Source organism: Salvia miltiorrhiza, chromosome 4 (genome assembly GCF_028751815.1).
Source record: "Salvia miltiorrhiza cultivar Shanhuang (shh) chromosome 4, IMPLAD_Smil_shh, whole genome shotgun sequence".
In the NCBI taxonomy this organism is placed as follows: domain Eukaryota; kingdom Viridiplantae; phylum Streptophyta; class Magnoliopsida; order Lamiales; family Lamiaceae; genus Salvia; species Salvia miltiorrhiza.
The window spans coordinates 45,020,735-45,092,823 of record NC_080390.1 but is presented as its reverse complement, the minus strand read 5'-3'; the positions used below and the strand labels follow the sequence as shown (position 1 = coordinate 45,092,823).

At 36.6% G+C, this 72,089-nt stretch overlaps 6 protein-coding genes and 1 long non-coding RNA gene across 7 annotated transcripts; 4 read left to right on the top strand and 3 right to left on the bottom strand.

Annotated features, from left to right (window-relative positions):
- Positions 1 to 2,615: 2,615 nt before the first annotated feature.
- LOC131021973 (uncharacterized) lies at positions 2,616 to 6,566 on the top strand. Its single transcript, XM_057951306.1, has 7 exons — positions 2,616 to 2,646; positions 3,332 to 4,150; positions 4,232 to 5,128; positions 5,232 to 5,534; positions 5,613 to 5,720; positions 5,788 to 5,976; positions 6,058 to 6,566. The coding sequence occupies exons 1-7, from the start codon at positions 2,626 to 2,628 to the stop codon at positions 6,493 to 6,495; spliced, it is 2,775 nt and encodes a 924-aa protein (XP_057807289.1). The 5' UTR covers positions 2,616 to 2,625; the 3' UTR covers positions 6,496 to 6,566.
- A 740-nt stretch (positions 6,567 to 7,306) lies between these two features.
- Positions 7,307 to 7,853, bottom strand: LOC131021972 (uncharacterized). Its single transcript, XM_057951305.1, has 2 exons — positions 7,750 to 7,853; positions 7,307 to 7,687 (listed from the first exon to the last, which is right to left on the bottom strand). The coding sequence occupies exons 1-2, from the start codon at positions 7,833 to 7,835 to the stop codon at positions 7,348 to 7,350; spliced, it is 426 nt and encodes a 141-aa protein (XP_057807288.1). The 5' UTR covers positions 7,836 to 7,853; the 3' UTR covers positions 7,307 to 7,347.
- Positions 7,854 to 30,298: 22,445 nt separating this feature from the next.
- LOC131021971 (glutamate decarboxylase) lies at positions 30,299 to 33,477 on the top strand. Its single transcript, XM_057951304.1, has 6 exons — positions 30,299 to 30,496; positions 30,732 to 30,936; positions 31,808 to 32,223; positions 32,316 to 32,569; positions 32,661 to 32,713; positions 32,812 to 33,477. The coding sequence occupies exons 1-6, from the start codon at positions 30,411 to 30,413 to the stop codon at positions 33,295 to 33,297; spliced, it is 1,500 nt and encodes a 499-aa protein (XP_057807287.1). The 5' UTR covers positions 30,299 to 30,410; the 3' UTR covers positions 33,298 to 33,477.
- Positions 33,478 to 35,872: 2,395 nt separating this feature from the next.
- On the bottom strand, positions 35,873 to 37,311 carry LOC131021969 (universal stress protein PHOS34). Its single transcript, XM_057951303.1, has 4 exons — positions 36,848 to 37,311; positions 36,651 to 36,760; positions 36,458 to 36,576; positions 35,873 to 36,213 (listed from the first exon to the last, which is right to left on the bottom strand). The coding sequence occupies exons 1-4, from the start codon at positions 37,020 to 37,022 to the stop codon at positions 36,126 to 36,128; spliced, it is 492 nt and encodes a 163-aa protein (XP_057807286.1). The 5' UTR covers positions 37,023 to 37,311; the 3' UTR covers positions 35,873 to 36,125.
- A 141-nt stretch (positions 37,312 to 37,452) lies between these two features.
- LOC131021970 (uncharacterized) lies at positions 37,453 to 42,276 on the top strand. Its single transcript, XR_009101114.1, has 3 exons — positions 37,453 to 38,317; positions 38,426 to 38,479; positions 40,819 to 42,276. It is a non-coding gene; the product is annotated as an uncharacterized LOC131021970 (long non-coding RNA).
- Positions 42,277 to 42,969: 693 nt separating this feature from the next.
- On the top strand, positions 42,970 to 44,132 carry LOC131023498 (benzyl alcohol O-benzoyltransferase-like; the record flags this gene model as incomplete). The annotated part of the gene is made up of 2 exons (XM_057953041.1): positions 42,970 to 43,359; positions 43,401 to 44,132. Coding segments are annotated over 2 exons (1,107 nt in total), but the record flags the coding sequence as incomplete, so codon positions are not given.
- An 8,902-nt stretch (positions 44,133 to 53,034) lies between these two features.
- Positions 53,035 to 55,230, bottom strand: LOC131021968 (benzyl alcohol O-benzoyltransferase-like). Its single transcript, XM_057951302.1, has 2 exons — positions 54,620 to 55,230; positions 53,035 to 54,116 (listed from the first exon to the last, which is right to left on the bottom strand). The coding sequence occupies exons 1-2, from the start codon at positions 55,064 to 55,066 to the stop codon at positions 53,244 to 53,246; spliced, it is 1,320 nt and encodes a 439-aa protein (XP_057807285.1). The 5' UTR covers positions 55,067 to 55,230; the 3' UTR covers positions 53,035 to 53,243.
- Positions 55,231 to 72,089: the final 16,859 nt, after the last annotated feature.

The window sequence follows — 72,089 nt, the reverse complement described above, 5'->3', positions numbered from 1 at the left end:
AAATAAAAATAACATAATTTTCGGAAAAAAATAAAAAAAATAAATCTTTGGACAAAACTAACATAATTTTCGAATATAAAAATACAAAATTTCTGAAAAAAAATATATTTTTGAAACAATAAAAAAATAATACGTGAAAACAAAATTAGGATTATTTTTAGGAGAATCATAAAATTAGTGGAAACAAATAAATAAAACATAATTTACAAAAAAAAAATTAATCATCAATAAAAATAAATAATACTCCCTCCGTCCGCCAAAAGTGGACCACTTTGGCTAGGCACGAGAATTAATAAAATTGGTGATAATTTTGATGTAGTGGAGAAAAGGTCCCACCACTTTATGAGATGTATGGTTGAGATTGAATTTTGGGTGGTTTTTTTGTAAATAAATAGTGTTTGTAAGGATAAAAGATTAAAGTGAATGGTGGGACCATTTCTATAAAAGGAAAGTGGTATACTCTTTGCGGACGCCCGATATAGTAAAAGTGGTTCACTTTTGGCGGACAGAGGGAGTATTAATTTCCAAAAAAATAGTTGGAAACAAATATAGGATTATTTTAACAAGAAACCCCAAATTATCAATAATAATATTTTGAAACAAATAATCAAAAGATTTCCGAATAAAAAAACATATAAACTTTGAATTATAAGATTTATATCATTTTCGAAAATGAAAAACCAAAAAATAAGGAAACCAAAAAACTATAGGGATGGAATTTAAAGTACCCACTTTGGTTAGTTATCTTACAAAATTACCCACCCATATAAGATGTCTTATAAAACTACCCACTTTGTAATTGATGGTGATAGGCTTGCATCGTTTTCCGTAAAAGTTCTTACACTTTTCTTACACAAGTACACTTGTGTAAGAAAATGTGTAAGAGAGGTAGTTAAATATGACTCTAAATCTGAGGAAATGACATTATTTGCTAACTTAAGTCATTATTTGTAACCCTAAAATGCCTTAAGTTCGAAAAAATAAGGACATGTTTTCATGTTATTAAACATCTATAAGAAAGTTGAAAAAAAATTAAATGAAACGTATTATGAAACAAGTTTTTTTTGAAGCTAATACAATAATTACCCGGCAGTTAATCGTAGCCGTTAGAAGTAGCCGGCTGGAAATGGATCCCAGCGGCTACTTGGACCGGCTAGTATTAACAGGCGGGTAAATACTTAATTAGCTTTAAAAAAATTCTAGTTTCATAATATTGTTGATTTTAAATTTTTAAACAGCCATAATTTGTATAATTATTATAAACTTAAAGGGTGATTGGACAATTCACGGGCATAATGCAGCTTTATAGGGTGACAATCTCTTTGCAGTAAATTCACGAGAAGGAGATTCACAAAATAAACTCAATAAGTCTAAATTTATATAGTTTATTTGATTGAATATGAATTAATATTGTAACACATAAAATAATAGCAACTAGTCGATAACAAAACTACAAAATCACATATTATGAATCAATGAATCATTATACACCTTACAACCCAGTACCCGCCAGAAATATGTATCCGGCTGACGTAGCCGTGGGTAAGAAACTACTCACGGCTACAGAGGACGGCTACTAAGTACTGGCGGGTAAGTTGTTAAATGTCTTTAAAATAATTTTTCATATCATTTTATATAATATTCGTATTTTTTACCCTTAATTTACTATTATTTCTTCTATTTATACACGAAAACCTAATTTTTTTTAATTATAAGCTTAAAGGGTGATTGGACAATTCATACGGCTACAATGCAGCTTTATAGGGTCTATTTCTTCTTTGCAGTAAATTCACGAGAAGGAGATTGACAAAATCAACTCAATAAGTCTAAATTTATTTAGTTTATTTGATTGGAATATGAATTAATATTGTAACACATAAAATAATAGCAAATGATGGATAAAAAAATTAAAAAATCATATATTATGAATCACTGAAACATAATACACCATGCCACCAAGTACCCGCCAGAAAAATCGTAGCCGTCTTCCTTAGCCGTGGGTAAGAAACTACTCACGGCTAAATCGTACGACTACACTTTTGTGGCGGGTAAGTTATTAAATGTGTTTAAAATAATTTTTCATATCATTTTATATAATATTCGTATTTTTTACCCTTAATTTACTACTATTTCTTCTATTTATACACGAAAACCTTTATTTTTTTAATTTATAAGCTTAAAGGGTGATTGGACAATTCATACGGCTATACAGATAGGCGAGAATCGCGGAAGCTTTATTGGGGGATGTACACGGCTGTATCTCAAATTCACAAGGCAATTGAAGGGTTGTTTGACCAAGAAGGTTTGAATTGGGGCCATTTACATGTATAACAATTACAACTTTTAACCTAGCCGCATTCCAATTTGAATTCACGGCATCTGTTTATTTTTTGAGAGAGAGTGAGAGAGAGAGGCAGCCGAGAAAGAGAGATAGAGGAGAAAGAGCATCTGGTCCATTTTTGAGAGAGAGGAGAGCATTCACGTCTTGCATACACCGAAGGTAAATTGGAATGAATATTTTTTTTTTGCTTTGTTTTTCTTGTTTGTCCCATGTTTGAATGAGAATCAATTTTTTTGAACTTGAAGGAGGGCTTGCACGATTTTTTGAACTTGAAGGCATATACCATGGCTTCTTCTTCAAACGAAGTAAGTATCCTATTTCGTTGATTTTATTTAAATTCTTGAATAAGGATGTTATTTTCCACAACAAGTTGAAGCATGTTATTTTCGTGAATTATTTTGGTGACATTGTTTAATTCGAATTACTTGTGTTTAATTATGTTCGTGAATTGGGTAGTCATTTTGGTTGAATTAGTTATGTTATTTGTGAATTACTTAGTATATAATTTGATTTAGTTTAATTTTAAAATCATTTCAATAATTTAAATAAAATACACAACCAAAGAATTGAATTGGGTAGTGCATAAATTGAAACTAACGAGAAGATCCTCTACATGTACATAATTATTTTCGTGAATTAATAATAATAATAATAATTCTATTTGGTTGAATTACTTATGTTATTTTCTTGAATTACTTAGTATATAATTTGATTTAGTTTAATTTTATAATCATTTCAATAAATAAATTAATTCAATAATTTAAATCTGACTGCCAACCTAAGAATTGAATTCGTGTATGGTATGATATAGAATAAGTATTTATTTGAATAATAACATTTTTTCATGTTTTTCATAATGTTTAAAATTTATTACATTTTTTCATGTTTTTCACGTTTATGTTATTATTAAATTTTGTGTTATTTTTAGTTGGTGTTTCTTAATTAATTATATTTTGGCTTTTTAATTGATATATTTTTGGTATTGAATAGATGGGTTATCGGAGGCCCGAAACAATAAATCGCCCCGGGACGCAGATCAGTTCTTACTACAAGACCAGTTATTTGTCCCTTGTACCCGAGCAACTGAGGGAAATTGGGGGCGACGCACTGGAGACCACGTTCAGGCAGGGTTGCTTTGGACATTTGTTGGATTGGGATCCGGGCAACAGGTGCAACATGGCATTGCACCATATTGTCTCTCGTTCTTTGCTGGATTGTGACGATGTGATGTGGTTCTACATCAACGGCAGGAAGGTTTGCCTTGATCACGCCGCATTCGCTCTTGTGACCGGATTGCCATTTGGGCCACATCGTTTCGATCCAACAGCAACCCACAATTTGAAGAATTGTGTAGCCTACACACGAGTTTGTGGCGGGCAGCGCTTGTCAGTTCAGGAGTTGGCAAACATTTTTTTCGAGAGGTGGACGGAGATTGTCGACCCCGACGGCTCGATAGCACTGCGTGTGGCCCACCTGTTGGTGCTACACGCATTTGTTTTGGGCGTGGATTTGCCACGACCCGTGGAGATCTGGACGTGGGCTTTGGTGGAGGACTTGTCGGAGTTCTCCACATTTCCTTGGGGTGCAGCGGCATATAATCGCTTGAACTACAGGATGAGGAAGATGTCGAAAGAATGGAAGTACCACTTCTATGGGCCTTCTTGGGCTCTATATACTTGGGGTCTTGAGGTTGTTCCCGGCTTGGGCAGAGCCGTCGCTATACATAATGCCGGGATATTACCTAGATTCAAGAGGTGGACCTTCAGGAGTAAAATCAAGGAAGATTTGCAGCCCCTATTTGAGTCACCGGTAATAATTTAAGTGTTTATTATGACATTATATTTGATGTTATGAATATTAATCATCATGTACATATATTTTTTATTGTAGGAGAACGGGCTTTATGAGTTGCAGCCCGAACAGCAGGAGGCGACGACGCACTGGTGGCTATCGGTCGCGAATGACGGAGATGTCCAGTTTCCAGGTCCGGGCGTCTTCGGCCAGAGGCATCCTCGAGCGGACATGAGTGGTGGGGACCGCTCTGAGGCATCTATTCAGAGGGCACCCCGACGTCGCAGTTCAAGGCGCGAAGATCGGGGAAAGCGGCAGAGACCACAGGTGGTTTCGTCCTCGTCGAGCAGTGGCCAGCGGGATCAGAGTGGCGGCGACGATCGCCCCGTGACTTCCGGGCGGAGGTCACAGAGTCAAAGGAGGCCCAGATACGGGGGAGAGAGCAGTGCTGCTCATGGGCCTTCTGGTTTGAGCGAGCAGGAGTGGCAGCGCATGGAACAGATGGTGCGCGAGAGTGAGGGCCGGGTGGCGAGGCGTGTGGAGGAGGGCCTATTCACGAGGCTGAAGAATTGGGCCGAGGAGACCTTTGGGTGTATGCGTTGCCGATGCTCGCATAGCACCGATGTACGTCAGCCCATGCCTGCTCCAAGACCTCAATCGGACAGGCGACGTGAGCCCGAGCCCGAGGCCGAGCCCGAGACCGAGCCCGAGCACGAGGATGCGCCATCGCAGCAGAGGTCTCCTGCTAGGGACGCGGGTCACTCCGGCAGTGATGATTATCAAACCCCACCGGGCCCGCATACTGGTTTTGGTGTGCCCACGACTTTTGGGGCTGGCCTACAGTTGACCCCATATCTGGGGCCACGCTACTCGTACACTGAGCAGCCCTCGAGCTCAGCACACCCATTCGAGCCGCCTCGTTCTTCGCTGCCGATTCTGGCCGAGGCTGGATATTCTCAGGAAGAGATGGAGCGTTTATGGCAGCAGTTTAGTGGGGTAAAAGCTCAGTATTTGTTTTAAATTTTACTTCTAATTGAAATTACGTGTCATTTATGGACTGTTTATATGTTTAACTTGTGTTGTTTTAATGTAAATATAGGGAGCTTCTGCTTCTGGGGCAACACCTGCCATTCCCCTCAGTGTTTGTCCACCACCACCAGAGGATGCGCAACTGCGCCGAAGCTACCGTGAGCGGCAGCCTTCGGCTGCGCTGAGATCCCCATACGTTCACAGCAACGAGCCGAAACCCGTCGACAACAAGTATATTCAGGGATTTACTCGTATGGCGGAGCGTCTCCGTGGTGGGAACTACAGGAAGTTGGTGGTGACAGAGAGTGGGCACCCGATCAAGAGGCAGTTTTGGGTGACTCTCATGAACAGGACTAAAGAGCTCGAGCCCGAGGTATCTAATATTTTTGATGCACTTGTTACATGTTGTACCCTCAGTGTTTACTTAATATTAACATTAAAGTATGTGCAGCATGTAGATGCGTACATGATGACGCTGAGGCATAGGCTGGTGAGCGGTACAGACCTGCTTCAGGACATCGATGACAGGAGCCATATCATATTGGATGCGGAATTCTTCGTAAGCATTAACATATTTTGCGTTTATAATAAAGTATTATTTGAAATAATGTTTTTCTTCTTTGCAGACTTATTTGGATAGAGAATACAATGAGCTTATGGCGAATGCGCGCCGTATGTTTAGCTCTCCTTCAGAGCAGCGTTTTATAAACTCTGAGGCAATTGTGATGGGGTGGCAGCCGCACGCCAACCGTATGTATTCAGTGTATGGCAGGGGTACCTCATCGAGTCAGGGAGATTGGATGGATGCCATTGCGGTACACAATTACACCTACATCATAAATAACTTTGACTGTTGATCAATAATGATTGTTGATCAATTATTTCTTCATGTACAGGTCATTGTTCCTGTGTTTGTCCTTCAGCGTTTCGTTATCTGTAGCATTGATATGCTCACGGGTAAATGCCGCGTCTTTGATCCGAACTTGTATCGGATCCTGGCACAGGAACGCCACGACATGCTGCGCGCTCTTGCTCCTTTGGGCCTCCTTTTCTACCGGGTGCTTGAGGTGTCCCTTTGGTTCGAGCGGACACGCATTGTGGAGAACCCGAGACAGAATCTCGAATGGCGTCAGCTCCAGATCGAGTATGCCGATCCTGCCGAGCAGTTCTCACAGGCTGACCGATGGAGCTCTGGTGTTTTCGCGTGCATGGCTGTAGAGCGTTTGATCGCAGACTCGCCGAGCCTGTCATGGGGCAATGACCATGTTCAGGAGTATAGGCACAAGATAGGCAGTGCCATCTTTGAGTTCTGCACGACCCCCAATACACTTTGATAGTGTATTTTCATCCTTATGACTATTTTGTTTAACAACATTTTTATATTACATTCTAGTATCATTTTATCTATATTTACTGCCATGATGACTTGTGATGCATATAAAACTGTAAGATAAGATGAAAAAACTAATTAGCCGCCACAAAAGTGCAGCCGTGTGGATTAGCCGTGGCAATCTTCATTACCCACGGCTACATCTTTAAAAACTAATTAGTGGCGGCTAAGTCGTTTTTCAAACTTAAATGACATGTTTAATGCATAATCACATAATCTCAAACTCTGTAATGGTATATTCTAAAATTATTAGTACAAGTTGTTGGTTTTCCCAAATTCTCATTCATAATTTCAACTCATAATTGTAGTGACATGTAAATGGTGATCATTGTTAAGTAAGTCTGATTTGTCGTTTGAATTTGTCAAATATTACAGTTGAATATATTTATCAACGTCAAACAAACCAAAATAGAACAATTAGCCGCCACAAAAGTGTAGCCGTGTGGATTAGCCGTTCTAATGTAACTACCCACGGCTACACATTTTTTAGGCACATTTTGTGGCGGCTTTTTAATCATTTTAGTTCCTAGTTCATTATAAATTGTTTAACTCAAACTTAATTTATCGAATTTCTTCAAATTACAACGTTATGATTTAATCCATCAATCCGGTCAACTTATGATATTTTTATCAAAATTATATAGTAATTCATTTCTATTTCTAATGTAATAATAATAATTATTTAATATTTAAAAGAAAAGAACAATGAAATTGAAATAATATCATAATAATTAGAATAATATAATAAACTAGGGAACTCTAAATGAACTTAAATAAAACAGAAAAATAAATACGACTACGCATCGGTGGCCGTACCCTTGCACGATCGACGTGTGTGACCAGACCCGCCACATAGACCACACGTTTTGGGTGCTCGTTTCTTGCTACTAGTTGATGCCTCCGCTGTTGATGTGTTTTGAGTCGGTCTTTCACCTGCGGATCGAACTCGAGTTTCCTTTGGACGACCAGCTTGTCGCCGAGAGAGATTTGGTAAAATAAGCTGAGATGCAATTCGGAAAGGAATATTCCAATTCTCTATGGGAGGCAAGTGGTTAACGTCACCAGAGTATGTGTCAACTAGTGAACTGTTCCAGTAGTAAGAGTGCACGTAATCCTCCACTGACTCGTTCGCCTCACTGCAAAACAAACGATTATACTTTTTGTTATTTAATAATGGTCATGAATAGAAATGACATACGTAATGGCTGCAATCGCATGAGAACACGGCATCTGGTCCTCGTTGAATTCGTTGCATTCACAGCTCTGCTTTTGAAGGTCAACCATATAATGGCGACCACTAGCACGAACCCTTCATCTTGTTCAACAAGTGGTAGTAGCAAATACCGTGAGTAGCATTTGGAAACTCGCTCTTCACAGCATTAGCGATGGAGACATGCGCATCAGATACAATAAGTAAGTTATCGGGCTCGCCGCAAGCACCTCTCAGATGTGACATAAACCACTTCCACGACTCATCATTCTCGATCGGACCGACACCGATCGCCAAGGGAAAAACTGCCTCGTTTCCGTCTTTTGTCACGGCGACAAACAAAATGCCACTATTTTTGCCCTTCAGGTGTGTGCCGTCAACCACAATCACTGGTCGAAGGTGAAAGTAGAAAGGTGAGATGGAAGCCCACAGAGCAACAAACAAATGTTTGAACCGGCAGTCTACATCTACGTCCAAATCATATACGGTGCCAGGATTCGCTTCCTTCAGGGCATACAGATATCTTGGGAGCAGGAGGAACGAATCATCAACTCGACCGTATATCATATCCATCCCGAGATTTCTTGCACGCAGCGCGACATCATATTTGATTTTGATGCCGAAATCGCGTACTAACTCAGCCATGATGGATTTCGGCTTAATGACCTCTCCATCATCGCGTATTCTGTTTGCCACAAACGCTGCCACCACCTTCGAGTGCGCCTTGATTTTTTTAGCTGTGCGCAAGTCCCCTTCGCATGAATGCTCTTTCAACTTATGCACTCTCCACATCCCTCGGCCGTGAACAGACGCACGAAGATCGAAATTGCAGTTGTCAGAGTGCTTGCACGAGAAATAGACTCGTCCCGGATCTGAGCGGACAACTTTTGTCTCAGTGCTTCGCTTCATGTTCCACAAACCAACAGCAATGATCAGGTCGTCTTTGCTGTTGTAAAAAGAATTCTTCTGCAGATCATCAACTCTAGAAGGGTCACTCTCGCGAGCAACCAGCGAAGCCGAGGCGTCCACTGGAATCAAGGGAACTAACCAATTAGTTAGATCACCGGTCTCGGCTGTCGGTTGTCGGATCCAACCTGCTCGCTCGGTCTCCGTGAAATCAATTAGATCGTCGTCTAATAAATCCTCAGAGGCATCAGAAGCAGTGCCCACCTCCAGCGCAGGGTCAAATTCTTCGTCATCAGAATCATCATCGTCTCCTGATGCAACCGAGCCTTCAGCTTCGTGCTCAGGTTCATCATCTGTCCGCACATCGTTCAATCTCCCACATACTTCATTAAGCCTTTCGGTTTGATTCCATGCAGATTCGTCTAGCGGTTGTCCATCCCAATTAAAATATTGTCGTGGAGGCGAGCTCTGGACACCATGAAACGACGTATGATGATAATACGGCGTCTCATACTGACTGCATTGTGCTTCATCTACGTGTCCCGAAGGTTCAGCAAAATTAAAAGTAGGGATGTAGGCTTCTTCTACAATCGGACCGTTGTAGTGCTCAACGTACACCATGGGATAGTCGGCAGTTGCCAACAAGGCTTCCACGTCATCGTCTGTGGCCAAGCCACATTTCATCTCCCTACCAAATAGATTGGTCGCCAAATAATACAATTGGTAGCTCGAGCTCAACGAATGCGTCCTCATAATATTGTTGACGCTGCACATCAGGCTCTCAATAGTTTCGTTGACGAGGGGAAGGACCTCTGTATCCCCACCAACATAGTGTATACCATCGACGAGTCCGTTGTATCTCACATATATGTATCTAACGAATTCCATCTATAAAAACACATAAAATGTAGTATTAAAATATGCATAAACACTTTAAAAATTCTCATAAATATAACATAAAACATTCAAACTATTAATTACACAAACAATATATGAGAAAATCACCTCTTCAAGTAGAATTTGAACACCAATTGCACCAACTATCGCACAAACCACTTCTCAAATCTTTGAGGGTTTCAAATTCTCAATTTTTTAACTGAATGCTCTTTCTACGAGTATTTGGATTTATGTTTTCTCATTCACAAGTGTAGCAATTATAGACTAATATTAGATTCCTTTGTACAAATTCACGTGAAATGTATTGTTCATTCATTCAGTACACTTCAATCTATTATTCAATGTGCAATCAAATGCATGCAGAAAGTGAGCATTAAAGCCTCATTACAATCCAAATTTGTGCAGTCACCTTATCTCTTATTTCATGTGGACATGTACTTTTTTGACTAAAACATTAACAAATAAATAGAAATAACAAGGTAAAAAATTTTACAACCATATGTATTACTTCAAAATGATTTTTTGCTCCCAAAAAAACTTTTAGCCGCCACAAAATCGTAGCCGGATTCACTACCCGTGTGTGAAAAATTTCACACGGCTAGTACGACCGGATTTGCATTTCTGGCGGCTAATTGTTTTTTTAGAGCTCAAATATTTTTTTGGTTACATTTCATGAGTTTCAAGTGTTTTATTCAAAAATAGCCTATTATTTTATGTGTTTACTGTATTATTTTGTGTTCAATCAAATCATGCATACAGTGAGTATTATTACCCCACTATAATCCAATTTTTTGCAGATTCAGTATCTCTCATATTTGACATCAATGTATACTTCTTGTAATATAAAAAAATAAAATTTAAAATTAAAATAAAAACTCTAAATTAAGGTATTCGTGTTATAATATAATATTACTAAGAGGGCTCAAAAATTCACTATTATGTATATTATGCAACAACAAAATATTATGAAACAAATGGATTAATTAGCCGCCGGAAGTTCATAGCCGCTGACCAGTAGCCGTGTATATTTTGGAACACCGGCTACTGTTCACGGCTATGAATTTCCGGCGGCTAATTGTTTTTTTAGAGCTAAAATATTTTTGTGTTTACATTTCAGGAGTTTCAAGTGTTTTCTTTAAAAATAGCCTATTATTTTATGTGTTTACTGTATTATTTTGTGTTCAATCAAATCATGCATAAAGTGAGTATTTTTACCCCACTATAATCCAATTTTTGGCAGATTCAGTATCTCTCATATTTGACATCAATGTATACTTCTTGTAATATAAAAAAAATAAAATTAAAAATTTAAATAAAAACTCTAAATTAAGGTATTCGTGTTATAATATAATATTACTAAGAGGGCTCAAAAATTCACTATTATGTATATTATGCAACAAAAAAATATTATGAAACAAATGGAGTAATTAGCCGCCGGAAGTTCATAGCCGCTGACCAGTAGCCGTGTATAATTTGGACCGCCGGCTACTGTTCACGGCTATGAATTTCCGGCGGCTAATTGTTTCATTGGTTTCTAAATATTTTTTTGTTGCATAATACACATAATAGTGAAATTTTTAGTCCTCTTACTAATGTTTTTATAATGCAAACGTAAGCTAATTTTTTTATAAATTTTCAAACATACAGTATACATTAGAATGTGAAAGTGACGTGAGTTGGGCAATTATTGTCTCTTCATCACATTTTAAACTTGTGAAATTGACGTGAGTTAGACATTTTACAAAAACCGAAGCATGTCAGGTCTGATTTTCCAAAAAACCAAGCATGTCGGCTTTGACTTTTTGGACTTTGGCTTGGGTGGGTACTTTTATAAGACAAGTTATAAAAGTGGGTACTTTCGCCTATTCACAGAAAACTATAAATAAAGAAACCGAACAACAAAAATTCCGGAAATGATAAAACATAAAAGACAAAACAATAAAATAGTGGAGAAGGTGGGATAAATTAGTAAACATAAAAGACAAAAATTCCGGAAATGATAAGATATAAGGGATAAATTAGTAAATAACCAATTCACTCAAAAACCGGCCCACTTTGACTAAATACAAAAACTCCGGTTCTAAGTGAGTGTCCAGGACACTAAGTGTCCATTTATCATTGCCCTTTTTTATTTTAGAATTTTTATTCGTCAATGATCTGCAACATATGTCAAGCCTAAAAAATGTCCAGCAATGAACATTTTACTTTCCAAACGCTAAATCAAAATACACTTTTTTACTTTTCAGATACATTTACGTTTTACTTTTGCTTCAATCATACAACGAACTGCCGCTGGTTGGGGAGAAGGTTCGGAGTTCAGGTTTATTTTACCTATTTTCTAAAATTAATTATAACGATGTTATTTTGATTATTCAAATGACTAAAGTGAAATTTGCTGGAAATATTATAAATAAATGGTGAAAATCCATGAATTAATTATGATAACTCCATTGAAATTTATGGAGATTTGATTGTAGATTTCAAAACTACATTTCCGGCACATTAAATTAACGCATTTGATTGTTCATTTTCAATTAGTAACAAATGATCAATTAAAATATAAAATTTGATATTTGAGAAGCATTTTAATGCTTGGTAATGTGAAAAATGTAAAAGTATCCCACATTGGAAGAATAAAGAACTTCAAAGTCATTTATAAGTCTTGTCTCACTAGAAAGAATAATTAAGTGTGCACCACTATGGTGCACCCTAGTGGGACTTTTGAGTTAGCCATAGAATGGCTAGCTAGTTTCATATACGAGGATGTGACATCATTCAAGTTCGGGTCTGGTGTCGAGCATGTCGCAATGGGCCATTTGAGGCGCATTTTGCATTGTCGCACGGAGCCAAAAGTTTTGGCTAAATGACTCGTGACTACGGCTCAGTCATGGTTCAGTGGCTCAGCAACAGCTCGCGCCCAAACACGATACGGTGATGTGGCAGAGGGCGGATACACGTGACAGTGATTGGGCCACATGGCACATACACCGCATTAGTTGCATATGGGTGGCACATGCCCTGATCCAGAGTCAGGAGAGGCACCTGTTCAGACCCAACTACACACATCTGTTCGGTTCAGCCACCATGAACCACCTCGCACCCCTTCGCGAATAGCCACCTTACCTTCTACCTATAAAACGGAGGCCCCCCATGATCAGAATAATTCATTCATGATATTGAATCGAAGATATTCGAGTCTAGTTTCATGTTTTTCATATAGTTCGAGCCTTAAGAAATGGCTCAGCCCTGAATATCGAGTAATTCGCCGGAACGTCGAGCCTGTTAATGTGCAACACCTTGGATTCATCAAAAACCATTATATTTTGGAGACATTTTCCGTCGAACTGCAAAGCATATATTGCTGGGCAATTTTATCTTACGGACATAGTGTCTAACACTAGCCTCGGTTCTTTCTATTTCCTTTTTTGTATTTATTACTATTATTGTAATTTCTAATTTTAATGCATTTCCATATATTATTAATATATATTACAAAAAAAAAAATTCCATTCAAAATTTTGATGGATTCGCCGTTTTTTTTGACGCATGCTAAATTATAATATAAAAATAAAAATATGAATATTATTGGAACATTAATGATAGTACGAAACCTATTAAATTAAAGGCAGATTGTTTGACATATTGTCTTTAAATTTATATGCAATGCTTATTGCCATGTCAATGTTACGTGAGTTTTAATTTAATTGTTTTTTGCTTCGTGATAAATTCTCAACAATTAAATATTAATGTATTACTAGTACATAATAAAATTAAACGACATGTTTAAATATATAAATATAAATATTAAATCGAATTAAAATATAAACAAATGTAAAATTTATTTTAAAAATAAAAATAAAATAATTATAGTTATTAAATAATTTTAAATTATTTGATATTGAAAATTAGAATTATACATTATTATTATAGAGTATTATGCGTCATAAATAAATAAATAAATATTTTTATACACAAACATAAATAAAAAGTTGTAAAATTTAATTGAAGAGAGCAAATAAAATATTTAAAATTTTCATAACATATTCGTTCTAAATTAATTTTTGATTATATTTTTATACAATATTGAAGATCTTATCACAAGTTTTAAATTTAAGATGCATATTCAATATTTTTTTATGAATCAAATTTGATGATGTTTAGAAAATAATTTAAATAAAATAAGAAGAGAAGATAGAGAAAATTGATAGGAGAAGAGAGAGAAAAATAATTAAAAAATAGTGAGAGAAGAAAGAGAAAAATGGAGGGCAAAAAGCTAGGGAGGGAAAAAATTCCCTTTTATATTATATAGATTTTACATATTTTAAATTCATCCTAATAATCAAAATTCGTCCAAAGTTTATGTATTTACACCAGCTTCAATTTGGGAGAAAATTTACTCATTAATGAATTTCAAACAAATTAAAAATTCATATTTTATTTGACACTTAATAAAATTCATGCTATAAACCAGAATTCGACTAAAATTGATGTATTTACACATCGATAACAAAAAATAAAAATATAAAGAGTGGATTTTTAAAATGGCCTATTTGGTTTAATAAAATTAAAAATTGTCCACTAAGATAATGTTAGGAATTTAATTAAATATCATAATTCTTGTTTTGATGATACCAAAATCCTTAGGTTTTCCTTGTAATAGACTAGAACTGTTCGAACTCAAGTGTTAGAGTTCTTTTTCTAGTTTAGTTAGTGTTCTGAAGACTGAAGACCGGAGGATTGAAGACTGAAGACTGAAGTTGCCAACTGATGTAACAAATTAAGACAGAGTCAAATACTGATATTTGACTGAACAGTCCAAGAATCAGTTACGACTGATTACTTAATGCGGGCCACGTGGATTCAGCGGACTGATACTAAAGTCAAGTATCAGTTAAATATTCTTCCTCGGACTGAACCTCCAAAGTTAAAAGGAAGCCACGCACTCCCAGAGTACAGCCGCATTAAATGCAGAAACCTCAAGGATCGTCTTTTCTCTGCAGAGCCTTCCTTTTTGGTGATTACCTTTTTTCAGAGATGTCCTATCTCCTGCTCCTTAGTAGCCGTTCTCACCAAACAAGGAACCTCGAAGATTGAAGCTTCAGCAAAGTTCAAATCTATCTCCAACGGATAAATTCTTGAAGACCATTTCAGCTTACGGATCTATTCAATACCTCTCCTATAAATAGAGCTCGAGGATCACTTCAATCTTCACCGATTCAACTACACAAGCTGAAACGCTGCCGAATTCGTCACTCAGCAATTCAAAGCCATTCCAAAGTTTGAATCGAAGAAGAGAATTACAAAGCCAAAAATCAGTCACTGCTGATTACATACATTCTCTTAGAACTTAGGCAAATATTGCATATCCAAAGCCTAGGTATAACTGATTACAGAGAACCTGTTATTTGTAATCTATTTGGCAAGTTTTCAAACATCTATTCAACTGACCGAATTAAGAGTTTGAGCCGAGAGGAGTTCAGACCAGTGCTCTGACTCCGTGAGATCTTAGACTTTGCGGAAATGCATAGTTTTGTCTCAGTGAAGCTAAGAGTGAAAAATCCAACCCAGTGTGTTGGTACTGAAGATTGAATCTTCGGTTGTTTAGGTTTGCTATGCACCCGTAAGCACAAGCCCAGTGAAGTTTTCAGTGTGACCAACTGACCGTGGATGTAGGAAGTGTTTTCCAAACCACGTAAAAATCCTCTTGTTGTTTATCGCTTTCAGTATTTACTTTCCTTATCTGTGAACAAATTTTGTGATAACTGAAACTGATTAATAGTAAAGTGAAACATAAATCTTGATAACTTGTTTAAATCACAAAGGCTATTTCGAAAGAAAAGTTTTCCGCTGCCAGTGTTATTAGTCTAACTGATAAATCTTCAGATAGTCAGCAAGATTCATAATACTCTTCTGTTTTACAACTCGACTAAAGCCTAACGTGTATCAGTTAAAGTCTTTGACTTAACTGATAACTCTTTACTGAAGAGTATTCAGTATCAGTCGCCAACCTAAGTTTTGCTAAACTCTTTTTACTGAAAAATTAGGTTGTGTCAGTTTGTTTTCGATTTAAAATAGCCTATAGGTGTATTCTCCCCCCCCATACACCTATTCGAAACCCTCAAGGTCCTAACAGATAAAAAACTTAAAAATGGCCATTGTTACCATTTTACCCTTTAAACATCACCCCTTTAAAATTCGCGCATTCACAACCAAAATTTTTTGGTTATTAATTCACAACCAGAGCCAAAAAATTTTGGTAGTGAATTCATAACCAAATTTTTTTGGTTGTGAATTCACAACCATAATTTAATTAACAACTAAAATTTATTTTGGTTGTGAATTTGAGTTTTTGAAGTTTGAATTCACAATTAAAACTATAATTTATTTTGGTTGTGAATTCGAATTTTAGTTGTGAATTTATAGATTTGGTTGTGAATTCAAGAATATTAAGTTGTGAATTCATCGAGCTAGTTGTGAATTCAAGAACATTAAGTTGTGAATTCATTGAGCTGGTTGTAAATTCATAGATCTAGTTGTGAATTTAAAAACATTAAGTTGTGGATTCATAGATTTAGTTGTGAATTCAAGAAAATTAAGTTGTGAATTTAATAACATTAAATCTTCAGCGAAGCTCCTAACAGCCAATTCAAGATCTTCTAGCATCACAACTGAACATATGCCACTACAATATGTAACGAGATTGAAAAAGATAACAAACAACTCGACATTTCCAAAGCATCAATCCCGAATGCAGAAATTCGAAACACATTCTGTCTAAATAGGAATGTTTCATTCTCCAACAAAAAAGCTTGCCTAAGCAACAACCAACATAAACACATTCTGTCTAAATAGAAATGTTTCATATGTCTATGCGTGACTAGTGCGTTTTTATGCTAGGGTTTAGGAAGTAAAATATTTGGATTCCTAACTTTATTTAATTCAATAATTCAAGGTTTATTATATTCTTGTGCCTGTTGATTGCTTAATTGCCCGACCACCAATTTTGCATAATCTTAGGTTTTAATTTGATATCGAGAGGTGATAATTATTACCTGAACTAAGACCATAAAACATACTTGTCAATATTAGCGAGAGAGCTTCAGATAAGTGTGAGGACATTAATCCTAAGGACTATTTGGAGTTGCATGTTAAGAGTGATTTGGGGACGGTAGCCTTGCATGTAATCAACAGTTTGTATGGCACAAGAGTGAGTATTGACTAGAATTGAGATTGTCTTAGGAAAATTTATCTTTTGGCTTATTGAATGAATCTGTTGAAACGTTTGCCTTGAAATATTTTATTTCCATTTGTTTATCTCTATTAGCGAACAAGAGATTAAATACTTTTATATAAATAAAAGAAAAATATTTACAAATTAAAAGTTGTCCACTCTGTTGTTTTTAGCGACAGAAGCTTTATAACCAAAATTATGTCGAATTAAATTCTGTCGTCGCAGTTAGCCAAAAAAAATTTCGTCGCTAGCCCGTAGTTAAATAGATACGATTAAAGACGACAATTCACCTAGCAATCAAAATTTCCGTCGTTAGATTTAGTAATAGACTATTTTTCCGATATTATTTTTGCTAGCGACCATGAATCTAGATTCAGAATAAATCAATCACTAATATGTTGTTAACTGTCTGTAGAGACAAAATTTTCATTTTCCATCGCTGATCGGCTAACTTTTTGTAGTGTTCATGCACGGTTCTGTAAATAACATGAATTGGAAAAAATACTTCATTCCAAAGTCTCATATGATATATGTATATATTTATTAAAATCACTACAAAAGCATATTATATTAATTCGATTGTAATTTGAAGATAAGTAAAATTAGGTAATAAATTCAGCAACTCTTACAGCAAAATACTAGATAAATATACTATGAAATTAATTGCCTAGACCCTTCTTCTTTTTGAATCATAGTATTTGAGATTAACTTGAAACTAAGAAATAACATTCGAATATGTTCAAATTTTTTTCTTTTGGGTAACACATAGACTTTTGATCTTCACAAATAGCTGATATGGGGCCAGAGTTCAGTAGTCTATTGTTTTCTGTGAGTAAAATATGTTTTAAATTTTTAGGGGAAATATTTAGATATCTGAAATAATTTAATTTTCAATGTAAAAATTATGGTGGCCTTTCGCGGAAAGTATATTCAACAAAGATGAACTTCTGTGACAGCTTAAACTCTAAGCAAAACTAATTCCAAAAGAGTAAAAACTAACAAAAATCTTAGCCGAAAAATAAATGAAGAAGTTTGTGTCCATTCCTTCTAGTAATGTTTTCTACGACTCTTTTGGGGGAAAACAGGCTATCTTGGTTTTTGTAAAAATATTGATTCGAATTAAACCGGGGAAAGCCACCCATTGTTTTTTACTCACAAAAATATGCTCTTTTTCATTTTCATCTTTCCCTGGATTTGAGAAATCTACTCTGCTAAACAGATCATAACCTTTACATTTTATTCTTCTCTTTCTTTTAGAGTATAACCTCAATTTATTAATTAGAATCACAATATTCTCCACTTCCTTTCTAGATGGTTTTTTGTGTCCATATATTCCTTCTAATTTTGTTTTTATTGGATCCTTCTAAATTAAGATGCAGATACAATGTTTTTCTCACTTACCAAACTTCACGAAATTGATAAAGACTAAAACTAGAGTGGACGTGAGAAAGATTTTGGTGCGATTGTGTTTTAAGATTGAGTTTGAAATTCTTAGAATATAATTTTTTATAATTCTATTTTATAATGAAGGCTTTTTTACATAATAATTCATACAAAATAAGAATTTTTTTTTCTTGAAGGGACCCTCTCCCCTCTTTCCCCGTTTTTAAGATTAAATTGTATATATATTAATGTCTAAGATTAAAGATTTTGAATTTGAATTTACCGTGATGCGAACGATAAATTTTTTATTTATCTAATAGAAGAATACGTAAATTTCTTTTATTATATATCATTAAGTTTTGTAACTTAATTTTGTAATTGGGTCCTTGGACTTTTACATTATGTCTTGTTTTTTGATAATTGGAATAATTTACAATTATGAAAATATACAAATAGTTAAGCCTGGAACATTTATCTGGTTCAATTAGTTCTTTAGATTTAATTTGAACTGGTAATCATAAGCCTCGATCATTATCACCAAAAAGAATTCTTAATTAGCTGGAATTAGTCTGTATTTGGATTATCATTACTTTGAAATTACAGATGTGTTCTGTACTTCTGTTTTCTTTAATTTTTAAGACAAGCCAACTTTAATTTATACATCGATTAATGAACGAGAATACTTAATTTTACAATACTTTTTGGACACAAAAGGTTAAAGATATATCAACTTAAAGTTCTATAAAAGTTACTTTTGAAAGCATCTTTATGTTATATATATTGTGGACTTGCTCTACTTTCGTCCCTAAATCAATATAAATAATCGTCTGAGTAGATGGATGTTTTTTGTACCTACTACGTAATAAGTACTAAGATTTTAGATATTATTTTAATTTTCACGTTTCAATTTTTAATAAACGTTTCACACCTGAGAAAAGGAGCATGTCAATAAGATCTAACTCAAGTGACAAAGTTAATGCACTAAAAAAACTCTTCTTTGTGAGAAGTCTTGGGTTCAATCTCATCTGCATGCGGATAGTTTCTCACTTTTACGTGGGTAATAGTTCCACCTAGCTATGTGCGGATAATTTTTCAATTTTTATATGATGTAGAGATCCTAATTGCATGCGAATTGCTTATTTGATTATATAATAGATACCTCTTGTAAGTCTATAGTTGTAGGTGATCAAATGCTACTATACAAATTTAATATGTAGGAGTTTCAAATATTTTTATCCTTTTTTTTAATCACCAAATATTTTTATTGTTAAGAGAGATTGTGAAAACAATCTTTAAGGCCCCCAACACTCTGGGTCCACCCCTAGTTGCACATAGGCAAATTAAAGGACTAATTGTCCCTAAATATATAAACTTTCACCAAATTCTGGAATTGCACGCTACCTTTAAAATTTGTGTGACAAAACATAATCTTTGTGTGCTTTCAATTTTTCCCACGACAACTTAAATTCCCCAAACGTGAAACTGATATGGACAGTTTAAATCTACAGTTGATTCATCACCTTGTTGGATGAATTTATGATACCAAGTTCAAATCCCATAGATAGAAAAAAAAATTATTTTTAGCAATTCATACATTTACACATCGAATTCATACATTTTAGGTAGTTCGTATTTTATATGTTAAGAAGTGTTTATACCGTAGCCCTCCTCTCTCTCTATATATATATATATATATATATTTAATAATAGCTTCATTTAATAAAATATATATATATATTTAAAAAGTCACAATATAACATTTTTGCAAAACACATTGTGAAATTCATTAAACTCTGTACGTTTTTGTAAAGACCAAGAATTATCAATCTAATGACAAATAACACCCATATAATTATTTTTATGATAACAATCGATCCATATATCGAAAGATATAGACACATTTTGATTTAAACACGTCAAATATTTCATTAAATCTATTTTTTTTTCTTCGGCTTGTCTTCTAATTCTTGTAAGCATGATACAATTTTTTTAGCAGCAGAATTATAAGCATTTTTTCGCAACATATTCAAAAAGTTAATTTATCGGCAAATCTAATAGGTAAATGTTTCATTGCACAATAACGAGCCATTACATCTTGAGCATTTGTATGATCATATTCTCATAATTGGTTAGAAGTTGTACCTGATTAAATACTTGTTTGGGGATGTAGTTGAGTTTTAGTTGTAGGGATTCCGAATTTCGTGGGATAATTTTTCTTCATGTGCATTGCTAGTGTGCCATAACCTCCTCACGTCGTCCATTTACAACTACTTGAGCAATAGTACAATACGTAATGAATTTTTTCGGTGCATTAGGACCTTCATTTGAATCTTTTGTCTATTCAGTTTCCTGAAATATTTAGCAAATATATTAGATGTAAGTGATTTTTTACCATTACCTTATCTCTAGTGGATTCCTCCACTTCGTGAACATCATGTTGTTGTTGATTGGCCTCCTTCCCTTGCAAACTATGTGTCAATCGTGCATCCTCTTCTTCTTGCAAACATCAAACATATTGTTCACCCATGTATTCGGCGGTAGCCTTACAACGTGATGACCTTCTTCTTGACGATGAATGAGAATGAGGATAGGTTGGAGTGCTTCCAACAACATCTTCACCCCCAAAGTCGAGGTTCATAGACTTGTCACGGTTATCACAAGATGAAGACATGATGATAAATATAAGAAATGAAGTAGTAGGACAAGTAGAGGTTAATTGATACTTTGATCTAGATAGTAAGTGAATCTTAGCAAGAACCAAGAGCACATAAAGAATGGAGGAGAAGTAGAAGTTGAGGAAGAAGAGAGTGTAAAATTGTTAATACAATGGGGTGAGTTTGAAAGTGGAAGAGGGGGGGGGGGGGGAGAGGGTATTTATAGATAAAAATGAGGCGAAAGATTTTGAATTTGAATTTAATAATATATTTTTAATTAAAGTGGGAAAACAAAACCTTCGGTTAACCGCCCAAAATCGGCGGTTTTCCGCCTTGACGGTCGCTCCCTACACCTCTAGCCCTGCCCTTACTCGCTTGCCACCCGCCCAACCTAGGAAATCGTCCTGGTTAACCGCCGGTTTGGCCCAATGGATAATCACCAGTTTCTTAGTTCAAGTTTTTAGGCCCATAACCAGACCACCTTCTCCACGGTTCTGGTCCATGGTCAATGGTTCGAGGCCCGGACCGTTGACCACGAGCTGATTCTAATTAGCTCTGGACAACCCTATTCACATCCTTTCGTATATAAATTTGTCACCTATTCATATGCATAAAAACTTGTAGTAAATAGTAATAGTACAATTAGTGACATTGATATCAAATGAAGTACGAAAGCAATGTAGAACTTCACACAGACGTTTGTTACTCAGTTCGATGATAATACACATATGTATATCGGCTTTATCCATGACAAATGATCCGCTAACTAGAGATGATTTACCCGCGGGTAACGGATATCCGCGAAAACCCGAACCTATTAGGGCGGGTTTGAGAGACATTTGATATCCACGGATAGTTTCGTGGTTGCAATTCACTATTCATTTAGTTCGTGGGTATGGGTTTGGATACTTACTATCCATACCCGCGAAACCCGTTTACCTGCAAAAATACCCGTCAATTATCCGTGAAATACCCACAAAAAAATCCTAAAAATATGGGCTTTGAATATACATTTGAGATATGTGCCAACATATCATATCTTAAAAAAAGGCCCTAACAGAATCTAAACCTAAGGCCCAAACACTAATTCAGCCATTGGAATTTTATATTTTAGTTGATGAATTTGGATTTAAACTTTGTTATTTGTGGATTTCAACATGGATGAAGGATGTGGATTTGAACTATGTTATTTGTGTTGATTTTTTTTTTTTGTATTAAATTTGTTATAAATTTATATTTAAATTCTATTTCGCGGGTATCCGATGGATAGTGGGTGGGGGTATCCGACGAATAGCGGGTGGCAGATACCCGAACGGATGACTGGTATTCGCGGGTAGCGGGTTTGTATACCACTTGATATTCATGGATAGTTTCGTGGTTAAAAACCGCTATCCATTTAGTTCGCGGGTATGGGTATGGATAGTCACTATCCGTACCCGTTGTACCCGATTGCCATCCCTACCACTAACTGAAGTTAAAATACAAAAGGACTTACACTATAGGATTCCCTTTCACTTACATCCTTGTACCTTTCCAATACTTCACCTACAATAGACATGAGTTAGAAGCAAGTCCACGACTTACAATCTTGATGTGAATTCAACTCGTTCACTACCTAATCCCTCACTTAATTCTTAGTAAAGAAAGAGGCTCTTCTACAAGATCTAAACAAAGTTATCTCAACGACTAGACCAATTAAAGTCTTAAAACTAATAACATTCACATTTATAAAATGTGTGAATGTACAATAAAATAACTTAAAGACTTATGGTATCATATGTAAAAGTGATGTATTTGAAATGATCTTCATGTCGCCTTAAATAGGGTTGTCTTCCAAAACTTATTCCCCCTTACGTGAAAAACAGACAATCTTTGATGTGATACTTCCTATCTTCAATCAATAATCTTCAATCGATGGATAAAATCCCGTCAAAGACACATCAAAATATTTTACAAGATACTTTTCAAATTATACAACATAACAAGAAATTGCCAATAAAAACACTGCATGATCAAAAAGGGGGAAATTGTTGGGAACCCCATGAAATATCGTGTCCTGTTTTGATGATACCAAAATCCTTAGGTTTAATTTGTAATAGACTAGAACAGTTTGAACTCAAATGTTAGAGTTCGTTTCTAGTTTAGTTTGCGGTTCTGAAGACTGAAGACTGAAGAACGAAGGATTGAAGACTGAAGACTGAAGTTACCAACTGAAGTATCAGTTGAAGAATCAGTTCTGAACTGATTACTTAATGCGTGCTCCGTGGACTCAGCGAACTGATACTAAAGTCAAGTATCAGTTAAACATTCTTTCTCGGACCGAACTTCCAACGTTCAAAGGAAGCCACGTGCTCACATAGTACAGCCGCATTAAATGCAGAGATCTCAGGATCATCCCTCTCTGCAGAGGTCATTCCTATTTGGTGGCTACTTTATCAGAGACGTCGCATCTCCTGTCCATCAAGATAGCCGTTCCCACCAAACAAGGAACCTCGAAGATTGAAGCCTCAGCCCAAATTCAAAAAGCTCTCCAACGGAAGAAATCTTGAAGACGTTCTCCACCAACGGATCTATTCAGGATCTCTCCTATAAGTAGTGCTCGAGGATCACTTCAATCTTCACCGATTCAACGACATAAGCTGAAGCTCTACCAAAATTGCTACTCAACTCAAAGCTTAACCTCCCCAAAGCTTGAATCGAAGAAGAGAATTCCAAAGCCTAAAATCAGTCACTGTTGATTACACACATTCTCTTAGACCTTAGGCAAACCTCTGTTTACCCAGAAGCCTAGGTCGAACTTGCTCCAAAGAACTTGTTCTTTGAAGTATAGTTGGCAAGTTTTTAAACCTCCTTTCGAGAGATAGAATCGAGTGTTTGAGTGGTAAGGAGTTCAGGAAGGTACTCTGACTCCGTGAGATCCTAGCGCGGGTTGTGCTAGGAGTGAGAAATCCGACACGAGTGAAGTGTGGGTACTGAAGAGTGGAATCTTCAGTGAAACGGTTGTGTGCACCCGGCAAGCACACGGTTCGGTTTGCAGTGCACCAGTTAAGCACTTGCGGAGTGGATTGTTGGTCTGATCAACCGATCGTGGATGTAGGAAAGTGTTTTCCGAACCACGTAAAAGCCTTTGTGTTATTTACAGCTTTCAGTTTTTACATACTTACTTGTGTTCTTACTTTTGATAAACTGAATACTGAATAACTGCAAAGAGAAACCTAAGACTAACAACGTGCTCAACTGAGGCTATTACGAAACAAAGTTATTTTCGCTGCGTATGATATCAGTCTGACTGATCTATCCTCTGATAGTCAGGAAGATTTATATCATCTCTGTTTTAGCAAACTCGACTGAAGTCCTTACGTGCATCAGTTAAGTTCCAGTAACTTAACTGATAACTCCTTACTGAAGAGTTTTCAGTATCAGTCGTCAACCATGTTTGGTCAAAACTTATTTCAGTCATCAGGTGTCAAAGTTTGCGTGTCGAGTTTCATTTCGATCTCTATCCTAAGATCCCTCTGTTTTTAGAGGAAAGAAAAATAGCCCATAGGTGTATTCCCCCCCCCATACACCTATTTGAGACCCAACAGACCTAACATAAAGTATACTTTTGAATTTTATAAATATACTAGCTAATCTTTCGACCAAAATAGGAAACTGAATCACGAAGTTTTCCTGGAAGGTACACAAATAAAACTGTAGTGGGCAGATCAAACCCCTAAAAAAAATACTATACCTAAAAATATGGTGATAGAAGAAGATGATCAGAGCTTGTCCGAAGAGCTACTCGTGAGCTTGTTTTTCGTGTTCTTTGTTATATATTTGTAATTGATCTTAACATTCGCGATTTTCTTTAACTCTTATATGATAGTATTTATAATGAAGGTCCTCCTTGTGAGAAATTCATTAGGTTTATTATTTATCTTTTTATTCATTGGTTGCTTTTTATATAGGTTCACTTTAGGCGTACTGATTAATATGGTGTAGATATTTTTGGGATGGGTGGGGGGAAGGGTAAAACACGTGTCCAGTGATCCTGAAAGTTGGTTGCAATTCTAATAACTTCGGATGATTTCTCACAGTACGCAAAAGGTGTTTGTATTAAGGATCTGCACATTGTGTAGGGTCTCTGTCTTGATTGAGTTCCTTGTGGTCAGTTATCATCATATATAGGTAGGGATATGACCTCTAGTTGTCTTCCCTTCAGGTTTTAGCACCGCCGTGTAACCTAATAAAACAAGTATTACATGTTTTATTCACATACTCAAACAAATATACTAAATGAATATTTATTCACATAGATAACTTAAATAAAGTGCAAAAATTGCCCTTAATATTGTTCGCTATTATTTTTACTACGCCGCAAGTATACGGTGTAGTTGCAATATAGGGAAGCAAGGTCGTATTCCACAAGGATTAGTAGTCAAATTCTAGTGATTACCTTAAGTCATTATGCTAGAGCTATTTAGACTAAACAAGGAGGTGAGTGGTTTAATTATCAACTAAATACTCAACAAGTGCAAAGACAAATAAAATCAAAGAAGCAAAGTGGATTAACAAGTGATTAAGGCGATTTAGGGACTAAGCATCGATGATTAAGCAAAGGACTTCAATTATAACTCAATACTAATCTTGACGAACCTAATTATCTAGAGTGATCTCCCAACTAGTTCTAGCCCCCTCCCGGACGACTAAAACGGTAGATTACGGGTCATAGTTGTCGTCCCCGGTCAACTTCTAACCTATAACTCCCAAAAGCACACAAAGATCGACATACTCTCACCCAACTCTCAACCTCCCGGTTATCGAATTGATATGTTTCAAACACCTTATCTATTGCAATTATCCTCTCCCGATTCAAAGTGCAAATTAGAAATGCATAGAATGTGGCCAACAATCCATACAAGAAATAAATCAAGGGTTTGAAAAGATAATGTGCAAATGAACAAACAAGATTTATATTGAGCATAAATAATCAATCCATTACAATAATCATCTAGCCTAATCCCCAAATCAAAGAGAAATTTAGCCTATCATGTTCAACAATAACATACCCAATGAAAAGAGAAACATAAATGAAAGAGAGAGAAAGAATGAACAAATCCTATTGAGAAGCTTGCTTCAATCCTCTCTCCTCTTCAATGCCTTCTTCAAATGGGTAGGAATGAGTATTAATGGGGGTTAGGGCTTGGATATGGAGGTAGGAAATGAGTATTGAATGTAGGGGATGATGAATAATGTGAGGAAAAGGGGAAAAATGGGGTTTAAGGGCTGAAAAACGCGACTGGGGCCCACTTGGGGATGCTCCGCTCTTTTCCCGCGGTCACGGCCCGAGTCCGCGGCCTTCAAACGTGGGGGATGCTCAGGGGACCCGCGGTCCCGCCCCGTGGCCGCGGGTGGTGACCGCGGGTGTCTCCTGAGTCGGGAACAGCTGACCCGCGGTCTTACCCCGCGGCCGCGGGTGGTGACCGCGGGGTACTGGGCGTTTTGCACAGTCCGCTCGTTTTGCTCCGTTCTCCCTCGTCCGGACTCGGATTTGGTCGCCGTTTGCGCTCACGGATTCCTCTCGAGACGTACTTCAATATCATATCTTCAAAATCCTCCAATTAATCCTTGATTTTTCCTGAAATTACTCCAAAACTACACAAAGATATCAAATCTTCATAAAACTAAATATTCGGGCACAAACAAGCATTCACAAGCAAAACATGAAGGGAAATGACAACAAAACATGTGGAATTGAGGTACGAAAACCATGTTTGTCAAATATTCATTTTATTTATTTATTTTATTGTTATAGAGAAAGATGCAACTTAATTTTAAAATTGTACCCCGGCCCACCCAACTATTTTGACAAACCTTGCCTTTTTACATGTGTCTTTGTAAGAAGAAAAAAATGGTTAAATATTGTGAAAACATAAAAAGTTAATGCAAATTGAATTATTCACAATTATAATTACAGCAAGTAAATGATAGTAGTTGGTCTCCTTTGTTTCTTACCTATATTATTTTCAGGGAAAAGTAGCAATTTAGCCCCGAACAGAGACATGATCATGGCCCTTTATACTCAACATTCGATCAATCAGCCCCCATGTCCCAATTTTGGTGCAATTACACCCTTCCACCAAACCACCGTTACACGTTGTTTATTATTATTATTATTATTATTATTATTATTATTATTATTATTATTATTATTATTATTATTATTATTATTATTATTATTATTATTATTATTATTATTACAAACGTGGTTCAAACAGTTCCATCATCTTCCTCTGCTCATCATCGGTCATATCATTTACAAATAGCCTAATCGGGATCACATTTTTCAATTGAAACTGATACAAATTGGGATTATCATCAACGATCACCACCCGGCTCAGCTCCCTCCCAGAGTAGTCCAAATCCTTCACAAACTTCCCATCAACGGTCTTGCACGAATCGCGATACATTCAGTGAAAAATCGCTTTCCTCCAATTGAGTGTATCGAGAATAAGAGAGGCATACTCATCTCAGCGGTGAAAACGACAATCTCAAATTTCCTACTCAAATAGACCAAGTGTTAATGATTGATCACTAATTTAATAGCAACAAAAATTGCAACTAAGATAGTGTAATTGTAGCAATAAACAACAAGCAGAGTATCATATCCACGAGGACTAATAAACGAAAACACCCTAAATAATCCAAATAAATACTCTAGCAATATTCAGGCAAGCAGAAAGATATAGAGAAGAGAATAACTTAATTCCACACATAGCAAATAAAAAACCAGATAAATAAATCAAATAAATAAAAGACTGATACTAATCCTAGGGATGTAATTCATGAATCAAATTCATACAATTAATTTATTAATCATAATTATCAGTTTAATCCAGTTTTGATGAGAGATCACATAGATAATCACACACTCTTAGTGGAGTAGTTTATGATAGTAGATTAGTAAATTCTCTATCTCTGTTAGGTCTCAAAAAAATCTACTAACTTCCAAAAGCTCACAAGAACAGCTACCTATGATCCACCTATCTCCGCTAGGTCTCAAGGTTAAAATCATATCCTACATTCCTGAATCCGCTAAACAGTTATCTCTGTTAGGTCTCAAACCGTATAATTAAACATGTAAATTATTGGCCAGATAATCCAGAAGAAATCAAGCACCGAGAATTATGCATATAAAACTACAAGGCAAAAAAGCATCAACAAATCAATCACATAAATCTAAATCAACTATATAAAAACCCTAGAATTAGAAAAGAAAACTAGCTAGACATAATAAATGAAAATAAAAACATAATAGAAAAGAAATAAATAAAAATAATTGAAATAGATAAAACCCGGAATGAAATTTGAATAGACAGCTTGAATCTTGAAATCTTGAGTCATGCAGGAAAATAAATCTAATCTATGAAAGCAATAAAATTCTAAGTCTAAAACTGAAAAATATGAAAAGAGAGGTGAAGAGAAAGAGTCTAATAGGTCAAAAAATGACCTATATATATAGGCACATGAGATAAATACTGTACAAAACTCGAAATTACTGATAAAATCCCAAAAATTCCCAAAAATTCGCCAAATCTCGTCGTCTATTATTCACTATGCGCGCGACATTCTTGTTTTGGTCATATCTCTCTCGTCCGAACTTCGATTTGCAACCAATTTGTGCCCACGAACTTGTATCGAGATGATCTAAAATTTTCTTTCAGACCATACTTTCAAATTTGAGCTTTAATATTTCTATAGATTTCATCAAAGTACGAACAAGTATCATATTTCAGAAGATAAAGAAATTTAAGCACAAAACAACTATCAAACACTCAATTCCCAATAAAATTGACATCATATGAACATTAAAAACCATGAAAAAGCGAGTGTTACCATTCATCCACGCAGGGCCTTTTCAAGATGTAGAATTCGACCTTCTCGCCATCGATCACGAGCCTCACCACGAAATCGTACCTCTCCAGAGGCATGGTGGCCATGGAATGCATGAGGGTCTCGTTGAGGTCGAGGAATATGGTGTTTTTGTGGGGTGGGAGCATGATTTTGTCGTCGAAGAGAGATTTGCCACACAACGAATAAGGGATTTGAGGGGGTTTTTTCGAGAATTTTGTAGCCCTTCTTGCGAGGGGTTTTGTTGGGGCTGGCAATGCGGGCGAGCTTCGTGAAAATCTTAATTAGGTTGTTGTGGCAGGTGAAAATGGATTTGTTGATAGATGCGACGACGTTGTTGATCGGGGACTTCTTGCAGCTGCGACGGTGACCTGCTTGAACATAGTAGGTCCCACCCACATTTGTAATTAAAAAAAAAATTAAAATAACAAACGGCGTGTAATGGCGATTTGGCGGAGGAGTATAATTGCACTAAAATTGGGACATCGAGGGACTGATTGATCGAATGTTGAGTATAGGGGGCAATAAACCATAGGGGTGTCTCTATTAAGGGCTAAATTGTTATTTTCTCCTTATTTTCATATGTAAACAAAGGTGACAGGCACGATAGGTTTATTGATATAAATTATATTTGAAACATGAATAAGTTTAAAGTCAAAATGTTTGAATTCAAAAATAAAATTTTTCGTTTAATATGAGATTTGCGATCATAAATTCATCCAATAGAATAATAAATTCATTGTAGATCTTTATTATCTAAGAATTAAAAATAATATTTTAAAGTAAATTTTTATATTTTAGCTCATAAAATAACTTTTCATACAAGTGAGACCGGTTCTTGCCATGTAAACGAGAGACAGGTCACAAATTCACAATGTTACATGCAGTTTGACTGGTCTTATTTTATTTTATAAATCTTAATGAGAACTACGCGTTTTCTAGCACTTTGGTTTATACATAATATTGAAACGAACACGCACTTTGACTTCTTGTTGAGCTACGGCCAATCTCAAAATTACTACTTGCTCTAATTACAATTCTTTGACTTCTATAACATACAAATCCTAAATTCTAAAATAGTAAAATTACAATTCTTTCTTCACAAGTGTATATAATTAAGGAGGAGATAAAACAAACTTCTCGTAGTCTTTTAACAAAAATTAATTTGGCCCAATTTTTTATATGATTTAATTACAATTTTCAAAAAAGAAACAGTTTTTAATATTAATATGTTTTATATATTAACTTAACTAATTATTTTATATCAAAGTATTTCTTTTCATGCACGACAACATCAAAGATCAATGTAGCATATTTACTTCATCTTGTCCTTCTTATACATAATATTATTGCTCAAAGCTAGAGTCAACTACACATCAAATAATATAGTAGTGAAATGCAAAAGTGCTTTAAAATGCGAAGGAGAGGTGCAGCTGCGTACAATGTCCCCTTTCCCACATACCAATTGAAAATTATTTGAAAGCTGAATTGAATAGTAAACGCTGTCATTTTCCAAAACTGCCCAATTGGTCCATTTTCTCTCACTATATAAGCTCAAGTGCCTAAACCTCCAAAAACCATTCCAATTCTACAAGCAAAAAAGAAACAATACTTTTCTTTCCTTTTCCATCTCTCTTATCAATTTTCTTACCAAGATCTCTCCACCTTGCAAAGCTCCGGCCAGCATGGTTTTGTCGAAGACCGCCTCACAGACTGACGTCTCCGTCCACTCGACGTTCGCGTCCCGATATGTCCGCAACTCCCTCCCAAGGTAACACTCAAATATATCATAAATGTGTTTGAGGATTAATTATACTGCACAATGCCACAATCTATTTTTGGAGTTACACATATAATCAGCCTTTAGGTGGCTTGAATCCCCGATCTATTGATTGGAGGAGAAGTTAACGGTGTATCAATCAAATTGTGCTTTGTCTATTTAAGAAGAACTTGATGTCATATGTTATAATATTGATAAACTTTTGTTACTAAATTTGCACGTGTAGGTTTCAAATACCAGAGAACTCGATCCCAAAGGAGGCAGCGTATCAAATCATAAATGATGAGCTTATGCTGGATGGGAACCCTAGGTTGAATTTGGCATCATTTGTTACAACATGGATGGAGCCAGAGTGTGACAAGCTTATTATGGCCGCCATTAACAAAAATTATGTTGACATGGATGAGTACCCTGTCACCACTGAGTTACAGGCTAGTAATTCCATCTTTTATTTTTATTACTTCTGTTCAATTATTATCATTGTCCGTTTAAGTGAAGAAACGCGTACAAGCAAAACAAATTAATTTGCATTCTAGCTAAATACATAAAAAAAAAAAGTTGGGGACTAATAAATTAATGTAATGAGTTCAAGTGCTCAACTATACCTATTAACTAAGAATGATTCTCGACTTTTGGGATCAAGTAGACAAAATGGGGCAAGTTTTATTTTATTAAAATATAGCAAAGAAAATTAATTATTTTAAAAGAATAATTTTGGCTGGGTCCGTCTAGTGGAAGAAAGTCAGATATGTGAACGAGAATGAGTTCAATTTGGTTAATGACCTTTGCTTTAGTCATGAGTCTTTATATTGTAAAGAATATATATATATATATATACATATCCATCATTAAAATGTTAATTTGTATTTTGTGTTCTAAAAGATGTTTGTATTATATTTATAAAATTCTTTTTCTAAATTATCTTTCTAAGATATGTACATGTTTGCTTGTGTGGTGTAGTCATTTAACAGTAAATTTTAAAGCCTAAAATTAAAGGTTTTGGTTCGAATTCACGGTGACAAGATCTTTAAATTTACTTATTAAATTATTAATTGATTAAAAAAAGAATTCAGTTACAAATGTTCAACCTTGATACCTAACCTCAGCACATGGTCCACATCTGGTATATTAACTGACTAATTCATTTATAGGTAGTAACGTATTAGTTATATTAGTCCACCGCCACACGCTAATTGACAAATTTAAATCATATTTATAGTTGAACATATCAAGTCGTATTATATTTGATGAGCAAACGACGAAGCCGATAGGAGTGACGATATATAAAATTTATGAACGCAGAATCGATGCGTGAACATGATTGCGCACCTGTTCAACGCGCCGCTGGGGGACGGCGAGGCTGCGGTGGGCGTGGGCACGGTGGGTTCGTCCGAGGCCATAATGCTGGCCGGACTAGCGTTCAAGAGGAGATGGCAAAACAAGAGGAAGCAACTCGGCAAGCCTTGCGACAAACCCAACATCGTCACCGGCGCCAACGTCCAAGTCTGCTGGGAGAAATTCGCCCGTTACTTCGAAGTGGAGCTCAAGGAAGTCAAGTTGCGAGACGGGTACTACGTCATGGACCCAGAGAAGGCCGCCGAGATGGTGGACGAGAACACCATATGCGTCGCAGCCATCCTCGGCTCCACCCTCAACGGAGAGTTCGAAGACGTCAAGCGCCTCAATGATCTCTTACTTGAGAAGAACAAACAAACAGGGTACGTAATATTAATTCCTCATTTAATTTCTTTTTGCTATTTTGATATAAATAGTTTAAGTTGTTAGAGATTCTAATTATATATGTGTGCAGATGGGACACACCTATCCATGTGGATGCAGCTAGTGGTGGATTTATTGCACCATTTTTGTACCCTGAATTGGAATGGGACTTCAGATTGCCATTGGTGAAGAGTATCAATGTGAGTGGGCACAAATATGGACTTGTTTATGCAGGAATTGGGTGGGCAATTTGGAGGAGTAAAGAAGATTTACCCGAAGAGCTTATTTTCCACATTAATTATCTTGGTGCTGATCAACCCACTTTCACTCTCAATTTTTCCAAAGGTACTTTCTTTTTTAATTTATATCATTTTTTTTTTGCATCGTAAATGTATCATACTCCTATTTATAATAATCACATAATCGATCTTTGCAGGTTCCAGTCAAGTTATTGCTCAATATTACCAACTCATCCGCTTAGGCAGTGAGGTAGGACATCATCAATACATATATATATATATATATGTATCAAAATGGATGAAAAGTTGGGAATTAGTGTTAAAATGTGTTGAATTATATGTATGCAGGGATACCGTAACATAATGGAAAACTGCCAAGAAAACGGAATGGTGCTGAAGGAAGGTCTGGAGCGGACGGGGCGGTTCAACATCGTGTCCAAGGACAACGGTGTGCCCTTGGTGGCCTTCAGCCTCAAGGACAGCAGCCGCCACACCGAGTTCGAGATCTCCGATATGCTCCGCCGCTATGGCTGGATTGTCCCCGCCTACACCATGCCACCCGACGCGCAGCACGTCACCGTACTGCGTGTTGTCGTCCGCGAGGACTTCTCGCGGACCCTGGCCGAGAGGCTCGTCTTAGACATTGAGAAGGTCCTGCACGAGCTCGACACGCTCCCCGCTCGGGTTACGGCCAAGCTCACCGCCACTGCGGCCGTGGAGGAGAACCACCACAACCACCACGTGAAGAAAACTACGATCGAGGTGCAGAGGGAGATCACGGCGACTTGGAAGAAGTTTGTTGCTGACAAGAAGAAGACTAACGGAGTGTGCTAAGTTTGTTAAACGGAACCACATAATTGACTAATTGAATGGTGCAATTTTTTTGTTTTTTGGTAGCTTAATTGTCGGTGTTGTGTGTTCGGTAAGGTTATCTTCGTCTTTTTGTATCAGTTGTGTTTATTTACCATGGAAACGGTGATTTTTCAATTTAATTTATGGTTTCGGTCGTTCTAATTTTCTTTGTTATTATAAATTCAAAACCACTTGCAATATCAATGGCTTGTTGAAAAGTTATCTTGTTCGTAACACTCCATGTGTGTCCCATTCAATAATCTCACGGTCTTGACTTGAACTATAAATGTTTAGCCACAGACAATAACCAATTGTTTTAAACATTATAAAGGGATGACCAAGTTTTAAAGAATTTAAATTAAGTAGATAAAATTGATATGTCAATCACCTATCGAATTATCGAGTAAAAATGAAGCATGTTTAAAGATCCTTAGAGGAAATAGTTGGTATCATAATTGAAAATTCAGGGTGATACAAAAGAAGCAATATTTTAATGTCAAAAATCCTTTATAATTTTTTTTTTATTGCAGATCGAAAATGTTATGCCAAAGCTTTTGAGTGCAAAAGATTAGATTCATATTGATTTTAAGTTTCAATAGAAACCAAACAACAATAAATTTATATTTTAGAAAGTTATCTTATATAGTCATTTTTGTAATTTTAGGAGATTATCAATTTAGGGCTATTGGGCCCTGAATACACGAATTTTGGATTCATTTTGATTTTTTTCACGAACTTTGAAAATTATCAAACATATTACTTAAACATTATATTGCAAGTTTTATGCAATTTAAATTCCACTCAAAGTTAAATCTCACATGACATCGACGTGGCACCTCTAGGGGTGGTAAAACAGTTTCGATTTTTTGATTATAACCGTAACCAGACCAAAATTGGTTAATCGATAACCGAGATTTACGGAATTGGTTCGGTTCGGTTATTGATTTTAGCTTTGGTTGGAATTCGGTTCAGTTTAACTAATAACTGATTGGTTAAAAATGATTAACTAATCGATTAATTTATTTTTACAAAAATATTCTATTTTATTTTAAAATTAAATAATACCTGTTTTTAATATTATAAAACATGCTTATTGTAATTTACCACTAATTTCCCAATTCCGAATTGCTAATTGGTAATTCCTAATTTCCTAACCAGTAGAGAAGACGCCGACAAGATTATATATTTGGCAAACATTGGCCTCCGATGAATTTTGGATGTCAGGTATCAAAAGATAGGTTTTCTATGCTTGGAGCACTACAAATGTTTCTGTTAAATTTGGATCTGGGCTCAAAAAATGGGATTGTTTCTGTGTGATCGTATGAGAATATATGGCAGATTGTGCTCTTGTTGTTGAATCCATCTACATTGTCTTGCAGATTTTATTTTGCGTAAAAGATTAACGGATTAATCGATTCGGTTAATTAAATCAATTAATCGAACCGCTAATAGATTTCGGCTTCGATTACTAATTTTATTTAATTTCGATTAGGGTTAATTGAAATTTCGGTTCTATTATTCCATAATCGAACCGTTTACCACCTCTAGGCACCTCCATAATAAAAAGACGTCATTTAAATTCTAAAACATATTTTAAAAAAGGTTATCTACGCATAAATATATGAACTTTGGGCCCATTTTTTTTCCTCAGACTTTGTCAATCCAATCTGAAACCCGTGAATTTATCCGAGTAGACCGACAATCTGATAGGGTTCGAATAGACCGACAATTAGATAGGGTTAGGACTACAAATTTCTAGCACAAAAAAAAGTTATATTCCAAAAGGTCCATATAATTGAATAGCCCGAGCCTGATAAGGTTGACCCAAAAACAAGTAAGTTGGTTTGATTAATCCAAATTTTATCGTTATTTTTTTTCGAACTTATTAATTTACTTTTGAAAGTTAGCACAAATATTTTTTTTTCAAATGTTTGTGAAATTTATTTTAATTCAATATTCAAAATTTATATTTATCATGTCTGTTCTATGTGTTTTTATTTTAATGGTTGACATAAAGCGTTTAGATGTAAAAATTAAAAAAATGAAAACCATTTGGAAAAAATGTGTATCTTTAATTATCTATCTTAAGGTTATGTACTAGTTATTATGTAAATTGACGTTGAAATAATATTCATTTAATATGGTATTAATTTGTTACAAATATAAATTATTAAAATAAATTAATTAATTATAGTATTTTTTATAAATTTTTCGAGCCCAATGAACTAACACAAAACCCAAAATTAAATTAAATTAAAAGCGTGAATTTCTAGCTCAAGAGAATTACAACAAAAATAACTCACTAAGAGGGTGTTTGGCTAAGCTTATTTTAAAGAGCTTAATTATAAGATGTTTTAAGAACTTATAAGATGTAGTTTTTTAAGAGCATATATTGTCAAAGTATTTGAGTAATTGATCTTATAAGCTAAAGAGAGAATTTTTAATTAGTGAGAGAGAATTTTTAATTAGTGAGAGAATTTTTAATTAGTGAGAGAAAATCGAATAGAAATGAAATTAGAATGGTGTATGATGAAATAAAAAATCATAGTTGAATTACTTTTGTAAAATGAGTGTTGCTTATAAAATAATGATAAAATAAGTTGGGATAGAGAAAGTTATTTTTTGGGAGCTTATAAGCTCTTGAAACTTATTTTTACAGCTTATATGTTCTTTAGGAGCTTATTTTATCAAACACTTTAAAAGAGCTTATAAGCTCAGCCAAATACCTTGTAAATAACCCAACAACTCGAACATGCTTATCCAAATCCACACGGGCTAGTGGATTGCATGTTCCTAAACTATTAAGGGCTTTATTTCTTGGTGCTGGCCCCCTTCACGACCGTGACCGGACAACTTGCATTTTGCACCACGTAGTTGCTCACACTACCAAGTAACACTCTGAATCAAAATTAAATTAATATCAGTCCAGCAAAGGAACATCATAAACAGTTCATATATTATATATAAAAAAATGTAATCTCGTGGTAATTAGGGAGCTGGATTCATCTTAATAATTAGTAATTTAGAGAAATTGCTTATAAGAAAGGGTAGATGGTGGCGGGGATTAATTTTAGCAAGAAAGTGCATATATGTTAGTATTATAAAAGAAATAAAGATGAAATGATAAAAAAAAAAATCTGACCTCTTGATAGCTCCTAAACCCCTGCTTCCAAGAATAAGTGCGTCAAGTTTGAGTTGTTCCACAGCATCACACAATTTCTCCCTTGGATCCCCCCAGTACACCTTCGTCACCACCTTCACCTGTCATTATAAATCGATCTTACTTCACCCACTTGATCAAATATCATTCTTGAGAGAGAGAGAGAGAGAGAGACCCTTCTGGTGTTGGAGACTGTATCAAGCATATCAAGAACCTCTGGATCAGGGGTGAGCCCATAGCGTTTCGCTACACTAATTTCTCGAAATTCTAACAGAGGTATCAACGCTGCAATCTCCAACCAAAAATTTGATCAGTGCATAAAAACATTCATGATCCATCAAGACACAAAAAAAGAAGAAAAACAATTCGTACGTGATCCAGTATCTTGAAAAAGCTGTTTATTAGTGGGATCAGCTTTTGGAGAAGCAACATGAATTATGATAATCTGATCTCCTTCTCCAACCAGGTTATGAATTGCCCAATTCAAAGCTAATTTGCTCGTTGCTGAATAGTCCATTCCAATCCCAACCAAACGTGATTTCGCCATTTTCTCTTTATATTATGTCTCTCTTGATTGAATAAAACACACACACAAAACCCGCTTAATTTCTCTTATTATACAATCTTGATATCTATCCATCTATATATATGCGTGATATATTAACATAAACAAATAATTATATATATGTATAATTATGTATATACACACTATATTGGATAGATTGGATTTTTCTTGAAGGAACTAGAATGGGGGATTTTAATAATGTAAGAGCATTTGGCTTTTGAGTCACACTTTAATCTTTAATGATAGGGAATTTCAGCACATAGGTTTACAAAAGACAAAAGTATTCATCAATCCCGGTTGAGTTGTATGGTATGACATTATTTTGGATTAATTAAGAGCATGATCAGCTCCAATATACTCTACTATTTTTTATAGTTAAAATAGTATTGGTTTTCTAAAGTAACACCATTCTCTACAAATATGATATTTCGATCTTATTTGTAATTTCAATGAACCTGTCTTACTTTGCACACATTTACAAATTTTTTCAATTAATTATATATACATCTGCTCAAACATTTCGATCACGTTAAAGACAAATATAAAATGATCGAGGTGAATTAATTGAATATGGAGCATATGTGCTTATATATTGTCACGACAACTTGGATAAGTTTCAAATAATATTACAGCTAACTTATGTGTAGAAATGGAGTTTAAATTTATTTAAGACCATTATCTTAGGGCTATTTGCAAAAATAGACCACTATTTTTCGGACTTGTAAAAATAGGTCAATTATTTTAGTTTTTGGTATTTTTAGACCACATGTGTATCCAATCAAGCTATTTTGGGCCACATTTTGACCCCAAAAAGTGGTCTATAAATGCTGAATTGAGCTCAAATGTGGCCTGAAAATGTCAAAAATTAAAATAATTGGCCTATTTTTGCAAATTCGAAAAATAGTGGCCTACACTACAAAAAAACGCGTGTTTACCGGCGTAAACTACCGGCGGCGCTTTTGCCGTCGGTACCTAACGGCGGCACGGCGGCGGCATTTCAGGCGACCCAAACCTTCGAAATTACCGGCCAGTTACCGACGGCAAACGCGCCGCCGTTAAGTTTTGAATATTCAATAAAACATTATTTTAACACAATTACCGACGGCGTTTTTGCCGTCGCTAGCTAGCGGCGGCAATTGCCCTCGGTAATGTCTAATATTAGGGCACGCGTAACCTCCTTTTTTCAGTTTTGCGCAAAACAGATCCCCCCACCCCCCGCCGCTTCTGCTGCTGCCTGCTGCTGCCACCAGCCGACCGCCGCCGTGCCCAGCCGCCCGGTAACTCTCTTTCTCTCTCTCTCTCTCTCTCTAGATATCATTTAATTTTAATTATATATATATATATATAATTTTTAAATTTAATTTGACTTATATTCTTTATTTGAGTTCGACGATTTCGTTTCGCCGCTTTCTTCACGACACCCGCTGGAAACCACCACCGTACGTACGCTTCTCTTGTTTAATTATTTATTTATGAATTTTTTTATGTATTTATATGTTAATTAAATAGATTTATTTGTTATATATAGTTAATAATTAATTTATAATTGGCTTTGTTTATAAATAAATTATATGAAGCATGAATAATTTTAAATTATATCAATTGAAGCATGATTAATTTTAAATTATATATATTAATCAATTAGTATATGTTGTTAGTTTAATTTTAAATTATGAAGCATGATTAATTTTAAATTATATTTTAAGTTGTTAATTTGTTAGAATAATTTATTTAAAAGGATCCTCCTTCTCTTCCAATTCCTTTCAGGGCTCAAAATCAACTTCGACAAGAGCAACTTGATGGCAGTTGGTGTCGAGAATGCGTGTTTAAGGAGGTGGGCAGGTTATCTCAACTGTAAGGAGGGATCTCTTCCTTTCAATTATCTCGGTATCAAGGTTGGGGGACGGATGAATAGCAGTGTGGAATGGAGTTGCGTGGTGGAAAAAGTGTTGAGGAAAATCAGAGGTTGGAAGAAGAAATCTCTTTCTTTGGCAGGGCGTATCGTTCTTGTGAAGTCGGTCCTTCAAGTCATCCCAGTGTTTCAATTGTCTTTTTCCTTCATTCCTAAATCGGTAATTCACGACCTCAACTCCGTTTTTGGAAAATTTTTGTGGGGGGGAAGTGGCGTGTCTAGGTCTATTGCTTGGTTCAAATGGAAAGACATGTGTGTCGACAAGCTTCAAGGGGGATTGGGCTTTCGAAACATTGAATGGTTTAACAAGGTCTTGGTGTTTAAATGGGTGTGGAGGTACTTGGTCGAGAGGGAGGCGCTGTGGGTCAGGGTGATTAAATCCTTGTACGGGGATTTGTCAAGAGGGGTGGGAGGGGAGTGGAGGGTGGAGAAAAGGGGCGGGATGAAGGGATGGTGGTCGAAAATTGTTGGGAGAGCAGGGAGGGAGGAAGAAAAGTGGTTTAGTGGCAATATTCAAAGGATTATGGGGAATGGTAGAGAGGTCAGTTTTTGGGGTGAGACGTGGGTGGGGAACAGCAACCTCAAGATCCTCTTCCCTAGACTCTTTAATCTTAGTCTCTTTAAAGATGGTAAGGTGCAGGAGGCTGGGGAATGGACGGAGGAAGGATGGGTGTGGGATCTCAAGTGGAGAAGGGAGCTGAGGGAGAGGGAGAAGGAGATGGAGGAAAATTTGAGGTCAGTCATTGGGGCGCTTTCTCCTTGCCTAGAACTTATGGACGGCTGGAGCTGGAAGAACGCAGCGGGGGGGAACTTCTCGACTAAAGCGGCCTATGAGGAGTGCGCAAAGGCGGAAGGTGATCATTTTGGGAGACACATTGAAGCTACTGCCCAAATGTGGACGGCACCGGCTCCTCACAAAGCCAGAGTGACAGCTTGGAGAAGCATTTGTAACAGGCTGCCAACCTGCGAAAACCTTCTCAAAAGGAATGTCCTCATCCCAGCCGAAGAACAGTGGTGCAATGCATGTGTGTGGAGGGAGGAAACAGCTGAACATTCTTTTCTCCATTGTCCGAAAGTCGATCGCGTGTGGGACAAAATCCATCAATGGATTGGAATGGAAACGGCTAAACCACAAAAAGTCGAAGATCATTTCATATCTTTCATTGGAGGAGGAAGAGGTAAAAGAAACAAGAACTTCCTTAAAGCTCTTTGGATTGGGACTGTTTGGCTGATCTGGAAGTATAGGAATGAGAGTAGGTTTGAGAACAAGAATTGGGAGGTGTCCAATCTTGTTAATGAGGTCAAAGGGAGGCTTTGGAGCTGGAACAAAATCTTCCATATTGTCGAGTTCAATGTTTCTTTTACCTTGTGGTGCTCTAACGAGTTCGCACCACTTGTTTGATGTTTTTGGTACTCCTAGTACCACCCCAGTTTTTTAATGAATTTTTTATTGATCAAAAAAAAAAATTTATATATGTTGGATAATTTTGTTAAATTAAATGTTAGGTGCTATGTGTTTATGAAATGTTATGTTATTATATATATTGTGGGATAGATTTAATCAATTTCTTAAGGATCTTCTCCCTTTGGGATAGAAATTGATTATTTCTTAAGGATCTTCTCCCAACAAATGATTGTTTTTAATTTAATTACCCTGATTTTTATTGCTTTTATTTGTATTGTATTATTGCTTCGACATTGGGGGGCCGGGTAGACCTAGCATAGGCTTAGTAAATTAGGACCACTATGGTCATTATAGTTGCTGGTAGAGTCGAGCACTTGGTAATTAGGATAGTGGGGTTATGCTGTCGAAATTTTGTTAGATTTCAAGTAATTGATTATATTTTATTTGTTTTTTTCAATTAGAATTTGCAAGAATGAGTGATAATCGTATGTGGATGTACGCGAGATACAATGATCGTACTGCATTTGAAACGGGGCTTGAGTTTTTCCTTGAGTGGGCGTTCAATCAAACGGCGTACACAGATGGACAAGGTAACATTAGGTGCCCGTGTAAGAAGTGCAAGAATCAAGCGTATTTAGATGTACCTACGGTCAGAAATGTGTGTGTAGATAAAAAAAATACAATTATAAGGTTGTTACATCCCAATTCTTGAATGAATAAACTAAAATCAAGGTACGACTAAAATTATAGAAATAAACAAGGGAAGAACCTTGTGAAATTCAAATAATAGGATAAAAAGTCGTGCAACGCCCTTTGAGTGAAGAAAGATAGAAATCCAGTGATACTAATCAATCAACATTCTAAACCTTAGGATCCATGCTTCTAATAACCAACGTGAAGTAACATAGTGCTAGAAATTGAGAATCTAAACTCAATAAGAAACATAATTTCAGAATTTAACATAAAAGTTTTAAGTTAGAGAAACAAAAGATAATAAGAGCTAGTGCAACAACGGAAGACAAAATACGAAGTTGAACCCTAGCCTCAGCTCTGCCCCGTTAGCACCGACCAATCAACCTGAAAAATATTTGAAAATATTTTTGAGCTATGTACTAATGTACTTAGTGGGCTGCAACTTTTAAAACATTTCATAATTCATAAGAGCAGTTTATCCAATTATACTTGACATGACTTAGAAGGTTTTAAAGTGAAATAACTTCTAAGCATGTTAAACATTTTATATATTTGCGCTAACATTTGCATGCCTCGAAATGATTGCTCAAAATTGAAAGGCAACAGGCTTCCTCGACAAGAGTTGAAATCTTTGAAGGAATCATACATTACCTAAGAACAAGTAAAAAGCATTTGTGACCCAAAATGTGTACCCCAAACAAACAATCAATTGATGAAATGATTTTTTTATTTCTAATTGGCAACGACTTGAAACGAAACCAAAACCAAAACCAACAACTCCCCTAAAAGTAGACAAAGACCACAAACAACTGAATTACTAGAATGCCCTCGAGGCACCATTTCTCAATCAGTATGTATATTATATATTAAAGGGTGTCATTTCCTCAATAAGTTGAATGAAATTTTAGAAGAAGAAGAAGAAAAAAAAAGAGTCGCAAATGTCTCTTTGGGGATGACCTAACCGAACCATGGTGAGGATATTTTTATATTTTCTATCAACACCTTTTAAATTGTGACATACCAAATTTATCATAATATGTGAAGCATAGGAGTTGGGTTACGTAATGTAATGCATGACTCAAATAGCCGGAATTAAAGATACCATGCACTCCTCCTCCGCATAAACTCAAATTTTATAAAATATTTATAATCAATTAATCCTACTTTTTCAGACCCGTTCAAATAAAAATCGATTTCCCTTTACAATACAGGATTGTAGAAATTGTAGAGAGAGAAGTAATTGATGCAGAATATTTTATTTTATTTTATTTTAAAATATTTTATATCATTTATATTTTAATTTTATTTAAATATATTGTTTAATTTCAATTTTTTGTGCACCGCACAAACGAGGGTAATAGTTAGTTGAAGCTGAAGTACCAATTAACCACCTTACTGGCACAATTCGAGAAGAATATCTTACAATAAGTCATAAGTGATTTGGAAATCTTTGTATTTGCATTGTTGAAAAATATATTGTGTCACGCAGCAACAAATTGCAACTGCAATTTCGTTTCAATGTCAGTAGCCATAAATGTATCATTTTTCCTAAAATTGGTCATAAATTGTTGGTTTGTGGTACCTCTATATTATGGTACCTCAACATCAATTAAGCCCTACCTTTCTTTTTTGACAACTGTTGTAATTATTCTAGCATTTTGGCCTTGAATTGCACCGGATGAGTAATACAAAGTTTGAGAGTGAGTTATCCAAAAATGTTACTATTTTTTTTTTTTTTTTGTGTAATTAAATTGGTTACTTTGTGCTTGTTTTCTATAAATACCGATCCAAGACCTCCTCCACACCTAACCAGCATACTTATCCTCAATTCATGCACTCCTCACTATACTCTTGATATCTCTAATACACACACGGACACACCTATCTAACTCTAGCACTGCGTAGAGAGACATGGATAACTTCAAGGTGGAGAGAAAAAACCCAGAGTTGATCGGTCCGACATCGACGACCAAGGGGGCCTCCGTTTCCAAACTCCGGTGATTCAATTCTACAGGAGAAACCCTTCCGCGGAAGGAAAAGACCCTGTGAAAGCGATCCGTGACGCCATTGCTAAGGCCTTGGTTTTCTACTACCCTTTCGCGGGGCGGCTGAGGGAGAGCGCCGCCGGGAAGCTGGTGGTGGAGTGCACCGGAGAGGGTGTGGTGTTCATTGAGGCTGATGCCGACGTGGCACTGCAGCAGCTCGGCGATACCCTCTACCCGCCCTTCCCTTACTTGCACAAGCTGCTCTATGATGTCCCACCCACTGCCGGAATCATCAATTGCCCTTTGTTACTTATTCAGGTGACCTATATCTATTAACTCAATTACTTGTATTAATTCCCAAATAGAATGAATTAAAACTGATTAAAAGGAGACAGGTGACACGGCTGACATGCGGCGGCTTTGTGTTTGCCCTCCGCTTGAATCATACAATAAGCGACGCCGTGGGACTGGCCCAGCTTTTGTCGGCGGTGGGCGAACTCGCCCGCGGAGATGAATCCCCTTCGATTCAACCTGTTTGGGAAAGGCACCTCCTTAGCGCTCGTAACCCGCCACGCGAGACATGCGCACACCACGAGTATGGCCACACAAGTGAAGGAAGCCACACCCAAGCTCACCACATTGTGGAGAGCAGCTTCTTCTTCAGTGCCACCGACATCTCCGCCCTCCGAAGCAGCCTACCGCCGCACCTCCGCGGCTGCTCCAGCTTCGAGATTGCGGCAGCTTGCACTTGGCGCTGCCGGGCAATCTCCCTTTCTCTACACCCTAAGGAGGAGATTAGAATCTCATGCATGGTGAATTGTCGGAAGCGAGTCAATCCGCCGCTCCCCAAGGGGTACTACGGCAATTGTATTGTCTACCCCGCCGCCGTCACAACTGCAGAGAAGTTGTCGTTGCAGCGGGCGGTGGAGCTGCTGAGAAACTCCAAATCACAAGCAACGGAGGAGTACGTCAAATCAGTTGCGGATCTAATGGTGATGAGAGGGCGACCCCTTTTCAAAGCGATAGGGACTTTTATAGTGTCTGATTTTACGCGGGCGGGTTTCGGTGAAACGGACTGTTAATACATAGTATTATCATTTTAGGATTGAACCGAGAACATAGAAGGATATAGAAGGATGGAAGAAGATTGTATATCTCTTTTTTTCTTGTTATTTCCTGCTGATACAATCATCCCTTTTATAGTATTAAGAAGGGAGCTGATATACAATATATTACTTCTACAACATCATGAGGATTCCTACAACATCATGAGGATCCCTATAATTAAGGGATCCTTTGATTATCTTTTGACTAACTTTATTTGTCTGCTGCTTTTACTTTATTCTCAACACTCCCCCTCAAGTTGAGTGACGGGATTTCCGATACTCAACTTGGAAAGAACTTCTGAAAAACTTTTGAAGTCTACAGCTTTGGTTAGGATATCAGCGAGCTGATCTTCAGACCTCACAAACGGGAGCTCCACAATCTTTTCCTCAATCTTTTCCTTGATGAAGTGCCTATCCACTTCGACATGTTTAGTTCTATCATGTTGAACTGGGTTCTCAGATATGCTGATGGCAGCCTTGTTGTCGCAGTACATTTGACACGTCTTTGTTGAGTGAAGTCCTAATTCCATCAACAGTCTTCTTAGCCAAAGGACTTCGGTTAACCCACTCTTGATCCCTCTGAATTCTGATTCTGCACTTGAGAGAGCAACCACCTTTTGTTTCTTGCTTCTCCATGAGACAAGATTTCCTCCCACAGATGCAAAGTATCCAGCTGTTGACTTTCTGTCATTCGGGTTTCCTGCCCAGTCAGCATCGGTGTAAGCTTGTATCTCAAGATGTCCAGTCTTTTTGAACAGCACTCCATAGTCAAAGGTCTTCTTCAAATATCTCACAATTCTGAGCGCAGCTTCCATGTGGTCAGCCTGTGGTTGGTGCATGAATTGACTAACAACACCAACAGCATAAGCAATGTCAGGTCGAGTATGAGATAGGTAGATAAGTTTCCCTACCAGACGCTGATATTGTCCTCGATCGGCTAACTGAGCTCCTTCCACAATTTGTAGCCCATGATTTATGATAATAGGAGTTTCTGCTGGCTTGCAATCTAGCATCCCAGTTTCAGCTAGGAGATCTAGAGTATACTTTTTCTGGTTGATGAAGATCCCCTTCTTTGATCTGAGAACTTCAATTCCGAGGAAGTATTTTAGTTTTCCTAAGTCCTTCATTTCAAACTCTTTGAACAAGCTTTCTTTCAACTTCTGAATCTCCTCTGTGTCATCCCCTGTTATGATCATGTCATCAACATAAATGACCAAACAAGAGATCAAATCACCTCGTTTCTTTAAGAATAAGGTGTGATCTGAGTTGCTTTGCTGGTACCCAAACTTCTTCATGGCTGCGGTGAATCTTCCAAACCAAGCTCTGGGAGACTGCTTGAGCCCATATAAGGTTTTCTTCAACTTGCAAACTTCACCTTCTCCAAAATCTCCTGAAAAACCTTGAGGCACCTCCATGTAGACTTCCCTCTCTTCTTCAAGCTCTCCATGAAGGAAAGCATTTGTAACATCGAACTGATGAAGATCCCAGTCTTTATTAGCAGCAATTGAGAGGAGTACTCTGACAGTGTTCATTTTTGCAACAGGTGAGAAGGTCTCCTCATAGTCGATCCCATACATCTGTGTGTATCCTTTTGCGACCAATCGAGCTTTGTAACGCTCAATAGATCCATCCGGTCTCCTTTTGATTGTGAAGACCCATTTGCATCCTACAGTTTTCTTCCCCTTTGGTAGTCTACACTTCTCCCATGTATGGTTTCGATTTAGTGCACCTATTTCGTTCTTCATGGCATCTCTCCAATGTGGAATCTTTAAGGCCTGTTCCGCATTCTTCAGGATTTCTTCGTCATACAAAGCTACTTCATAGGCAGCTGCAGTTTTGGAAAGGTTCCCTTTGGCGATACCCCCAATAGAATACCGAGAATTTCTCCCAGCTTTTTCGGGGGTATATCGTTTCGGAGGAACACCTCGTGTACTCCTTGGCGGTAGCACATATCTCCCCCTATCTTCCTCTGCTGTACACATATTTTCCTGTTCCACTTCTTCATCTTGAAAGATAGGATTAGTAAGCTCGGAAGGTAAGATGGTGGGTTCAGACATTCTTACCCCAGATATCAGATTAGGAGAGGATCTAGGCGACTCATGTAGTGGATTGGATTGTTCATATGTAGATGAAGTATGCTTGGTGGCCAGGTTAACTTCCTCTGTTGGATCTGCTTCCGGATCCGGCTTTGGCAACCAGCTTAACAGGTCAATTATACTCTATTTCTCTCTCTCCCCCTGACTGGTAAGATGGTTGTTGTAAAAGTATTCTGTTTCTAAAAAATTGCAGTTCATGGTGGTTAGGATTTGACGGGTTTGAGGATTGTAACACCGATACCCTTTTTGATTGACCCCATAACCAACAAAGACACACTTAAGAGCACAAGGAGAGAGCTTTGTTCGTTCATGTTTAGGAATATGAACGAATACAGAACTCCCAAAGATACGCGGTTGAAGAGTAAGGGTTTCAGGTATCTCAGCAAGGGTAGATAATTTTTGCAAAGGGGTTTTAAGCTGGAGGGTTCTGGTGGGGAGACGGTTTATAAGGTAAACAGAGGTTGCAACTGCTTCTGGCCAAAATGAGGTGGGTACTTTTGACTCAATCATCATGGCTCGAGTCATTTCAAGTAAAATTCGATTTTTCCTTTCAGCAACACCATTTTGTTCAGGAGTATGGGGGCATGTAGTTTGATGGATTAAACCTTTTTGGTGACAAAAATGTTTCATGGAATGATTAATAAACTCCCCCCCATTATCTGTTCTAAGGGTTTGAATATTTTTCTGAAATTGAGTTTGCACCATGGTATAGAAATGAGTAAACTTTTCAAAAACTTCAGATTTGTGTTTTAGAAAATATACCCACGTCATCCTAGTGCAATCATCAATAAAGAGCAAAAAATATCTAAAATTTTGACCCCCCATGATAGGTGACGGACCCCAAACATCAGAATGAACAAGTGAAAAAATCGAGTTTACTTGAGTATTATTAGGCTTAAAAGATTGTCTGTGACTTTTGGCCAAAATACAAGTCTCACAAGATAAACCCTCAGTTTTCATAAGTTTAGGAAATAAAAGCTTAAGATAACCCGTGGAAGGATGCCCTAAACGTCGGTGCCAAAGCCAGGCTTCCCGGTCTGCAGTTCCGTGAGCCAGCATCACCTTGCCTTGTTGAGCTATCTCATCCACATAGTACAGTCCATCCCGCTCAGTGCCACGCCCAATAATCTCTCCCGTTCTGATATCCTGAAGAAGACAGAAATGGGGATGCATGAGCATGGTACAGTTTAGTTCCTTTGTAACATGACTGATAGACAGTAATTTGTGTGAAAGAGATGGAACATATAGGCAATTAGATAATTTTAAAGTGGGAGTAATTTCTATAGTTCCGGCTCCTTCAACTTTAGTCAATTCACCACTAGCAGTTTGGACATGGATTCTAAAGGATTGTGATGACTCAACGATATCGGTTTTATCAAATGTCATTGTATCTGTGGCACCACAATCAAAAATCCATCCTCGATCCCTAACTTCTGTTTTATTTGACACTTGGTAGGCACGAGAGGTATTTATGGAATTTATGTATAAATATGGGTCATTTTCAGATTTGTTGAAAACTTGGGGTTCTCTATGTAATTCATCTGAATTTAGGGGCTCAAAATAATTTGAATGGGGTGCATTTTGTGATTTATTCGAACTTGTGGACCGAAAGGGAATAAAATGGGGTTTATTTTGGAATTTTCGAAAAGTTGGAGGGTTTAGTGGATATCCACCAAACCCTATACCTGAATCACCTTCTCCTTCCCCCATTTGCGCCGCTTCCCTCACAGCCGCTGCTCCCCTTTTCTCTCCCATCGGATGATGGCTGCCGCCCACCGCTACTGCCGAGCCGGCGATTTCTTGGCTGTCCATGGTCACCGCTACCTTCCCCTTAGCTGTTCCTCGGTTTTTGTCCCACCATTCGGGATACCCCACGATCTGAAAACACATCTCTTTTGTGTGTTTCTGCATCCCACAGTGGCTGCAATATAATTTCGACTTGTCCTCCTTCTTTCGCTGCGACGGGGCGCCGGAGCGATTTTGTTGGTGAGGTCGAGCGGTGTTGATTGGTGGCGGTCCTTCTGATCGTGAGAACAGGGGTCGAGCAGCAGCAAGACCCGTGCCGATTCCTCCCTGTGATGCGATCTCCAAGTCGGCGTGGTTGGTTGCCGGTTGCAAAATCAGTAGCCGGGCGGCCTCCCGTCTCACTTTTGAAAATGCCGATTCAGCTGAGGGAGATGGAGATTCCTTGAGGATATCTCGCCGGATGTTGTCGTATCTCGCATCTAATCCCGATAGGAATTGGAATAGTCGCCGGTTTTCAATCAATTTTCGGTACTTTGTGATTCCTTTTTCGCAACAATCGATGGGATTGGGTTCTCTTCTGTCGATATTGAGCCAAATCGCCTGTAAGTTGTTCCAATAATCCTCCAATGTTAGTTGCCCTTGATTTACTTTGTTTGCTCTTACTTCCAGATCGTAAATCTGGAGTGGATCAGTAGTTCCACTTCCATATGTAACGGCCAAGCTATCCCATACGGCTTTAGCAGTTTGGTGTTGGGCGAAATTGAGTACTAACTTCCCTTCCATGTTCTGTAGCAGTGTTCGCTATTATTTTCACCACGCCGCAAGTATACGGTGTAGTTGCAATAAGTGGAAGCAAGGTCGTATTCCACAAGGATTGGTGAATTTAAACTTCTAAATATTATTAATAAGTTGTTTTCAATCTATTTAGACAACCAAAGTTCAAGAGGTATTGAAAACTAAAACAAAGCTAAATTAAAGCAAGCAAAGTAAATAACAATAACATAAACTTAGTGAATAAATTGGGGAATGACTTGAATGAAAGTTATCCTAGGGACTAGATTTCGATGGATCGTAATGAACTTCAATCTAAATCAATATAAATCTTGATATGGCCTACTTATCTAGGGCGATCTCCCCACTAGTTTTAGCCCCCTCCCGGACGACTAAAACAGTAGATTACGGGTCATAATTGCCGTCCCCGGTCAATTTCTAACCTATAACTCCCAAGAGCACAAAAGATCAACAAGCCCTCACCCACCTCTCAACCTCCCGGTTTATTGAGATGATATGTATCAAACTCCTAATCTATTGTAATTATCCTCTCCCGATTCAAATCACAAATTAGAAATGCACAAAAGATGGCCAACCAATCATACAAGAGATAAATCTAGGACTTGAAAAGATAACAATAAGCACAATCAAGATATATATTGAACAAAGAAATCAATCCATTACAAATCCATCTAATCTAATCCCTAAGATAAGAGATTTTAGCCAAGCATATTCATAATAAAAGCAAATCTCAAGTCATAAGAAAACATAAATAAAGATATAGAGAGATAGAGATTCATAGACAAATCCTATAATCTTGATCTTCAATCATGTAGTCTTGATGAGCTCCTTTCCAAGTCTTCCCCTTCTTTATTTGATTTTGGTGTTGTTTTTGTGTGTGGAAGAGAGAAAAAATGGTAGAGAATGGAGGCTAGGGTTTGGGATTGGAGAGTTGGGGAAGATGAAGTGGGTGTGTGTGGTTGGGGATGATGAATAGTGTGAGGAAAAGGGGGAGAAAGGGGTTTAAGGGCTGAAAAACGCGACTCCGCTCTTTTCCCGCGGTCATGGCCCGCGCCCGTGGTGCTCAAACGTGGGCAAAACTCAGGGAACCCGCGGTCCCGCCCCGCGGCCGCGGGTGGTGACCGCGGTACACCCCTGGAATTGGGAACAGCTGACCTGCGGTCCCACCCCGCGGCCGCGGGTGGTGACCGCGGGGTACTGGGCGTTTTGCACAGTCCGCTCGTTTTGCTCCGTTCTCCCTCGTCCGGACTCGGATTTGGTCGCCGTTTGCGCTCACGGATTCCTCTCGAGACGTACTTCAATCTCATATCTTCAAAATGCTCCAATTAATCCTTTATTTTTCCTGAAATTACTCCAAAACTACACCAAGATATCAAATCTTCATAAAACTAAATATTCGGGCACAAACAAGCATTCACAAGCAAAACATGAAGGGAAATGACAACAAAACATGTGGAATTGAGGTATGAAAACCATGTTTGTCAAGCAGCCATGAAAACACGGACAAATCTGCTTCTTCCCATTTGTAGTAGTCGGGATCCGTTGTTTTTGGTGGTGATGGTTGGCCGGTTATGTGACTGGATTTGCCTCTGCTTCCTATGGCCACCTTCATAAGACGGGCCCATACGGCATAGTTGTTGCCGTCCAGCTTGAATCCCAGCGAGACGTTGTTTGAGTTTTGTACCAGATTTGCAATCTGTAACGTTAACTCATTTGGATTTGTTGTTGTAGTTTCACTCTCACCCTCTGACATGTTGTGGGTGTTCTGTTTTTTTTCAGGAAGGGGGGCTGTTCAGCCTTGATTCGAGACAAAGGTTTGTAGAAAGGTATAGGAACAATGATGAAAATAACTGAGTTCCATGGTTAATCCTGCTTTGATACCATGTTAATACATAGTATTATCATTTTAGGATTGAACCGAGAACATAGAAGGATATAGAAGGATGGAAGAAGATTGTATATCTCTTTTTTTCTTGTTATTTCCTGCTGATACAATCATCCCTTTTATAGTATTAAGAAGGGAGCTGATATACAATATATTACTTCTACAACATCATGAGGATTCCTACAACATCATGAGGATCCCTATAATTAAGGGATCCTTTGATTATCTTTTGACTAACTTTATCTTTTGACTAACTTTATTTGTCTGCTGCTTTTACTTTATTCTCAACACGGACTACGGTTGGGGCACGGCGGCGTACGGTGGCCCGGCCCAATGCAGAGATCTGATTCCTGGAATAGTAAGTTATGTTCTATCATATAACAAGGGAATGGTGGTCACCATGTGCTTACCGCCGAACGCCATGGACAAATTCACAGATGAAATTCAGACGGCCATGACGGCTGCTCGGAAAAGCTTAGTCATTAGAACGTCGCCGCTCTGATATGGAAATTATAATATTCTTCCCTACAAATTACACTCAATCAAATTTCATGTTATGGCCTAGAACGCCACGGATGTGTTCGCCAAGGAGCTTGCAAAACATTAACCAAAATTTTCTTTTTTGACTACAGGATTAAACGGGTGAAAATGAAATAGAATGAATATAATAACTCTTATTATTAGATAAACATGCATGTGCTAAAATAGAGAATTTGGCAAGGACAACGATGATGGATGTGTGTAAATGTGAATTGTTCGTGTTTCATATAAAGATAAACATAAGCTGAAATAGATATTTTAACAATGACAACGATGATGCCTGCAATGGCATCAGGCATCAGGGGCAACACAAGATGATAAAGATTTAGAATAGGCAGAGACTTTGGGGAATATTGGAGTGGGGAGAGGGTTGAAGTTTGGGAAAGATGGGAAATGAGATGGAGGGGAAGATGAATTGGGGGAGGGGGATGAATCGATTAGGGGTGATCGAGGAAGATGATGAGGGCTTTAACATTTTTTTATATATATAAATATTTTAATTTTATTTTATACTCCCTTCGTTCGCCAAAAGTATAGCACTTTGGTTGGGCACATATTTAATAAAATTAGTGATGATTTTGATGTAGCGGAGAAAGGGTCCCACCACTTTATGAGACGTGTGGTTAAAATTGAATTTGGGATGAATTTTTTTAAATAAAGAGTGTTTGTAAGGATAAAATATAAAAGTGGATGGTGGGACCATTGCCTAAAAAAGAAAGTGACATAACCTATGTGGACGCCCAATATAATAATTGTGACATAATTTTAGCGAACGGAGGGAGTAATATATAGTCATAAATAGTACTCCCTCCGTCCCGTTAATAATGGCACGTTTTCCTTTTTGGGTTGTCCCGCTATTGATGACACGTTTCCTATTTTGGAAAAAATAAGGGAGTGATTAATGTTAATTAAAATCCTATCAAACCATAATCTTAATTAGCATATCATACCCTAATCTTTTCTCCCCCACCTAATTTTTCACTTCTCGATTCCCCACAGTCAGGCTCATCCCTCATCCTCTCTCTACTTCTCATTTCCCATCCGTCGTCCCTCCACCACCACCAGCATCGCCGCTTCCAATTCGCAGCCTCCGTCCTCCTCTTTCCTCCACTGGTTCGTTTACCTCCACCCTCTCATTTTCTCCACTGGTGTGCCGCCTACGCGCTCCTATCTCTGTCGCCTCGTGTCGCCGCCGACCCCCGCCCTCCAATCTCGCCGCTTTCACCCACCGCCTCGTTGCTTGACAGAGCAGGGAGAGAAATAGAGAGCAGGACGGAAAGGGGTTTCAGGCGTGGCGATAGGTGCAGCGGCATCTCTCCACCTCCGCCAGATCTACGGCTCCTCCACTTCCGCCAGATCTGCGGCGTCTCCTTCACTTCCGTCAAATCTTTAGTTGGTCCTGGGTTTTCTTAATTTTATTCGTTTAGCTTTTGATTCTAGTTCAGAGACCTGACTCCTGAGAACAAATCATCGGTGGAAAGAAATCCTGATTGAGATGATTATGCTTGAAATATGAATTTTGTGGATGTCTGCTTCATCGTTTAAAATAAATTGCTTAAAGAAACTTTTTTGCACAAGGAAATTGTCAGATCTTCATCACATTTCTGTTTTTTGGGGTGGAGGGTGACGAAGAGGTGAAGGGACGACGGCGGCGCCACCGGCCTCGCCGGTGATGAAAGCGCCGGCGACAGCAGCATCATAATATTGGATGGATGAGATTTTCTTTTGTTAATAATATTTAAAATTAATTAATCATAACATTAAAGATGTGGGACATACACTTTATCTCCTAATATATCTCTCCTTAATACCCGTGCCGAAAAGAAACGAGCCATTAATACCGGGACGGAGGGAGTATTATTTTACATAATAATAAGAAATGGATAGTTTAATATTCCATCCGTATACAATAAGTGTGGTGTGGATGGAAGGACATGAATTTTAAGAAAATATTGAGGGATGCGTGTAAGGTAGAGAAATGGTGGCCATCAAGTGATTTTTAGGTAATTAATAAATGATTTGTGAGATAAGTTTTAAAGTGTGTCACTCTTTTCCGAGCAGCTTGTGAAGCTCATTTATGAATTTGTCCATGGCGTTTGGCGGTAAGCTCATGGTCAGCACCATTCCCTTTGTATCCTGATAAGGTAGAGCATAGCTAACTACTCCAGGCACCAAATCAATACCGCATTGGGCAAGGCCGCCGTACGCCGCCGGGCCCCACCCAAACTCCACCTTGCTAAAACCAGCCCACCTTAAATCAGACACTATATAAGTCCCCGCCACTCTGAAAGCCGGCCGCCCGCTCATCACCATCAGATCCGCAACTGATCTCACGTACTCCTCCGCCGCCTGTGCTTTCGTGCTTCTCACCAACTCCACCGCGTACTGTAACGGATTTGTGCATAATCTCTCTGCCGTTGTGACGGCCGCCGGGTACACAATAGCGTTTCCGTAGTACCCCTCCGGCAGCGGCGGGTTGAACAGCTTCCGACAATTCACTAAGCATGAGATTCTGATCTCTTCGTTGGGGTCTTGATAGAGGGAGATTGCCCGGCTGCGCCAAGTGCAAGCCACCGCAATCTCAAAAGTGGTGCAGCGGCCGAGGTGCGGAGGTAAGATGCTGCGGAGGGCGGAGATGTCGGCGGCAGTGAAGACGAAGCTGCGCTCCACCATGTTGTCAGCTGGGATTGTGCTCCCTTCAGTATTGTCGCCGTACTCGTAGTGCGTGCATGTCATGCGCGGAGGGTTACGGGCGCTCAGGAGGTGCCTTTCCCAAACAGGTTGAATCAAAGGGGCCTCAGCTCCGCGGGCGAGTTCGCCCATGGCTGACATAAATTGGACTATTCCAGCGGCGTCGCTCAGCGTATGATTCAGGCGGATGGCTAGCACAAACCCGCCGCATGTCAGCCGTGTCACCTACATGCCCCATTAATCAATTTAATTAATCCTAAATATCACTTGAAATTCTAAACTATCAATAATACTTACTTCAACTCCTCCGTCCATAAAAAAATAATCCTAAAATGGGACGGATTTTTAAGGGTTATAGCAACAATAAACTCATAAAATAACTTTAATAGCTGCCATATCAAAAGTTTAAACTTAAAAAGTCTTACTATAACCTATCTCTGGAATAATGAACTAAAAAAGCAACTTCGTTTCTTTGCTATATATGTAATTATGTAACCACTAATAACTTACTACTTAAAAGGATATTTAACGATTTGATTATTCATCTGTTTGCGTAAAACAACGTAAACAAAATTATATACATGCTGATGCATAGTATATCTATCCTAACTATGGTTCATCAATCCTCAAATAGTATTTATTTATAGTTAAAATTTAATTAAAGTGGATACGAAAGAGGGAGCGCGGGCCTGAATAAGTAGAAGTTAATTTAGAATATATATAAGTACCTGAATAAGCAATAAAGGACAATGGAGGATTCCCGCAGTGGCAGGGAGATGGTGAAGCAGCTTGTTCAAATATGGGAACGGCGGATAGAGGGCATCCCCGAGCTGCTGCAGTGCCACGTCAGCATCAGCCTCAACGAACACAACCCCTTCTCCGGTGCACTCCACCACCAGCTTCCGGTCCCCACGCTCCCTCAGCCGCCCCGCAAAAGGGTAGTAGAAAACCAAGGCCTTGGCAATGGCGTCGCGGATCACCTTCACAGGGTCCTTACCTGCCGCACAGGGGTTGCTTCGGTAGAATTGTATCACCGGAGTTTGGAAACGGAGGCCCTCTTGGTCGTCGATATCAGAGAGTAGCTTCAATTCATGAGGCGTTGGCTCTGCCGGAGTTATGAGCTCTGGGTTTTTCCTCGCCACTTTGAAGTTTAAAGTTTTCCTAGTGTACTCCATCTCTCTACGTGTCTGTGTGTTTGGGAGAGAATTTAGTGTATGATGTGTGGACTCGTGAACGACACAGGAATTTAGTTCCAGGCTCAACTTATATGGGGTTTGGGAGGCGATAGTCCCCGATTTTTATGGGGTTTGGGAGCGATAGTCCCCGATTTTTTAGTTCACGTAATTATGGTGTGGCTCTTCATATACTATAACGTGCAATTTATATTTTATTTTTTAAATGACATTGCACAAAATGAAATCGTTTTATGTCATCATTTAAAAAAAATTATAAACTGACCTTCAACGCGATTTGATCAACTAACTAACGTGATAACATGGCGTCGTTTGTTGCCATCTCATTTAAAGTAATAAAAAATCAATTACATAGGGTCATCTAATGAGCTACGTCTTGATTTCAGTGACTGAAAAATGATTGCATAACATTTTTTATACAAATCTAATAGTTTAAAATTTTAAAATTCAAAATATTTTTGATGAAATAGAGTATAATTTAGGATTCAACATGATATTTAACCATGAATATAATGCATAGGTTTTAAAGAAAAATTAATTAGATGGTAACCAGACTTAAATAGCAAGGAGGTGATTGGTATGATAAATTGCAGGTGGGAATGAAATCATGATTCCTACCTTGATTCCATTCCTTTGTTTGGTATATATATTTTCTTTGTAGAAATCATCATTCCATTTGTAATCACCATTCTTACATTTACGGGAATCACTATTCCTACGTCTTACCATGATATTAGCCATTTCATTCCATTCTTAATCCTTCTAAATTTAAGTTTTGACATGTAATCATGTATATTTGCATGCAATATACATTATTATTATTATTATTATTATTATTATTATTATTATTATTATTATTATTATTATTATTATTATTATTATTATTATTATTATTATTATTATTCAAAATATAAAAAGTATTTTTTTTAGTAAAAAAATATCAACTTTATATAAGCAATAGTCTAATATATGGATTGAAATTGATGCAACACATTATATAATCATATATTTATTTTATATATATTTTTTCTTATTTATTGTACATCGGCAATTGCACAACTTACCTAATTGATTTTTTTTTTCAAACTTATTATATACTAAAAACATTGGGTCCAGATATTTAAGAAATGTGTTTAACTAAAGTAACTATTTAAAGTATCACGAATACAATAAAAAAAATATAATTTGTGAAATTTATAGATACTGAAATAATATTATTTTTAAATGAGATTGATATGCTTACAATTTAACTGTGTATAAAAAAATACTATGTGAAATTTGTGCTAGATTTTATGGACTCCTTAATAATATTTAATCTTAACATAAGTAAATATTAATTGATTCAAACGTTTAAGTTCTATAAAGTTAAAGAAGAAAAACAGAATTATAAATACTTAAATCTATCTATCAATTATCCTATAGAACTATATATTACATCTACAAAATTACCATATTAATTTAAACATTTGCAAATGTTATTCGTGAAATACATCAATAGAATTATTTATCTACTCAATTATATTTATAAATTTTATACTTTTAAAGGGATGTAAAAGTAAATTAGTAAAATAAAATTATATTTTCATTCAATTCCTAATTCCAATGGTAAGAATGAAATCAAACAAAGAATCACAATTCTATTAATTTGATATTCCTTGTACATACCAAATATAGGAATCACGCACCTAAGATTTATCATTTCTTTTCCATTTTTACTTCCATTCCATTTTATGTACTCACCTCTTAATAGTTAATATATGTATCTATGATGACATAAGGTCTATATGTCATTATGACGAAGGGTCGGTCGCAATCCTAGTTCCTCATGTTTTTTTTTTTTTTTGAGATAAACTAGTTCCTCATGTTTTTTTTTTTTTTTTTGAGGTAAACTAGTTCCTCATGTTTTGGATGTTGTATTTTGTCAGTTTTTCTAGAATATACATATAGATAAGTCTTAAATTTCATAATTTGTGGTGGCAATGTATTTACAGTACTATGATAGGACCAATACATTTATGGTACCAGGACCAGTGGGACCATTAATTAAATTGAATTTTGTCAGTTTGTTTTAGAATATACATATAAATAAGTCTTAAATTTCATAATTTTGTGGTGGAAATGTATGGCGGATCCAGGATACTTAGTAAGGCTATGTAATGTTTCTTTCTCGTTGAAAAGGACTGAAGCATATTTGTTGCGTTCACATCGAACTACAAATAAATAAATTAATTTAATGATATCTAGCTAGTATATATAAGTTGTAAAATTGACGTACACAAAGTTTTCTCTGGTTCGTGTTCCTTCAATCAATGCATGACCAGTTGTATATCCATTTCTGTTTTTGTTTTTGAGTCCCACCAACGTATTGTTCGTACTTCCTCTTTTTTAGAGTTGGATCGGAGTTGTATTTTCATTTTATTCATATTACTGTGCATAAAAAATAGTCATAAAAAAAGGACGATACGAATTTTAATAAAAATAATTGAGTGTATTATGAATAAAAAATAGTTCTATTTAATCATAATAATAATAATAATTAATTGTATAGTGAGTGGAGAAAGGATGAGTCGATAATGAGGTATAAATTGTGGGTTGTCCAAATGGATTAATTTTTATCGACGTATTCCCAAAATAACAAAAAGAGATTATTTTTTGTAGACGAATAGAGTATTATAAATTGGTTATTGTGAAAATTATTAAAATTATAATTCTTTATACTATTTTAATTAATTCACAATATATATATATATATATATATAGGGTTGGGTTCCGGTGGATCCCTATGCTTATAATAGATCCGTAGATCCAAATCTAGACCACACATTTATGACATGTGGCGCATCAAGATGGTGACACGTGGCAAGGCATTTCAAGGCAAAATCTGGAGAGGGGTAAAATTGGAATGTAATTTTCGAAATTAAAAAAAAAAAAAAAATTAGATTTTCTCAAAATAGGTATATTTTAGATGCATAAAGTTTCATACGAAAATACATGAACTTTCATACAAAAATGCATAAAGTTTCATATAAATATGCATAAGATTTCACCCCACCCCAACCCCACCCCCCACACCCCAGAACCCCACCCCACCCCAGAACCCCCCCCCCCCACCCACCCCCTACCCCCCCACCCCCCCCACCCACCCCCCCCCCCAAAAAAAAAAAAATTTTTTTTTTATTTTTTAAAAATTGATTTTCTGACCACTGACCCACCCCTACCCCCACCCCCCCACCCACCCCCCACCCACCCACCCACCCACCCACCCCCCCACCAAATTTTTTTTTTTTTATGTTTTTATTTTCTCAAAAACTGATTTTCTGACCACTGACCCCCCCCCACCCACCCCCCCACCTACCCCCCCCACCCACCCACCCCCCCCAAAAAAATTTTTTTTTTTTGAAAATCAGTTTTTAAAAAAATAAAAAAAAATTTTTTTTGGGGGGGGGGGGTGGGGGGGTGGGGGGGTGGGGTGGGTCGGTGGGGGGTGGGGCCGGGGGGTCAGTGGTCAGAAAATCAGTTTTTGAGAAAATAAAAACATAAAAAAAAAAAATTTGGTGGGGGGGTGGGTGGGTGGGTGGGTGGGTGGGGGGTGGGTGGGGGGGGTGGGGGTAGGGGTGGGTCAGTGGTCAGAAAATCAATTTTTAAAAAAATAAAAAAAAATTTTTTTTTTTTTTGGGGGGGGGGGTGGGTGGGGGGGTGGGGGGTAGGGGGTGGGTGGGGGGGGGGTTCTGGGGTGGGTGGGGGGGGGGTTCTGGGGTGTGGGGGGTGGGGTTGGGGTGGGCCAGCAATTAGAAGAAAATTTCAATTAAAAGATCTATTGCCCTACCATTATTAGAAGCATTATCTAAAGTGATAGACATAATTTTATCACTTATTTCCCAATAGTTCAAACAACTCATAATAGCTTGATATATAGACAGACCATCATGTGGATGCTCAAGAGAAGAAAATTCAATAATCCTTTTTTCTAAAATAAAATTTTCATTTATCCAATGTGCTGTTACACATAAATAATGTAAACCTCGTCTTCCTAGCCATAAATCTGTTGTCAATGAAATTTTACTAGTAAGAGTAGCAAATAAAGTTTTCAAAGCAATGATTTCATTTTCATAGACTTTAAAAGCATCTTTATAAATTGTATTTCTTGAAATACTTTTGTATCTAGGTTGAGCCTTCTGCATTACACTTGTAAAATAATGATTTTGTACAAAATTAAATGGCAGTTCTGCTCCTATAACCATTTTAGCTATTTCCTCTCGTACTTCATCTTGTTTATATGTATGATTAGAAATAGCACCAGTAGGTAAGACTTCTAAATTTTGCTGAATAATATCATCATCTAACAAGTCATTTATATCCCAATTCTTATGCATATTATTCAAATGTCTAGTTAGAGTACCCGTGCCACTATTGACTTTATGAGAAAATTTAGCTTTACATAATTTACAAATTGCTTTTTCATCTTTCAAATCAAAATAAGACCAGACTTTACTAGTTTTATTTCTAACAGGTATTTTTCTACTAGAACTAGGTATTTCTTGGTGTGGTGCCTCATTAACAGATTCATTTTCATACGTCAGTTGTGGATTCTGTTGTGATTTAGAAGATGGTGAACTACTAGGATTTCCTTGTAGTCTTTTCATTTCAAACACTTAGAAATCAGAAATAGAAGAGGATACACCAACAAATACAATTAAACAAATAAGAAAGAAGCCCAAACCCGTTGAACCAAACTGCAGAAACAGAAGTCGTTGAACAAGCAACAATAGCAGCAATCCAAAATTCAAACAAGCAACACCAGCAGCAATCGGATTTCGAACGAACCCAACAATCGAACTCAACAATCGAACTTGGCAATCGAACCCAGCAATCGAACCCAACAAGCGAACCCAACAATTGAACTCAACAACCGAACCCAGCAATCGAAATTTAGAAGAATGAAAACAGAATACAAATTCGAAATAATTCGAGGTCAAGATAGATTTTTTTGTTTCAGTTGCAAGATTGTGTTGTAACATAAACATAAACAATCTGTATATTTATATACACCAAATACTAGTCGTTTGTGAACGGTGTAGAAACTAGTCTTGAGAGTTGAGAGAGAAGATTGATGAGACGGGCTAGAAAATAGAAACAGAACGGATACAAAACCTTGGGCTAGAAATCTACGACTCTGCGATCTATGCATCCCATCCCAGCAAAATCTCTTTTTATTTGGTAGATATCTAATTAATATCTTTGAATCCTTTTTATTTTTGCCACTTGGAACAATAATATATTATGAGTCATTCATGTAGTATAGGTGTCATTCATTTGGGATTTGGGAATAAAAACGAGAAGTAATAAAAACCCAAAATATCAGATAACATGTTAATAATACATATGAATAATAACAAAAAAAATAGTAAGTGAAATAAATTTGAATATATATATTTGGTTTGCACCGGTTATTGAACCGGGCATGGGCTGGTCCCGGGCTTGGGCTGGTCCTGGGCTGGGCCTGGTCCTGGTCCTGGTCCTGGTCCTGGGCCGGGCTTGGGCTGGGCTTCTAACGATCCTGGTCCTGGGCCGGGCTTGGGTTTGATAAATAGCCCAAATGGAGCCCATTTCAAAGGGCTGGCCCGGCCCAACTAACCCATTCGATCAAGTGGGCTGGTCCTGGGCCGGCCCATGCCGGGCTTGGGCCGGTTCGGGCTGGGCCGGCCCGGCCCAGTTGACAACTCTAGGTGGGGGTGGGGGTGGGCCAGCAATTAGAAAATCAGTTTTTGAAAAAAAAAAAAAAAAATTTTTGGGGGGGGGGGGGGTGGGGGTGGGGGGGTGGGTGGGGTGGGGGGGCAGGGGCAGGGGCAGGGGTGGGGTGGCGAAACTACCAGATTTATTAAAATGAAATGCATTTTTTATATAATTTAATGCATTTTTATGTGAAAACTTTATGCATTTTTGTTTGATTTTATATGCATGTGAAACATGCATATTTTTGGGGGTGGTAATGGGGAGGGTTGGGGGGTGGTGTGGGCTGGATTGGGGGGTGGTATGGGGTGGGGTGGTGAAAATACCAAAACTGGAAAAAGTAAATGCATTTTTCTGTTCAAAGTTATGCATTTCATGTGAAAACTTTATGCATCTTTGTGTGAAACTATATGCATCTAAAATATATCTATTTTGAGAAAATCTAAAAAAAAATATATTTTTTTTAATTATTAAATCCGAAAATTACATTCCAATTTTACCCCTCTAGATTTTGCCTTGGAATCCTTGCCACGTGTCACCATCTTGATGCGCCACATGTCATAAATGTGTGGTCAAGATTTGGATCTAGGGATCTATTATAAGCATTGGGATCTATATGATCTCATTCCTATATATATATATGTATCTTTATATTCAAAAACAATATCTCAATCGCAAAAATAAAAAAGTTAGAAAAATAAAGAAAAATCAACGTATGGTATATATGAAGGGATTAAAACAAATACTAGGCTATAATCAAATTTAAACTGTGAAATCATTGCAAGAAAACTGGAAAATACCAAAGGGTATATTTCAAAAAACTAAAAGAAAATAAAATAAAATATTCCAAGAGAATCTAAATCGAAATATCAAAATTTTAACAATTAATCCAACTAGTTCGATTTAAATCATTTCGTACTTTTCTAAATAATACTTTTTACAAATTCTTGGGTGAACATCGGTATTAAACGAACCATTTACATACTCCAATAGAACAATTATAACCTTTTTTCCCTAAGATTAACATATATTGATAGTGTAAATACAATTTTTTTATTATTGTATTTCAATTAAAGAAAATACAAAACGTGTTACTAAACTCCTATGTATTAAGTCTTCATGTGCCAGGTTTCAAGTATTTTCATTTAGTTTTTCTATTCTTTTGAACTCAATTTTCTTTTCAAGAAAATTGATGCCTCGAATCTGACACAAGTGAAAATTCATTTAAGGTATGAGTTTTCAGCCCGGATTTTAGGGAAAACAGGGAGAAACACACAGGAAACAGAAAAAGAACACGGAGCAAGCAATCTCAAGAGGGATCTTGAGAAAAGATCTTGATCAAAAACAACAATTCCCTCAATAGGATCTAGTTCAATTAAAACCTAGTCAGATAAAGGTAGTTCTTGCGAACAACCTGCTCTGATACCAATTGTTAGGTCCTGGGGGTCTCGAATAGGTTTATGGGGGGGGGGGAATACACCTATGACTATTTTTCAATCAATCCTCAATCAGAGGGATCTCAGTCAGAGATTAAAACGAAACTTTGCATGCAAACAAAGACGCCTGTTTTACTGAAATCAGTTTTGACCAAACAGGGTTGACGACTGATACTGAAAGCTCTTCAGTAAAGAGTTATCAGTTAAATTGCTGGAACTTAACTGATGCAAGTAAGGGCTTCAGTCGAGTTTGCTAGAACAGAGATGATAACACTCTTCCTGACTATCAGAAGATAGATCAGTCAGACTGATATCATACGCAGCGGAAATTAAACTTAGTTTCGAAATAGCCTCGGTGGAGCAAGTTGTTGGTTATGGTTTCTCTTTGCAGTTAGTCAGTGTTCAGTTTTATCAATTGAAATAATACAAGTAAGAATGTAAAATTGGAAGCTGTAAACAACACAGAGACTTTCTAACTTTCCATAATAATTAAAGTTTTAATTTTTTCCATAACTATATTATACACATTTACTAAATCGTCACTTAGTTTGATTATGTTTTACTTAATTTTAATTTCTTTTTTGCTTTTGATTGAAGGTTTTCGATCTAAAAAGAGGAATGCAAAAAGTTGGCAAAAAATAATAATGAAAGGACTACATGACTCACTAATTTTAGTTATATTTTACTTATTTTGATTGTTTCATTTTTTTTTTCTAGTTATGTTTATCTGATCAAAATTTTGAAAACAAAAAATAAATGATAGAGAAAAGTTGGCAAGAACCATAATAAAGGACTATATTTAGCTACTTTAATTCAAGGATTTTAATATTATATAAAAACTTCCATAACTTTATTAATTTATCAATAATAATAATAATAATAATAATAATAATAATAATAATAATAATAATAATAATAATAATAATGTAAATTACATTATTCTAATAATAGAGATATAATATACAAAACTATAGTTGAAAGGAAAAATATAACTATAAAGAATTAAATTATAGTATAAAATATTAGTGACGTTGTAATTTATCAAGATAGTGATATTTTTTTAAAAAATAATACAATAATTGAGTCCTCAAAATTTTTTATATATTAGTACAATTTATATTTGAGTAAACAACGGTGGTTATAATGAACATGTTTGCTTATTTATATACCTTATATATCATTTTGTGAGTAAATATTAGTATAATATTAACGTGATGCGAGGGTCAGGCGTCAAGCGTTCGGCGCCCCTTGCCGGATATCGGACATCGGGCATCTGAATTCATCAATTGAATAATGTGGTTAACGTTGTGACAGTATTCTCACGATTATAGTAATTTCTTTCAGTCGTTAATTAATTTATTTCAATTTGACTATTCAATTAACTAATCGAACAATGGGGTGAATTTGGGACATTATTATCACAATTATAGCAATTTGTTTTAATATTATACTATGTTTTTTCTATTTCAATTACACTAATACCTTATACTATGTTTTTTACACTATACTATAATTTTATGAAATAATCAGATAATATGGTCAATGTATGACACTATTCTCATCGTTATATGGACTCCTATTATTTGTCTGATCCTTATTTTCAATTTCACTAATAACTTGAAAAATATTGCATTGTACAATAGCTTTTTGGAATAATTGAAAAATGTTGTTAATATGTGACATCATTAACAACATTATATCCATTTCTATTATTTTTGTATTCTCTACTTTCAACTAATGTAATATCTTATGGAGTAGTATTTTTCTTCACTATGTTATATTTGTTTTTATAAATTAGTCGATAACATCACAACAATGGCATTTTTTTTCTTGCATGCATATCAAATGTATTTATATAATTCATCATTTATATAAAAAATAATTAATATTAAATTACCAAAGACTACATAAGATTAAAATATAGTCCTTTAAAAGAAAAATAAAATTATAAGTAGTGCACCTTTTGACAGGGAGAAACGATATACTAATGAAACAAGCTATTTACCTAATAATTCAAAAAAAAAAAAAAAAAAAACTAAAGAAAAGAAGCTATTCTAAAAACATGTTATAGTTTCAATTATAATTTATTTCATTTAATTATTTACTATAATTACTTATAATTTTTTTAATCTTAATTTTTGTATAAAATCGTCGAAAAACATGGAGTACTATTTATTACAAAAAAAAATGTAATATATATATATATATATATATATATATATATATATATAGGGAGAGGTTCATGAAAGAACCATAAATAAAAAAAGAACGGAGAACCATTTTCAGCCATTCGATCATCAAGATCTACGGTGGATACATCATCTTGTTGGATGAATGCAGATCCTGAGTTCGAATCCTGAAGGGAGCAATTTTTTTTATTTTTTTAGTGCATTAATTTTAACAGCGAATGCATTAATTTTTACAGTGAATGCATTAGATTTGATGGTTCTCCCGTTCTCACAAATAATGTAGTTCTCTCTAGAACCACACCCTATATATATATATATACACACACGCAACTTTATTTTATTTACATATATATCCTGCATGTGATCACTTAGATTAGTGGACAATAATTTTCTCCACTTGCGTGATCACTTAGATTAGATGTTTTGTCAAAAAAATAGAAATGGAAGATTTAGATGATGTAAATATAGTAGAATATTATATTTAGATTAAATCATTTACTTACCATAAATGATGAATGAGGATAAAATAGGAATACTAAAAGAGTTTAAATTTATAAGGGCATTATATATATACATATTATGTCTACATAGATTAATTGTTATTTTATTTACTTAACCTAGAAGAGAAAAAACTACTATGCACTAGTACTATTGGGTTGGCTAAAGCGGCTATTTTAGAAACTTATTTCACTAATTATACATGGAATTGGATTTCCATTTCTAGTAATATATACCTAACTTTGGTTCAAATATTAATTACGTACACTTGCATATAAATATACAGACTATAAATATATACCTAACTTATTGAAGGAATATTAAACTGAATTAATACTCGATTTGCCCGAAGACCGTTTCTTGGATTATTATTAATTTATCATACAACGATTAATCTCTAACATACCCCTATGAATTTAAGTGCTGTACGTTGGATTAATCGTTGTATGATAAATTAATAATAATCCAAGAAACGGTATTCGGGCAAATCGAGTATTAATTCAGTTTAATATTCCTTCAATATATTAGGTATATATTTATAGTCTATATATTTATATGCAGCTGTACGTAATTAATATTTGAACCAAAATTAGGTATATATTACTACTAGAAATGGAAATCCAATTCCATGTATAATTATTAATATTTGAACCAAAGTTAGGTATATATTACTACTAGAAATGGAAATCCAATTCCATGTATAATTAATGAAATAAGTTAGGTATATATTGGTCGACACCATGATTTGCATTTTTTTTTTTTAAGGTAAACTAGTTCCTCATGTTTTGGATGTTGTATTTTGTCAGTTTTTCTAGAATATACATATAGATAAGTCTTAAATTTCATAATTTTGTGGTGGAAATGTATGGCGGATCCAGGATATTTAGTAAGGCTATGTACTGTTTCTTTCTCGTTGAAAAGGACTGAAGCACCACCGTACGTGCATATTTGTTGCGTTCACATCGAACCACAAATAAATAAATTAATTTAATGATATCTAGCTAGCATGTATAAGTTGTAAAATTGACGTACACAAAGTTTTCTCTGGTTCGTGTTCCTTCAATCAATGCATGACCAGTTGTATATCCATTTCTGTTTTTGTTTTTGAGTCCCACCAACGTATTGTTCGTACTTCCTCTTTTTTAGAGTTGGATCGGAGTTGTATTTTCATTTTATTCATATTACTGTGCATAAAAAATAGTCATAAAAAAGGACGATACAAATTTTAATAAAAATAATTGAGTGTATTATGAATAAAAAATAGTTCTATTTAATCATAATAATAATAATAATTAATTGTATAGTGAGTGGAGAAAGGATGAGTCGAAAATGAGGTATAAATTGTGGGTTGTCCAAATGGATTAATTTTTATCGACGTATTCCCAAAATAACAAAAAGAGATTATTTTTTGTAGACGAATAGAGTATTATAAATTGGTTCTTGTGAAAATTATTAAAATTATAATTCTTTATACTATTTTAATTATTTCACAATATATATATATATATATATATATATATATATATATATATATATCTTTATATTCAAAAACAATATCTCAATCGCAAAAATAAAAAAGTTAGAAAAATAAAGAAAAATCAACGTATGGTATATATGAAGGGATTAAAACAAATACTAGGCTATAATCAAATTTAAACTGTGAAATCATTGCAAGAAAACTGGAAAATACCAAAGGGTATATTTCAAAAAACTAAAAGAAAATAAAATAAAATATTCCAAGAGAATCTAAATCGAAATATCAAAATTTTAACAATTAATCCAACTAGTTCGATTTAAATCATTTCGTACTTTTCTAAATAATACTTTTTACAAATTCTTGGGTGAACATCGGTATTAAACGAACCATTTACATACTCCAATAGAACAATTATAACCTTTTTTCCTTAAGATTAACATATATTGATAGTGTAAATACAATTTTTTTTTATTGTATTTCAATTAAAGAAAATACAAAACGTGTTACTAAACTCCTATGTATTAAGTCTTCATGTGCCAGGTTTCAAGTATTTTCATTTAGTTTTTCTATTCTTTTGAACTCAATTTTCTTTTCAAGAAAATTGATGCCTCGAATCTGACACAAGTGAAAATTCATTTAAGGTATGAGTTTTCAGCCCGGATTTTAGGGACTAAATGGATGAGTTTAATCTCGAAGTTTGGTCAGTGTCTTATTAAATACGTGAAATTGGTGCAATGCCAAATCTCATAAATTTTCATAAACTCCATAATGGGTTTTGGTGCTGTCAAGTATAGTCGCGAAAATGGGAGACAGTTTCAGCCCCTATTTTGGGATGAACTTTTGGTGGCTCAAATGATTGATTTTGCTTTGACATTTTTACCACACTTAGTTTGATATATGAGGTTTTAACATACCAAATTTTAAGGTAATCCAGCAAGGTTAAGTATCCTTTCTGGAGACCGAACTTAACACCTTGAAACTACATACTTTCAAGGGGCATACTTTGAGGCATAACTCTCACCTCAAAACTCATTTTTGAGTTATTCAAATTGGAGAGTTTAGCTCTTGTTACAAGGTTTCCAGAATGTCTTTTAGAGGCCATTAGAAGTTTGCTTGTTATTACAGTCAAATATATTGTCAAGAATTTTGCTACTTTATTTCAAGATTTTGTGCTTGAATGTGTATTGTAATATGATATCTTGTGTGGCGCATTCATGATGCATATACATACATATAGAATCATAACTAAGGTAAACAAACATAACATGTTATTTATACATGGTTTTAAGAAACACTTTGAACTTTGAAAATAGCTTTTTGAATTCTGCTTAATTAAATTGTCCCTTGCCAATCAAGTACAAAGAATATTTTCTAAGTCAAAACCTAAATATCCTTAATTTACATGGAACATCAGTTGAGTTAAAAAGTTCCTCTGGAATAGGTAAACCTAGAGTCTGTTGAGAACAAGAAGCAGAGAACACAAAAAGAAAGGAACAAATATGTGCAACGTTATATTAGACTCCAAAAGCTGATATATATGTATCTGATATGAGGTGCTATTTATAAGCCCTCTAAGCATGAAGAATACAACGAAAAGATATATCTCAACATAAAATCAGAAATCCTAGCTACTTGAGGTGACACGATCTACTCAACAAGAATTGCTAAAAATAAGGAATAGCCATGACTAACAAAGACTAATACTAGCTCAAAATAGTTGAGCTGCTAATTTGAATACAGTTAAGGCATATGAAATAGAATTTATAGGCTAGACTAGTGCTGTAGGACCAGCTGCATGAGGCAGTTAATGACCTTTAGTCCATACTTTTTATTTCAATACCAGGATAACGGGTGGATTATATTTTGCAAAGGTAACAAAAAATCCAAATTTCTTGCTTAAGACATGAAGTTGCATGCTAAGAGCAACTGCAGCGGCACTCTAAAATAGAGTAAACCGCTAGTTTGCAGTGATAGGCTTCCTCCAGCAGCACTCCATTTTACGCCAAAATGTAGAGTTTGTGAACGATAGCCCGACACATGAAGCGGGGTACTGTTCATCACGATAGTTTATTTATTTATTTTTTTGCTTTTTTTGTTGTTTTATTTTTATTTTTTTTTGTTATTCATATGAAACTCCTTATTTATCTTGTTTATGTACGGAATATGTTTTTCTATTATTAATTTGTTTAAATTTTTGTGTTAATTATTCTCTTGAGGTTACCAACCAAGGATGATCAGTGGCAAGTCACTCCTTGGTGTGAGTTTGTCTTACTTTGTGATGACCGGGCCTTATACCGACGGGTAGAAAGGTTAAACGTGCCATATACCTCACTCAGGATTTATTTCTTTGTACATAAATTTTCCAGTGGGTATTTATGCATGAGTGATCCTAAGTAGGGTTTACCGATTAACCGGAACCGGTTAAGGGCCATTTCCCTAACCGGTTAACCGATAATCCATTGTCTGAATTTAACCGGTTAACCGAATTAACCGGTTTTTATAGAATGTGTGCAATAGGATTTGAACTCTTGACCTTTGAAAGAAAGAAAAAGGTCTTATCCACTGCAACAATTCATAACTTGTGATAATTTAGAACAAAAAAAAATTTATAGATACTTGAAATATTAATGTCTTATTTAAATTAAAATATTAAAATATAAAAACACATTTTTTGGTATAAACTATAAACGAGTGTGACAACTGCGCGCAATTATATATATATATATATATAGGGGTGGGCTAGAATAAAAACACATTTTTTGGTATAAACTATAAACGAATTAAAATGTATGAATTCTATGTAGAACACATATGAATTGCCTGTGTAACTGTATGAATTGCGAAAAATAAATTTATCGCTATCTTTGGGATTCAAACTCAGGACCTGAATTCATAAAATATATATATAGGGGAGGGCTACAGTGAAAACACTTCTTAAAATATAAATATAAACGTTTTTTAATGTACGAATTTTATCCAACAGGGTTACGAATTGCGAAAAATAAATTTTTGTTACCTTTGGGATTCGAACTCAGGACCACGAATTCATCCAACAGGGTTACGAATCAACCGTAGATCTTGATGATCTAAGGGTTGAAAATCATTTATATTTTATACACTTAAAAGTGTTTTTATTCTAGCCCTCCCCCATATATATAGGGCGCGCTCCAGTGAGACCCCCTATTTTTCGTGTAACATGAGTACAATGAATAAGACATATAATACTAATGAACAAGACGTATAGTTAACGAACAAGATGTATATACCGATGAAAAATAAAATTTAAAAAAATTGGTAATGAATAAGACATATATACTGATGAACAAGGTAGTATATACTGATGAATAACAAAATTTAAAATATTCTGCTCCCTCCAGGATTCGAACCCTGCGAAAAAAAATCACCCTCCATATACAATATCAGCCATAGGATTGATGAAATAAACGCACCAGATCGTGCCCTAGATCTCACTAAAATTATGGGGTCCCATTGGAGCGGCCCCCTATATATATATATATATATAGGGAAGGGCTAAAATAAGAGCATTTCTTAAGATATAAAATAAGAATCATTTTCAGTTCTTAGATCATCAAGATCTACGGTTGATTCGTAATCCTGTTGGATGGATTTATGGTCTTGAGTTCGAATCTCAAAGGTAACAAAAATTTATTTTTCACAATTCATACCTTTATACAGCGAATTCATACGTGTTATACATAAAATTCATACATTACAAATTGCTCTTATTTCTTATTTTAAGATGTGCTCTCACGGTAGCCCACCCCTATATATATATATATATATATATATATATATATATATAGTTTTGATATGCTAGCCGACTCAATATGAGCGACTTCTTGCCCCAATTAAAAGCCATATATATAGAGATGCATATATGGATTGGGGCGATAATAATTGGTAAAGGAAAAGTAGGGAGCTTTTGTCCCCCACGCGAAAAATGAAAGCACAAGCTTTTTGACCAACTGTGCGTGTGCGGCGCCACGCCGGTGCCATCTCCCCCTCCCCGGCTTCTCCTTGGCCGTTGCTTCACCGACGACGCGGCCCTCCTCGCAGCAGCAGCAGACCCTTCTCGCAGCAGCAGCAGATCGGCCCTCCGCTCCTCGCAGCAGCAGCAGAACCGACGACGCCGCCTCCTCGCAGCTGCAGCAGACCTCCGCTCTCGCTTCGCTCGACGCCGCGCTCTCGCCGCTCGCCGTCGGGAGCCACGCCGAGAAGACGGACGCGCTGCTCAAGCGGGCCCAGCTGCAGGCCGCCGGAGGTTAAAGAGCCGCATGAAAACTGCAGCTTGAGAAACCTCACCGCAGCTTGAGAGCAGCGAAGCCATCGACGTCGCGCGGCCTCGACGTTCGCGGCTCAAAGCTGCGTCTAAGGAAAGCTGCGACGTCGTCACAGATTGCCTCCGTTTGTGAGAAATGGCATCGCTCCAGCCTCCCCTCCAAAATTACCCGATTGTGTCTAATAACTTTGCTCCTGTCAGTCGATCATCATCGCCACTCCACAGTTCTACTAGGGATTTCACCAATACTGATCAGACGACAATGAACTCTACGACAGTAATGACGGCGCTTCTCTTCCCCGAGTCTGGGATCACGATACCTCCGAGCATCACTGTCACAGATAGTTCGGCGGAGAATGCTAGAGCGACTGCTGATGTTTCGTTCCCGGAAATCGCTGCGGTGATGACTGCCCATACTGTCGGTGTCTCTACTCAGGCCGATGGTCCTAAGGGCCTGATCCCACCTCGCTCGATCGGGACTGCCCATCCGAATGTGGTCAGTCCACCGTCTGCTTCGAAGGTGTCGCCGGTCTCTTTTGCAGATAAACTGAAAGCTAGGGATGGCAGTCCGACAGAGCAAGTTTCCAAGCCTAGGGACGTCCCCGCTCATGACTTTACAATCCTCCGGCCAGAGTTGGTGGATCTCAAACGTTGCCTTGTTTTAGAGCCTTCTTTCCACCAACGACAAGTCCGGCGTTTCGCCCATGCGGTTCACGGCCGGCTGATCCTCCGCAAAGGTGAGTCACCGCGGTTTGCAGCGGATCTTTGGCAGGAACTTCAGCAGCTTTGGAAACCGTCTGTTGGTTGGTCGATTCATCCTCTCGGAAAAGGTTTCTTCACTTTTAATTTCGCCACCGACGAGGATAGGGCAGCGGCCTTCGCTAAAATGACTTGGCGTCTACGTTCAGGTATACTCCATCTCCAGGCTTGGGTGCCGAATTTTGATCCCTACAAAGCGAATTCAACCCTTGTTCACGTATGGATTAGAATCTTTAACTTGCCACATGAATATTGGCACCCAGAGGTTCTTTTCGGGGTCGCACGAGAAGTGGGTACGCCTATCTTGATTGATGGTCAGTCTGCACAGGCTCATGTGGGTCACTTTGCTAGAATTCTTGTTGAGTTAGATGTTTCGGCTGATATTCCTGAGGCTTTAGATATTTAGTGTGGCGACATTGATTTTACTGTCAAGTTTGTATATGAGAATTTGCCTTATTACTGCTCGGTTTGCAAGGTTGTGGGACATATTTCTAACGAATGCAGAAGGAGGAAAACAAACACGACAGAGGAGGGCTTTACGGAACATCAAGGCCGGGAACGTGGTCAGTCCAAGGTAGATGACCACAGGGTTCATCCTCGTTCCTACACCGGAAAT

Excerpts from the sequence above, each read along its gene's own strand:
- LOC131021973 (XM_057951306.1), top strand. The coding sequence starts at position 2,626 with ATGGCTTCTTCTTCAAACGAA. Across the intron at positions 4,151-4,231 it reads AGCCCCTATTTGAGTCACCG|GAGAACGGGCTTTATGAGTT; the intron begins GTAATAATTTAA and ends TTTTTATTGTAG. Across the intron at positions 5,535-5,612 it reads CTAAAGAGCTCGAGCCCGAG|CATGTAGATGCGTACATGAT; the intron begins GTATCTAATATT and ends AAGTATGTGCAG.
- LOC131021972 (XM_057951305.1), bottom strand. The coding sequence starts at position 7,835 with ATGGTTGACCTTCAAAAGCAGAGCTGTGAATGCAACGAATTCAACGAG. Across the intron at positions 7,688-7,749 it reads CATGCGATTGCAGCCATTAC|TGAGGCGAACGAGTCAGTGG; the intron begins GTATGTCATTTC and ends TTTGTTTTGCAG.
- LOC131021971 (XM_057951304.1), top strand. The coding sequence starts at position 30,411 with ATGGTTTTGTCGAAGACCGCCTCACAGACTGACGTCTCCGTCCACTCG. Across the intron at positions 30,497-30,731 it reads GTCCGCAACTCCCTCCCAAG|GTTTCAAATACCAGAGAACT; the intron begins GTAACACTCAAA and ends TTGCACGTGTAG. Across the intron at positions 32,570-32,660 it reads CACTCTCAATTTTTCCAAAG|GTTCCAGTCAAGTTATTGCT; the intron begins GTACTTTCTTTT and ends CGATCTTTGCAG.
- LOC131021969 (XM_057951303.1), bottom strand. The coding sequence starts at position 37,022 with ATGGCGAAATCACGTTTGGTTGGGATTGGAATGGACTATTCAGCAACG. Across the intron at positions 36,577-36,650 it reads CAGTCTCCAACACCAGAAGG|GTGAAGGTGGTGACGAAGGT; the intron begins GTCTCTCTCTCT and ends TTATAATGACAG. Across the intron at positions 36,214-36,457 it reads GGTTTAGGAGCTATCAAGAG|AGTGTTACTTGGTAGTGTGA; the intron begins GTCAGATTTTTT and ends ATTTTGATTCAG.
- LOC131021968 (XM_057951302.1), bottom strand. The coding sequence starts at position 55,066 with ATGGAGTACACTAGGAAAACTTTAAACTTCAAAGTGGCGAGGAAAAAC. Across the intron at positions 54,117-54,619 it reads GTCCTTTATTGCTTATTCAG|GTGACACGGCTGACATGCGG; the intron begins GTACTTATATAT and ends TGGGGCATGTAG.